We start from the raw sequence: 72089 nt of genomic DNA on the forward strand, positions 1-72089 counted from the left end.
ATTACATTTCTCATGAACTCTATTTTCAAAGATCATGAATACAAATCAGAAATCAATAATTTTCTACCACATTTTGAATATTAAATTTGTCTATTATTATCCAGTGGGAGATGAGTCGAAATATTGGAAAAAAATTATAAAATGAAAATCGTCTGGTCAGCCATTTTACTTAAAGGATGACTACGTCTCCTCGTAGAAATGAAAAATATTTATTTTTTTCAAAAAACGTAAACCCAATCCCTTCAGATACATCAGTCCATTTTTCGTTTTCCTTCAAGTATAAAATCCAATTCGATATATTGTACGCGACTCAATACATATTTTGTTTATATCGCGCCCCTAATGGAATTTTTATATCATTTAAAATGATAACATGTTTATCATTTCACGGAAGTTTGATTTTCCCAAAAATTATGCATTAGCGATGAAATGCCATTAAAGGAAATCAAAGTAAACTAATGCTCTTCTTCCTATATGTAGTCCACAATAACAGTTGTAACTCTGTACACAGACACCCCATCCAAAGCAAAAACCAATTACACGTCTTCTGTGATCCACTTCCAGGCGTTAGATTATATCTCTAGTAATAAATCATTTTGCCAATAAAGAATTAATTTGGGCCACACTCACATTGTTCCCACAATACGTTTAGGACGTCTGTTGTCCAAAACTCTAATCAAACGCGGCTGAGCAATTCAGATATCGGCATTAATGTGAGAACAAAACGGACAAAGACGGAATTTTAAGAAGACAAACAAAAAAAAGGATAGAATATAAGAGACATTTCTTCCTCCTCTTCAAAATTAAAAAGATTCATACCAGTGCTAGAATACACCAACGCATTTAGAAAATAAATTCTTTACATTACTAACTCTTGAATGGAATTGCCAAGCAACGCAGCAACAATTAATTTTGATGAGAATGGACTAATCCTTGCATCTGAAAGTAATACATTTAAAGTAATGTGTAATTCAGTCATTTTAGGGTCACAAACAATAAAATTTTAGTATAAAGGTTCAAAGATCATCAAAATGACACGTGACACACTTTCTTATCATAGCATACCAAATATCAAAGGCCTAAGTAAAAAGACAAAAAAAGTTATGGTCCGGGCAAAAAATGCCCTCAAATTCTATCAATTAACTTTTACATAAAAGGTCAAGGTCATCAAAAATGGTACCTGACACACTGTCTTATCATGGTATACCCACATACCAAGAAAGGCTTATGTCAAAAGACGAAAAAGGTACGGCCCGGACTAACTTTGTATGAGAAACGGAAGAAGAACTCGCACTAAAACAATATGTCTCCCTTCTGAAATTGATTGATTGTATTTTGTTTAACGTCCCGCTTGAGAATTTTTCACTCATATGGAGATGTCACTATTGCCGGTAAAGGGCTACGAAATCTAGGCCTATCTTCAGCGCTTACGGTCTTTGAGCAAGGAAGGGTCTTTATCGTGCCACATCTACTGTGATGTGACACGGGACCTCGGTTTTTAGCGGTCTCATCCGAAGGACCGCTCCATTAAATCGCCTCATACATGTACGACAAGCAAGGGATATTGAGAACCTATTTTAATCCGGATCCCCTTCTACGAAGGAAGTCTTGTTCTGGGAAAGTCCTAGTAGCTCTTGTCTTTACATTTCTGTACCGCAACCCACCTCTGTTTGTTTTGGACTACTCTTCTTCGGGCGACTTCGACTGGAACTATAGTTCCTACTATCGTGACGACATTTTTTTCTAAAAATAAATATTGTGTAATACATTAGGCAATTCCAGCCGAATAACTATAGTTAGTACCCGAGTAAGTTCGACAATTGCTGACAATTTTCCTTTTCTCAATACGTTTTTTGAAATTTTTTATTGATGATGGCTCTGATGAAAACTCTTCACTTTTCTGAGACATAATCTCCTGTTCCCGCTCAGTTACTCCTCGAATTGAAGGATATGCCGAGAATGTCGTCACTCTTTTCACGTCCGCTGATTTTAGATTTCACTTTAGAATAAGCATTGAAATGTTCGAAGAAATTGTACTGACGATAGGAGGAATGCTTGCGTAAGAGCACGGAGGTGGTTCTGCAGAAGTTGATCCACGCAAACAAGTTTTAGTATTTCTATGTTATCTTGCCAATCAGCAATCCATGAGGGAAATTGGGCATCATTACAACATATCGATGTCAACTGTTCACGCTGTTAAAAAAGGAGCTAATAGAGCCGTGAATGAAAAGCTGTCAAAGGTACCAATAGTTACAACGTTAAAAATACGTCCATCCACATATCAAAATTACCACCAGTTAGTTTGAATTTTAAAAAATACGTCAATTTCTAGAAAATCTTACCGCATTTACTATGGGCTGCCGACACTGTCTATACAGCGAATTAAAAAAAGAAACAAGATACATGTATTTGGGATTTTGGTGAAATCTATAAGTTAGAGATGTACATGTAGCAACAGGGGGAGACACTATTTTACCTCCCTCCCTCGTACTTTAACAGATTGTTATAAATATTTTCTTTTTCTTTTTTTTGTGTCAAGAAAATTTGGTAACCCCCACCCCCTTTTCAAAGTTGCCCCTTCCCCGCTTTTGAAAACGATGCTACAGTGCTGTAAGTTACCAAATAGGGCAATGCATATCCGCTATTTTCCATTTAAGGGACAGTGTTGGCGAGCTGACGGGTAAATGCGCCAATGTCCTTTGAAATTAACACTATTAATTCTTGTTTACATTTAATTTGATTAAGGTAATTAGCTGGCCAGATTTTAATGAGCAGCAACGCATTGCTCAGGATTTCCAGTTAAAATGTGGACTGCCAGACATTGTTGGGGTGCTAGATGGCACCCACATTCGACTTGCATCTTGCATAAAGGGGGACATAGATTACATAAACAGGAAGCAGTTTCCATCTATGCAGCTATATATATAATGTATCACATGCCAAACATATGCAAAAATGAAATTCCCACTCTTTCATCACGGATAGTGGTGGATGCTGATAATATGCTCATTCGTGATGCTTATACTGGCTGGCCTGGTTCCACCCATGATGCAAGAGTATTTAGAAATTCTAGTCTGCATGCCAATGCCATTCAAGGTCATTATCTTGATGCAAATAAATATATAATAGCAGATAGTGCTTATCCTCTTAAAGACTGGCTTATAACACCATTTAAAGATAATGGCAGGTTAAATGGTCAACAAAGAAGATTCAACAGAGTTCTGTCATTAGCAAGGCAAGCTGTGGAAAGAAGTATTGGCTATTTGAAGAAACGTTTTAGACGTCTGACTGATGTCACCATTCATGACCCTAAAGAGATTGTCAGAACCATTGTTTCAGGGTGCATTTTGCACAACTTATGTATCATTCATGAAGACAGTGTTGAAGACTTTGTTGAAATTAACAATGATGGACATGCCAATCACTTTCAAAATGTTTACAACAATAACCAGTGTGGACTGCAACGGCGCCAACAGCTGATGCAAATGTTGCCATGAAAGGAAAAGAATTTCCCCCAGTTGAACAACTCAATATAATATTTTCATTGTTTACTGAAAATCAGTTCAGCAATAAAAAAGAAACAATTGATATCAATTTCAACAATTACAAAAACATATTAAGGCCATATGAAATTACTTGTTAAGATTCTCATCCCAGTCCCTGGTCGCATTAAATCATTTTCATACCAGTTGTGTACTGAAAATGAGACTGTCACAACTGCTATGAAATCGTTACATGTATATGAACATGTATCTTCAACCTTTAAAAATAAATGACAAATTTCTATACCAACCTCACTTTTTTGAACAGAGTATGAGATTCTAAAAATTATTTCTTATGACCTACGTATATATAATATTTAAAATGACTAGAAAGAAATACTTTCTTACAAAATAAAACATTGTTAATATCAATTGCGTGTAAGTGACAATTACAACTGTCCTGGCAAGACTAGAATACTTCTGTAAAGATAACACATCTTTGAACCACTGATATATAAAGAAATGACTGGGTTGCTTTAAAATGTATTTGATCCACATCTGACATGAAATAAGTATTTGTGGTAGAGAATCAATTATGTAATGCTTTTAAGAAGTGTACAAGATCTGAAAAATGTCAAGTAAAAGCTGTGAGAGGAGTTGATTACACAAAGTAGCTACTATGCTTAAAAATGACAGTTTAACTACATAAGAATTTGACAAAGAATGTCCGATCACTTTCACACAGACCGTGCACGTCTTCAATGCTTCCATAACAGCTGCACAAAGTTTAAAAGATGTCAAATAAATGCTGTAAGAGGAATAGATCATAAAGTTAGGTACGTCAATTCACAGCATACTTAAAATGTGACAATGTTCAACTATATGTAATTTTTGCGAAAATGTCTGATCACTTTCACATCTTCAATGTGTCCATATCAATTGTACAAATTTTGAAGAATGTCAAGTTAGAGGCACGGGAGGATTTGATTTCCTCGTCACTCGCCATACTATAAGCTAGATGAAAATTATGCAACCTGGCCAATGATAAAATTATATTTTGGAATGTGACTATTTGTCATGAAAAAATAATTACATTGTAACTTCGTTTAGAAATAAATTGTGACACTTCATATTTTCTGAGAAAAAAATATCTAAGAACCGGTCAAATCTCTGCATTTTCTTTTCTTGATGCCTGTCCATCTGTTCTACCATACTCTTTCCAATATCCTCAAGCCTTTGAAACATTGATGAACGATTTTCTGTCTTCCTCTTCCCTGTCTGTTCTTTCTCCACCTCTTTACATGTACCATCTTTATCCATTTCCTCTGAAGATGTTGAATTTGAGTCATTAGGAACCGAAATCAATTTTCCCCTTCCTTTCCTACTGCTGTCAAATGTGCAAACAGCTGTCGATGAGGCTTTATGTCCGAAAATTCTGTTAAAATCCTCAAGATATTTCCATGTCGTGGGACTATTTCCTGTTTTGTTATTTGCATCCAATACTTCTCTGTATTTTTTCTTCATGTTTTTCCACTTGTTCATCACCTGTGCTTTTGTAACCTTAACACCAGCAGAATTAAGCATGTCTGTTATCCTTGACCACAAAACTTCATGGTTTTTGCTTTGGTGGAACTGCGAGTCCATCTCCTCCCTGGCTGTAATAAGAAGCTTTCTTCTTCTTCTGTCCAGACGTGAACCTGAAGTTAAACAAAATATACATGTACATGTGGTGTGAATCTGCTGCTCTTACTGGCGAAACATAGAAAATTGAAAATATAATTTTAAATCAAATTTAAACAACAGAGGCCACCTGTTGCAGATTGTTATTCAGGTGATTGGACAACAACCCCATGATGGGTCATAAATCTGATTTCCTGTCAGAGTGTAAAGTTTGTCACTATATTCTCAACCATGTAGTATTAAACGATGTACATTTGTATTAAAACATTTTACCTCCCAACACTAATTCCAATTCTGAGGAAATTGTACATGCAAATTCTTCTTGGGATAAAAAAGAGCTTGGTCCAACTTGTATAGAATCTAAATGTTTATGTACAGAACATGGAGAAAATGGTGATAATTCATCAGAAAAGCATCTGGTCGATGGACATGTAGATGGCCATGAAATAGATGATGTAGATGTACATGAGGCCAGAGGGGCTATATCACTACAGCACAAAAACTCATCTAGGTTTTTCTCACAATAAAAATGTAAAGCTTTTTTCTACATCATTGACATTCACGTTATGTCCATAGAAGGATATATCTACCTTCTCTGGGAGTTTGTCAGTTGTCTCAGAGGGAATGCTGCTCTGTGTTGCAGTGCCAGTGCCAAACACCTGATTCATAACTGACTCCTTCACAGCAGGATATGTTGGGGAAACATAATAATTTGATGAATTTTAAACATTTTCTCTTCTAGATTATATATATATGTGACAATTACCAAACACTGCCTGCAGAATTAAAGTAATAGACTAATAGTATTTTATATTTGTTTAAGATGTTGATTTCAAATTATATTTGTTTGATTTTTATGCTTCTGAATCTGTATTTTAAATCTGGCAAACATATACCAGATACACTTTAAACTGTTACTCTAAATCATAACAAACTGAATTTCAAAATCATTGCTCACCACACGTAGGATCTTCGATCATATCCAGAAGATCTGGTGGCATACTGCAGTCCTTGGTGATTCCATTCCTAGTGAATTTCACAAGCACTCTGTAATGTTTTTGCATAAATTAATTTGACGGTAGACTTTGAAAGCATGGGGGGTTGTTACAAATGAAAAATAAAAGGATTGCAATAAATTATACACAAAACTGATGTTATTAAACAATCAATCCACAAGGGCTAAGCCCGTTTTGGGCCCCGAACTCTGTGATATCATAAATATAGATACTTATGGTATCACAGAGTTCGGGCCCAAAATGGGCATAGCCCCTGTGAATCCATCATATAAGTATCTACATCAATTAATTGCTTAAAGGTGCAGGTAGAAAATACTGATAAATCTAATTAAAGTATATCATTAAATATTGGCTATACATGTATGATTATTGATATAAAAATAACCTCAATAAATAAGACTGAAAGAAAATGTCATTACAGGAGTTCGGAATCTTATTAACAGTCAATAAAATTCACTCGATTGGCTAAGCCATGAGCTATGTGTTGCCAAAATTGGCATTTCATTCCTTTTCGCTACATAATGCATAGTTCATAGCTTTGTCAATCAAGGGAATTTTATTGACTTTAGTAATAAAATTTCGCACTCCCGTGATGTCATAATTAAATACTGGTACTGTATATGAATAATTAATCATCTTCAGTTATACATGTATATCATTTGATGCATGCATCATGGTACTGAATATATTACTGTAACCATGCAGGATCACCTGCTACATATTGTTCAAAATTTATTTTTTCTTTAATTTTATTAATTGAGAAACAACTTCAAACAAGTGATTGAAATTGTATCACTACAAATTTTTCGATTTAGAGTCGTGTGTTTATTTCCAAGGGCTAAATTGACCCTTTTGGGTACACGGTATTTTTCATATGGAAACATTAAGGCCCCAACAGTATCTTTTTTTAGTTTGTTATAACAAATTAATAATTTGTTATGGCAGATTGATAATTTGTTATAACAGATCGGTAATTTGTTGTAACATGATAATCTGTCATAATCTGTAATAATAAATTTGTAATAACAAATCGATAATCTGCTATAACAAATTAGCAATTTAAGAATTTTTAAATTTGTTACAACACTTTTTTTTAAAATTTTGTAATAACAAATTATTATTTCGTTATAACAGATTGAAAATTTGTTTCAACAAATTAGTAATTTGTTATAACAAATTATGAAGTTGCTATTACAAATTTTAAAAAGTGACACTGCTGGGCCCCAATATGCTTCCATACGTTCCTTTTCAAATTGGGATTTTCATGTCAAAAAACTTTTATTTTGGGAAAAGGACTTTGAGAACAATATGCAGTCATCTATCATGAATGTACATTGACTAGATGGACTCGCTACTTCATAATAATATTGTGCTGTTCATTGTATGCTGTCTTTAGTTATGTCACCAATTATGTATGTTATATGTATATGCCCATTTGGGCCATGATTTGGCAATAAACTAACTAACTAACTATAATTTAAATCAAAGGTACAATTGCTCCAATTTTATGTTGGCTATAGGCCTAATACTTCTATGAATATCATAATGCTTATATTTCATTTAGATAAAGCAAATTGTATACATCGTATTAAACAACTCATTCCCAAAATATAGCAGATTTTACGTAAAAACACGTGCAGATACCATTTTGGGAAGAAAAAACCCAGTAATTTTTTAATGGGGAATGGGTCCTTTGTAATACAGGACCCGCATGCAGGGATACTAAGCCCTGTTCCCGTTGTGAATCGACGGGGAAAAAACCCCAGAGTGTCTTATGATATACTTCCAACACAATCAATCAAAGTCTACTAAATATTTCTGATTAGTTAATAAAATGTTAACTATTATTTGATATTTTTCGCACTTACAAAGCCTCGCTACCTTCACCCGCCGCCATCTTTGAACTCGATTAACCCTGTCTGGAAGCGGGATTCAATCCGGGTTGAGGTCAAAGTTTAAATGACGTAACTATAGTACAAACTCTGTCTGATCGGCTGTTACTTTATTTACCCGAGTTCTAGTCGAAGTCGCCCATCTTTGTCAGTTTGTATTCTCTATTTGCTTCCTTCAGCATGGGTACAGTTTGGGTTCTACCCTCAGATTCCTATCTTCACGTCCAGTTTGAAGTTCAAAATAATGGTGCAGTACACAAAATCAGGTGTAGGGACATTAATAAAAGTGTGTTTATTGAAAAGATATCTTTCATTCAATACATGTGCGCAACAATTCAAACAAGATGTACTGTGAGCAATGCTCACTAAGAATACCCCCCGCTTACCCCAATCTCCCAAAGGGTGTTGTTAATAGGTATAAATTACCTCTTTCCTGAGTGTAAAAATATGATATGCATTTGTAGAAGAAAATGGAAGATATAGTCCGAACACAAATCCATGGCATAAACCTATAATTTTGACCTTGAGATCAAAGGTCAAGGTCATAAAGAGGTCATGAATGTACATGACACATCGTCTCATGGTGATACACTCATGTGTCAAATATGGTATGCCTATGTCAAAGAACAAAGAAGTTATGGCCCGGACACGAATCCATTGTAAAACCCTTTACTTTTGACCTTGAGGTCAAGGTCATATGGAGGTCATGAAGGTACATGACATATCGTCTCATGGTGATACACTCATGTGTCAAATATGGTATGCCTATGTCAAAGAACAAAGAAATTATGGCCCGGACACGAATCCATTATAAAACCTTTAATTTTGACCTTGAGGTCAAGGTCATATGGAGGTCATGAAGGTACATGACACATCGTCCCATGGTGATACACTCATGTGTCAAATATGGTATGCCTATGTCAAAGAACAAAGAAGTTATGGGCCGGACACGAATCCATTGTAAAAAACCCTTTAATTTTGACGTTGAGGTCAAGGTCATATGGAGGTCATGAAGGTACATGACACATCGTCTCATGGTGATACACTCATGTGTCAAATATGGTATGTCTATGTCAAAGAACAAAGAAGTTATGGCCCGGACACGAATCCATTGTAAAAAAACCTTTAATTTTGACCTTGAGGTCAAGGGTCAAGGTCATATAGAGGTCATGAAGGTACTTGACACATCGTCTCATGGTGATCTACCTGTGTGCCAAATACGGTATGCCTAAGTCAAAGAACAAAGAAGTTATGGCCCGGACACGAATCTGCACAGACGGACAGACAGACAGGGTGATTCCTATATACCCCCCAGAACTTCGTTCGGGGGGTATAACTAGTTTCATCTACATGTTGTTGATTTTAAGAAAGGGGGAGGTAAGGTGAAATTGACTTCACAATTATTGTCTGAAAATTCTTGAAAAACAAATAAGCTCAAGTCCTAAAATCGTGGGGTGGGAAGGGGCAAGACATTATTTCTGAAATTCAATTAATTGGTTCCTTAAATTTTACAGTTCCACTGTAATTCAATACTACTATATAAATTAGGGGGCAACCTATAGATCAAACTTTGCTTGTTAAAAGTACCAACTTAGCATACCCGTGGGGATCCGGGTTAGAATAGGTCCTCAGTACCCCTTGCTTGTCATAAAAGGCGACTAAGTGGGGCAGTCCTTCGGATGAGACCGCAAAAACCGAAGTCCTGTGTCACAGCAGATGTGGCCCGATAAAGATCCCTCCCTGCTCAAAGGCCATAAGCGCCGAGCATAGGCCTAAATTTTGCAGCTCTTCGCCAGCAGTGGTGACTCCTCCATATGAGTGAAATATTCTCGAGAGGGACGTTAAACAATATTTAATCAATCAATAACAGAAAACGTACATCGTCGGGGGAAAAATAGGACAGCCCCCTCCTTGTCTCTCTTTTAATTTATGATTTTTAGTGTGTGTACTTTTGATCAAGTTGATTTACACAAACATTAATTTTAAAAAGATTGAATCACTTTCGTACGTTAAAATACAGATTTCAACAGAAAACTTACATTGGAGGTACAGATATTTTGTCCACATTGTCAAAGGATTACAAATTAATGATTGCATGCGTTGGTTGCACATGTAATTTCTCGCATATTCAATGCGAGTTTTTTTTTTTTTTTTTTTTTTGGTCGTCAATAATATTGATAAAAAGTAATAATGAAGAATTGGTGTGTCCACGGGTCCGTGTTTGCCTAACTCTCTATTTTGTATTGCTTATAGGACTTATGAGATTGATTACTGTTCGTTATTTTCACCTTTCATCCTTAATCTTCTGATTTGAACTGAGATATCGGCACGGTGGACTGCGGAAAACTACTTACAGGACACACAAATATAATAAATGACCAAGAATTTTGTACAGTCATATCATTTATCAGTAATTATACCTAATTTCTACTAACATTCCTAAACTGGCTCTTAATTACTATCAGAAATATTAAGTTCTCTATGTATTCCTTATAATGACGCAATCACTTTCAAGAGGACCCGGGTCCATCCTGCTGTGTGCTCCTGTATTCAGGGGGAAATAACTTGTGCTGAACGTGAACAATGTATCTCATTGCATATAACTTGTTTTCTCTTTTGTACTATTTTACCGTCTGTTATGTACCAATGGATGCCTCCGCTGCTTATTTCTATTGCTGCTTATTTCTATTCATAGATGTTTTGTTTATGCATATACATCAAATATAAGTATTTAGGTATTTCCTATTTTTTATGGTTGCTATGAAAATTTTAATATTCAATTTTATTTTGCAACCACAAGTTAATGAAATAATATTATAATTAATTGTGGTAAATTTCATGCAAATGAAAATTTAACGATAACAAAACCTGATCAATCTCTCATAACCTGAAAATCAATGCGGTTCTAACCTTCAAATCAGTGAACCGAGTCTAGTGAAGATTGCCGTGCCTTTTCCATTTGCCGAGTTTTAACAAGCTGTATTATATCTATGATAACAACAATATTTACTTTTCTTTGATTTTATAGAGAATACTTTTTAAAATGTACATTTCATCAAATTACAGGGTTAGGGAAAGGAATATTACAGCAGTATTTGATATTTAATTTTGTCCAAATGATAACGACAAGCATACTTCCAGCATCCAGTGTAAGGGGAGTAACTGCAAAATGTAAGTCATTTCCTTGAACAGAGACAAAATGTAGTGAAATTTGTCTCACTTCAAACTAAGTTCACTTCAGCCGAAACAAATACAACGAAAACGTATTGACGCAAACCCCAAACAAGGACACCGATAAGCGGAGCATCCCCTCGCGGCAGGATATGCATGCATTATTCACATTTTGAATTCTTTTGCGATATAATAAAACGTTAGTAATCATTACACATGTATGCATAATAGACAGCGAATACAAGGGAAGCAACTCTCATACTTTTCAACAGTCTGCACTCCGGACTCTGTGTAAACCGGCCAATTTCTTTGGAACCACACACAGCCGGTTTAGACAAATTATACTGTATAGCTATTTATTATTGATTAAAATTCAGATACCTCTAACATCATTTGGTAGTGGTGGGGGGGGGGAGAGGGCATAATTAACATGGCATGTTTAATAAACCTATCAAGGTGCATATCATGGGGGGGGGGGGGGGGGGGGGGGGGGGGGGGGGGGATGCGATTGTGCAGTTTCCCTTATTCTTCCCATTCTATATATTCATATATAGGTTTTTGTTAAATATATATAGCTATTTATTATTGATTAAAATTCAGATACCTCTAACATCATTAGATGGTGGTGGTGGGGGGATAATTAATATGGCATTTTTAATAAACCTATCAAGGTGCATATTATCTTGTGGGGGGGGGGGGGGGGGGGGGGGCATATACATACGTGTTTGGGCAGTTTCCCTTATTCCTACATGTAGCAGAAACATATCACGTATGCACTAAATTTCAGTATTTACTTACCTGAATATACCTCACAGTTGTATGCAGAATGCATAAACTCAGAAAATTCCCACGGAAGCAATATTTTTTCGTTATGTAAAAAGACAATATACCGGTGTTGACAGGTCGACGAAGCTTGTGAAATATCTTTATAGCTTTCAAGAATTACGTACGCCTCAAGAATTAATTCTGTAAACAGACAAGTGTGGTAATCTGAATTAATTCTGTATTGTACACACGTGGGGTAATCTGGTTCATCAAATTATTTTAATTACTCAGTGTCGGAGATAGCGCTTTTAATTCCTACAGACTGTCTTTGCGCACGCCAACGTGCACTAGGCCTAATATGACAATGCACAAATACAAACTTACCTGCAGCAGACGTAAGCTGTCTCGTTTTCTTTAAACTGGTTTCCTGTTAATTGGTGCAACCGAAGCGACCAGAATCGTAACTTCACAGGGTAGCAGTTTGAATTAATCGGAAGTGAGTATTGTCAACTCGTACATAAAATTTCACGGTTTTTAGGAAGTAAAGACGCGATATTTTAAGAAATATTTCACCGATTAACTTGAAAATGAATAGGGTTCATCTTTTTACAATGCCACATATGTATGCAAAGGCTGAGAATCGTTAGTGCAAAGGTTCTCTTTAAATCTTGCCCACAAGCAGTAATGGACACATAAACACAGACACGCACAGTAGCGATGCTATATCCCCTCCGCAACTAGTTGCGCGAGGGGATAATAAGCCGCAAAAGGCCGATACATACTGTTGTAAGGATTTTAAAAAGTCGATCATTTCCGAATAGTTGTTAAAAAATTCTAAAAATCTCTAAAAAAAAAAAAAAAAAATAGTTGTTAGATATATCGTTTGAAATACTTGAATGAAACAAACTCTTGATTCCTCGCATTCTAGAGATTAAATCAATTTCTTTGATGTTGGAGTAACACTGTCCATGCTAGCTTCTGACAAGATTAAAGTGTAAATGTTACAGATTAAAGTGTAAATTTTACAGATTAAAGTGTAAAGATTAAAGTGTAAATGTTACAGATTAAAGTGTAAATTTTACAGATTAAAGTGTAAGAAATAAAAAATATAACGTGACACTAATACGCTTCCGTAGTTATGGTATACCCACAGGGGCTAAGCCCGTTTGGGCTCGAACTCTGTGATACCATGAATATAGAAAGGAGATCTAGCTGTGGTCCAGATAAAAAAACCACCCACTCGCTTCAAATGCCTAAAAATCAGGAATTAGGTGTGGTATACGTATTTTCGCGGTCTCCTTGCATAGATTAATGTCTTAACTACTAACATCTCAAATTTCAAGCCACGGGTTCTGAAAATAAGAGAGACATACGTCATTGTTCTCTCGATTTCACCCGTTTATTTTTACTAGGACATTAAAATGACCTTTCCAGGTCACCGGGTGAGTTCTCGTCTATGACAGCAGCGAAATAGACTAGTGTGGAAGATTTCGGACCTGTCAATTAAAACCTCTTCGGTCAGGCATTACAAAGACTGGAGAGGTTGGTGTTTAAGCTTTTCTTTTCTAACTCGGTCTCTAAAACTCAATCCCATCAAAGATGATTTATTGTATGAAAGGTGAAGGTAACGAACAGTGATCAATCTCATAACTCCTATAAGCAATACAAAATAGTTGAGTAAACACGGACTCATGGACACACCAGAGGTGGGATCAGGTGCCTAGGAGGAGTAAGCATACCCTGTCGACCGATCACACTAGCCGTTAACCCTATATCATATCAGGTAAACGGAGTTATCCGCAGTCAAAATCAGTGTGCCAAGAACGGCTTAACAATCGGTATGAAACACGTCAGACAGCATTTGACCCAATGCAAGGTTGTATTGACGAACTAGATCGTTATAAAGACCATAAAATTTGCGAAATGCTGACTTCAATCGAGACTGTTGAAATCCCTGTACCATCAACTTGTTTGTCAGTAGCTTACCTCGATTTAAAAACTGACTATATCCAGAACAAGCTCTTGCATATCGAATCAGTTGAGATATATAAATACCATATGCAGGTGATAATGGAATATTGCTACACAAATATGGGAAGTTGACGATGGAGAAGCTGAAATCATCCCGTTTGTCATACAGTTGAGTTGTCAGTTTGCCGTTAATGTCTACTTTCAATAAAATATCTAAGTATGAAGCAGAAGTGGACGACTCTGTGGTGTCCTTTATTTCGAGCTCACAGGGATATATCAAATCGACATATGAATGAAAGCTATTATTGTTAATAGACAAAACGTCATCGATATATCTAAATGTCGAACTGAAGGCCACATCGAGATACATTTTCTTCTCACGTAGAAGTTTTTGAATAAATTCTGCTTCATATGAATATAAAAACAGGTCAGCTAACAAAGGAGCACAATTCGTGCCCATGGGAATTCCAGCAGACTGTTGGAAGACCTGATCACCAAAGACCACGAAGATATTGTCAATGAGAAACTCTAGCATATTTTTTATTTCAACTTCAGATTACTTGTGTGTGGAATCAGTGGTGTTTAACAAAGTAAGTTTTTGAATGACTGATCACTAGATATGAATATTTCCGTTTTTGTTGAAGAAGCAACTGTCAATGATGTCAAAAAGTCTAGTCTTTAATTTATCGCGAGGAATGGTCGTGTATAGTGTTGAAAAGTCAAAGGTTTTAATGTTATTGATTTGGGAAAAATTCTGCGATTTCAAGTTTACTAAAAGTTCTTTAGAATTTTTTAGAATCCACATTTGATTAACACCACTTCTGGCATATGTAGTCGCACAGTAAGTTTGAAGTTTCTCCTTCACAGCTGTTAATATTTTCGTGAGGAGCAAAGACAAGGGCTAGATGGATGAAAATAATGGCATCTGATATATATATATATATATATATCAGATGCCATTATTTCCATATATATATATATATATATATATATACTTTTTTAAATGATTGTGATTTATTTGTAGCGATACTTTTTACGTACATTGCTTTTCAAACCCTGTTCATTTTCAATATATTAGAGGTGAAGCTAACGACAGTGATCAATATTGAATATTGTCGTAGTAGCAGAGGAAAGGCCAACCTAGATGAAAAAATGAAGATAACGAACAGTGATCAATCATATCTCATAATTTCTATAAAGAATACAAAATCAAGAGTAGGGACAAACACGAACCGCGACGCTAGGATTCAGGAATGATATAGTTATTCTACAAGTTAAATACAATGTTGTCGCCTACCAACAATAAATGGAACATCAATTTGAAATAGGTCTCATCGCCATTCGATTTCTTTGCGCACATGAACTAAAAAAAATTCAATCGTAGTTAAAGTACCCTAGGGGCAGGAGTTGTGGAGGGATCTCGATGCAAACTTCCGTTGCTTTCGATAAGTTGGGGCTGGTATCAAGGACGTTTCAGGTCACTGGATCTTTAATAAGATATGTAGACATAAGTAGACGATAGGGAGAAGTCGTTGGATGTTTTTCCAACATAGATCCCGCCAGAAACCGGTAGGTAGAGAGTAGAAATTGTTAAAAATAAGCCGCGAGTCCCCCCCCCCCCGAAATCCAAGATGGCGAGTGTCGTCCCTTTACTTTTTTAAATGTACACATGATACACCTTTTTTAAAATCTCGAAAAAATCGGATTTTGGTGGTGGATTTTATTTATATAATCTATTATTAGGACACAAATCATGCAAAACTTCCAATTTATTATTCAGGAACAAATTATACAAAACTTCAATATCTGACAACCGAGCCCCAGTCAGCTAAAGTACACGCCTGGGAGTCATGTTGTATTAGATAAAGCATACTCAAAAGTCAGCAAGCATCGGATCAACAAATGGGTAAGATGTTAATGTATTGTTTTTATCGATAAACAATCCATTAACGTTATTTAAACTCGTATTATGTTCTTGATATTTAAACAACCTAATAGTTATGGGACATCATGCAGATGCTTAAAATGTAATGGGTATTACATTTCTATATTTCTGGTCAAAGGTCTTTGTCCGCGGTGAGTGATCAATTTCACATCGAGTGATTATTGTTTTGTTGTGCAGAATTTGGGGTGGAATAAAACTTCGATCCGTCCAGAAGCCACTGGAGGCTCAGCTTCGTGTGTTAACTAGTATTTGAATAGCAATGATTTAGCACAAGTTTTACATCCACACTTCTTGTGAGAAACTTTAAAGTCAGCATAAGGTGGTTGACAGTAAATCTCTACTGCGTTGCCATGTCATTAGAAATCAAGCGCTATCCAGGTTATGTCTAGAATTTGTTTTGCCCAGCATTATATACAGTTCTTTGCGAAATGTGGTCCCCGCCAGGCAATAGAGAAAGAAACTAACAGCATGGTCCGTGTAATCACATATGTTTACGATAGCCCAGGTCAGATACATGCTGGCGGCCACCGTGTCTTGGTTTGAAACATGATAAGGCTCAACGATTAAAAAGATCATGATTGGTAACGTCAGTATCAGAAAACTGGCATTCCTGGCTAAAAGCATCGTGGTGACACTCGACACTTTACTTCCATGATTAGCACTGGTGGACTTGTGACTTCCTGTCGAAGTGTTGCTGTAATGATAAGTCAGGCGTTTCTGAGATAAATACACACAACGAACTATCAAAAAATTCGCCACAATCATTATAAGAAATGGCACAATGAAGCCTATGCTTAGTGAAATCCACGGAAATATGAATTGATTAAAATAATTCCCATGAGTGCATTCTTCCTCTGTACTGCCATGGGCTTTTTGTATCGAAACTCCCCACAAGATATGGAGGTCTGCAAGTAGAAGAGACGCAAAAATGACTGCAACAATGCGTTTTGAGTACTTCAGTCGACATACTCTCTTTGCGACATTGGGTAGACATACGATAACACATCGATCTATTGTGACAGCGACGAGCACCCACACCGACATGTTGAGCAAGAAATTAATGATGAAGGTGAAAAACCGACAGAAAATGTCTGTCTCAATTCCAATATCGAAACCAAACGAGAACTTTAACCAGGCTCTACACAGTCCTACGTAAAGCGCCAGTAGGTGGAGAACCGCCAGAACAGTCAAGTAGAATATCGTGGTCCGTTTTCTTAACCTTTTCCTCAGTAGAACTGATATCGTGAGACAGTTTGTGATAGTTCCCACCAGCAGTAAAACAGGGGCTGAATAGATCCATATCTGCCTGGAAGCTATGTAAATCGGGTCCTCCTCTATGCTGTATAAAGATTCGATAGTTAAGTTTGCCGTAGAATTCCTATCTGTTGCATATGTGTGGTCCATCTCCATTACTAAAAATAATTAGTTGAAAGAAGTTAGTTAACTAGTACGTTCAGGAATGCTCTAGACTAAAATTAAACCGTCATTTCTGTGCGACAGACTCGATTGTTTTAATTATGTACCCGTCCCAATAACGTACATGGTTAAATTAACGAAAAATATTCAACCTCATAATTCGAGTAAAATACAAATTAAAGAGGAGGTCGAACAAGGACACTAGGTGGGATCAGGTGCATAGGAGGAGTAAGCATGCCCTGTTCATGGGTCACACCCGACGTGAACTCTGTCTTGATCAGGTAAACGAAAAGCCCGTAATTAAAATCAGCATAAATATAACGGCTTAAAAATATGTATTAAACACGTCAGATAGCATTCAACCATGTAACAACACTATTGTACCTGGATTGATTTACCATTTTCAGGCTCCACGGCCATAAAGCTCTCTTTCAATATCAGTCTTATTTTATTGAAAGAAACATGCAGTGAAAGTCTTTGGCTCACGACCTGCAGAACCACATCTCCTAGCAGCATGCGACCAGCGCGCTAGACCGCCCGGCCATCTATTCAAGACAAAACTTGTTTTCGATGACGATGGAATTCTCGCCACGCTGGCACACGATCATTGAGAATGGAAATGGGATACAGTTATTTATCGTAAATTTTAGAGGATCATACAAAATGCACATTGTATTTGAAATTTCTTTATATAAAGCACAGAAATAGCAACGAACTCTGAAATAATCATAACTGCCCTAAGGGACGAGATCAATGTCGGATGAAAATTTAAATTCAATTAGTTAGGGGGAGGGGGATAAAAACTTCCGTAAGTTTCTGTCATCCGACATCGATTACACTTTTAGTGGAAAAAGGAAAAAGACAAGCGACTGGTGAATACCACATAATATTTAAAACATATTACTGAACATTTAATAGATTTAATGTACACTTTCATTTGTGAATAAACAGTAGAAAAGGTATACAGTGTGTTATTTATAATCGTACATTTCTTTTTTTTTTTGTTATTCGATTAGTTTCAACATTTGTCATATTAAGTTTTAAAGGGGTCTTGGTGAAAACTATGTGAACTTAGTTTTTTATGAGACATTGAACTTTTGATCTTGTCCCTAAGTGAAGAATATCGTTAAAACCAGAGGTCTTTTTAGGAAACGAAGTTTGTCAATCCTTGCCATTTCTACATGCATTCACAGGATGCGACACAATGTCAAAATGTAGACAAATCGCGAACAAATTCTGTATATGATTAGTTTTTAAATGGAGGCTACTGACAAGTTGATGGTGCAGGGGTTTCAACTGTCTCGTTTATTTAAGTCAGCATTTCGCAAATTCTATGGTCGTTATAACAATCTACTTTGCCAATACAACCTATCATTGGGTCAAATCTGTCTGACTTGTTTCATATCGATTGTTAGGCTGTTTTTGGTATAATGATATTGAATAAGGGTAACTCCGTTTGCCTGATTAAGATATAGAGCTCACGGCGGGTGTAACCGGTCAACAGGGGTTGCTTACTCCTCATGGGCACCGATCCCACTTCCGATATATCCAAGGATCCGTGTTTGCCCACCTCTCTATTTTGTATTGCTTATAGGAGTTACGAGATGGATCACTGTTCGTTATATTCACCTTCCTAAATGAGGATTCCATAGAGAAAAAGATATCTTCTGGTGTCGATGTCATATCGACTTTGTACGATGGAATACCATAGAGACACTTATAGGAGATTTGCTTTGTGCGGTATTGTCTAACACAAAATCATTTTTATAAGTCCAGTCATTGCCACTAGCTACAGCTGCAGAAGAGGAGCACTGCAAGAATTTTTTTAAGTCATAGAGTGGACTACAGAAAGTATTAATTTGTATCCCTCAAACTGGGGCTTATCACTGCTTTCAGCAATTCTTGTATCCGTAAAACTAAATTACAAGTCGCGCCAGATTAACTTTTGAACGTTATTCGCTGTAAATGCAAGGCAAATTGTGACACTAGCCGTTGTACTTGTAAAAACATGGACTGAACTGTACTGTAATTACTCAAATGATCACTTATATAATTATCAGGCATGTAGCAACAATGATTCTACCCTCTTTTATCATTACATGCAAAGTTGATAAATTTTTACGTACAGAGGTCGATTTTTAGACAGATTGGTTGCCCTCCCTCCTCTTTTAAAAAAAAAATAGCACTGTCGTGAACTGTACACAGTGGAAGTGTAAAATTGAACTGAGAGAACCTTAGCCCCCACCCACCCACACACCATCAAGGATTTTTATAACATTGGATTAAAATTCACTTGTCAATTTTCAGGCAATTTTGTGAAATTATCTTCAACCCCCCCCCCCCATTTTTTTTACGATGCTGCGTGCCTGATTCATTTTGCTTTTAATTCTATGTGTCCGTTGTTTTTAAAACAGATTACTTCTGAAATTCTCGGTATTAATTGCGCAATAATTTGGATAGAACTAAACGTCAAAAACGGCTATACCCTCCCCCAAACTCAAGAATTTGACAAAGTGCAAGTATTAAAGATTTCTTTATAAAATCGAAGAAACTGAACCTTGTTTCGTCATAGTTGTAATACAAACTGTTAAAACTCAGCTTAATAAATAATTTGGTAACGTAAGCTTTACTAATACACTGTTTGTTTTAAAATATGTGAAACATAGGACCGGAATGGTAAGCGCGCCTCCAACTTCCGATGTAAGGGGAGTAACTGCAAAAATGTAGGTCATCTTTAACAGACCATTTTTGAAGGGGCACTTGTTTTGTGTTAACAGTTTATTTTAATGTATAAATCTTCATGTGGTAACTCATATATGCCTAATAGACAGGAAAAAGTATTTTCTTACAAAATTCAGTTTTTAACGATTTTTGTTGGAAAATGAAGATTTCAGCCCAAAATTCGGAAAGGGAAAATAAATGTTGTTGCAGAAAAGTTAAGTTGTGCATTTGGACGTTTTATTCTTAAATTTATAAGATCAATGTCATATCTTCTATAAAACAGTCATTTCCAGTTTTTCACTATTTTTGTTTTAGAAAAAGGTACGTTTTACTACCTAAAATTGTATTTTTCATATATATTGCCAATAATCTATATATCTAACTTGTTGAACAGTTTTAAAATAATTCCTAACCTCAATTTTTTTATTGGTAGCCTCAAATATATGGGAAAATGTGGGTTTTCTTCTTAAAATTTCAATCTTTAACAATTATATTTTAAAAAAGCAAGATTTTACCCAAATATTACAGTCAAGGAAAGAATATATTCTGCTGTAAAAAAAGTTTAATCGAACACTTCCAGGTTGAAATTTGCAATATGAAACTTATTTTTCCTGTATGTTACATGAAATTGACCTTTTCTTCAATTTCCAGTTTTTAGCGATTTTCATGAGAGAGAAACACCATCATTTTACCCCAAAATTCCAATTTTCCCATTTCTGTTGCAATTAATTTGAGGTTTTGCTCATATATGAGCTAGATTGACTAGACTATTATTATAAGATTGTCCTCAGTATCTATCCTCTCCATTTACATCCGTATGCTATATTATGTTTTGTTACTATTTCATTGTATAAGTTGTTGTATATACTTTATACCTATGAACTGTATGGTTCATGGTCAATAAACAATACAATAAAGAAAGGTTCATGGCCATGGATCACTACAGTACATATAAATAGCGAATTTCACTGCTAATCAAATCTGTTGTCTTTGTAATCTAAATTGAATCGGCTATGTGCACTTTTAAAACATTCATGAATATACATGAGTTAATCAGCAATACAGCATCCACTGGTATTATCTACGGTATATCAAATGCAGTTGTAGATTTATTTTACATACATATTTAACTATGAGTCTCGAAAAACTCGGGAATGAAAGGTGAATATAACGAACAGTGATCAATCCCATAACTCCTATAAGCAATACAAAATAGATAGTTGGGCAAACACGGACCCCTGGACACACCAGAGGTGGGATCAGGTTCCTAGGGGGAGTACGCATCCCCCTGTCGACCGGTCACACCCGCCATGAGCCCTATAATTTTTTGACGTTGATATATGATTTTGCATGTATATATCTCACATCTCAAAAAGTGTAACCGACACGGTTGCCTAGAGCGTTCGCCCTGCATGCGGAAGGCCGGAGTTGGAATCCCGACCGCAACAGACCGAAGTCGTTAAAACAGGTAGTGACAGTTCAATCGCCAAACGCTAGGTATCAGGTGTGAATGTCACGGGTCCTCGGAGATGACCTTAAAGACGGACATCCTGTGTCGCAGTAGGTGTGGCACGGTAAAGAATCCTCACTGCTCAATAGCCGTAAGCGCCGAGCAAAGGCCTAAATTTTAAGCCCTTCACCGGTCTTGGTGACGTCTCCATATGAGTGAAAAATTCTCGAAAGAGACGTTAAGCAAGATACAATCAATCAAAAAGTGTAATGACCTATATATTTTATTTGATAATTTAGTAGTTTTAACTCTAATAGATTGTAATGAATACACATTTTAACTTTTATCAGATAATAATACGAGTATGGAGTTACCTTCATAGACAATAGCATGTTTAAAACAAAATAAGATGTGCCAAACACTAGAAACTACGTAATGTGTTCAGAATTAACTTGTAAATTGAAAAATCTGCTTTAAACGAAACTTTTAGTAGTATATTTAATATGTAAACAAACACATGGCACGAGATTTGTTTCTATAACAAAGTGAATAATATGAAATGGTGGATTCTGTGGATGACATCCCGCTCTCTCTGTAATTTCTGTTTTCCTTGTTCATGATAAACCTTTTATTTTGCAAAATGCTGACCTCCTCATAACAGTGCACACACAATTTTCCGTTCCGCGTTTTAGCTACACCCGGGCACGCTTTGGCGGATTTAAGCCAGTTTTCTTTTTTAATGACAACATAAGATAACAGTCTCGATTGAAGTCAGCATTTCGCAAATTCTATGGTCGTTATAACGATGTAATTCGTCAATACAACCTCGCATTGGGTCAAATGCTGTCTGACGTGTTTCATACCGATTGTTATTAAGCCGTTCTTGGCACACTGATTTTGACTGCGGATAACTCCGTTTACCTGATCAGGATATGGGGCTCACGGCGGGTGTGACCGGTCAACAGGGGATGCTTACTCCTCCTAGGCACCTGATCCCACCTCTGGTGTGTCCAGGGGTCCGTGTTTGCCCAACTATCTATTTTGTATTGCTTGTAGGAGTTATGAGATTGATCACTGATCGTTATCTTCACCTTTCATGTGTCCTATCTAATATATATATATATATAATTTATATAATTATAATTTATATAATTATATATATATATATATATGTGTGTGTGTGTGTGTGTGTGTGTGTGTGTGTGTGTGTGTGATTAAAAACCATTTTAACTTCATTTTAAAAATCTCTGGAGTTCTTCATAATTGTCTCTCCGGTTACATCAGCTGAGGGATTAAAGCTCCTGAGAATTTGTTTACTTTGTCATGTTTGTTCGGTAATTTGTCTAGACTAAGTGAAGTTACAAATCTCATTATTTTCATCGTATTTTTTTCTTTCTTTTTGTTAAATTAACATTTTACATATTTTTCAATTACTGTTTAACTGAATTGTTGTCTCATGTACTTACAAGTATTTTTCACATCTCAGTATTCTCTATGAAAGGTGAAGATAACGAACAGTGATCAATCTCATAATTCCTATAAGCAATAAAAAATAAAAAGTTGGGCAAACACAGACCCCTGGATATACCAGAGGTGGGATCAGGTGCAAAGGAAGAGTAAGCATCACCTGTCGACCGGTTACACCCTCCGTGAGCCTTACATCTTGATCAGGCAAACGGAGTTATCCGTAGTCAAAATCAGTGTTCCAAGAACGGCCTAACACTTGGTATGAAACACGTCAGACAGCATTTGACCCAATGATATATTGTAATGACAAACTATCAAATTATTGAAGATGTGTTTAAACTTGAGTTAAATTTTGGTCGGTATTTTTCAAGTTATGACCAAGATGATATACCATTTTCATTCTCTATGATTGAAATCAATACTCCATGCAAAACGTCCATGTGATTTTTGCAATTTTATTCACAGCTGAATATTTGTTTTGTTATTTTTAATTTCATATTTTAATATTAAAAATTTTCAAAGGTCCAGTATTTTATTGCAAATTGTCTCTATTATATTTAACTTGGACATGAAGTAAAGCATGTATACAATTCAGTATTATTGTTTAAAAGATAGTTGAATTGAAAGTTTGAAATACTTTATAATAATATTTGTTTATTGATACATTTGCAAAAAAAAGTATAGCTGTCCTATCAGAGTTGAAAATAAAAAAGTTGGAGTCCTATCAGTATTCAAGTCAAAATAAATGTGTGTCCTATTGCATTTTGCACCGGTCCTAACCCCCCAATAAATATTGACCGGTCCCTTAGGACTAGGACTATCAAACTTGGTACACATACATATTATTACATAGAAAGTACATGGCTTGTCTGATTTTACGATGTAAAAGAAAGTATACATACATGTCTCACTCTAATGATTGCTGATGCTACTTGAAGCTAAGTTCTACAAATCATGGGGTAAGAATTTATGAAAAACAACCTATACTAGCTTTTTACGGGCGTAATATGTACCGTTGGCGGTACTCTTGTTGAATAAATAAAATCTGCCTATTTTTTCTTCAATCCGTGGTTTTAGCCTTGAATCACCCTTATGAAAATTTCTAGAACGAATCTACAAGCCATCGCACATTCTCGGACCTTTTCGGCGAGCCGAGAAGTTGTCATTGGTTTTCGACATGATCAGCATGAAATTGTGTTTGCCTGGTTCCCGAGACCTTCACATCGGAAGGCCTCGGGAACCAAGCTATGAAGTGTGTAGGTGTGCAATGTTAGTTATAATGCTTTTGACCAGGCCCATGATATTTATCATTTTATGAAGAACTTGAACAAAGGACACCCCCCCCCCCCCCGCCCCTTCCGAAATCAACAATCTGATACATCGATAAATTTTTAAATACGATATTCATCTGATGTCGTCAGTGTTCTTGTTTTTTCCCGTGATTCTAGAAGTCACTGTTACGACTTTTTGTAATAATTTATTACAAGTTATTGATATGTACAAACACATGGAAAAACACAAAAAGTTTTTATTTTGGTTGAACATGATTTGTGATGACACAGATATTCAAAGTAAGAAATAAGTCGAAAACTGTCCAATATGTCAAATATCGAATGGTCCGGGACTGTTCTGAGAAATTTGCACCTTATAACTTTAAAGTTGAAACATTTTACCGAAATTAGGTTGTACATGTACATTACCTGACAATGTCCAAGAAATCAGGCCACTGTTTACAATATAGCAGTTTTTCTGTTTGTCATTCATATGGTGCATAATCATGATAATGTTTTAATTGATCATTGTGTTTGACGAGAAGAAACGACATGATTGATTGTTTGATGTTTTACGCCGTTTTGGCAATATTTCAGCTATTTTACAGTGGATAACTAATTGATATATGTTTGGTTGTGAGTGTTTGAGTTTCCTGACGGCCACGAGTGAGTCTACTCTTTTTCAAACATCAGGGAAACGATCTTTTGGGTGCCAAGAGGGTTGTGATCCTTAACACGGGGCACCATTTAACGTCCCATCCGACTGACATAAAAGTTAAAATATATAAACATGTTAAAAAATCAATTCATGTATTTTGCCTTTAAACTGTCGCACGGGACAAAAACTACTATTATAAACATATTCTCAATACCAAGTTTGAAATTTTGAACGACCGTCCATTTTTTCTTTGGTCAACTATTCGGCATTACAATTCCATTCGTAAATTCATTATCTTATTTTCGATACAGAGAGATATCATTTATGTTACATAAGAAACATTAAATTTGGAGCTCCAAGTGACTTTCAAATAATCAAGTTTTATTTACTGTATATGATATCAATAAATATAACAGAACTAATGCACGCAATTATTCATAACTTGTTCTTAAATTCATTTGAACATAAAGATCCCCTATGCAATATTAATTGATTTCCCGCGATTACACACGGAGTTTCATCTTGGGTGTATGAATTATTCCGAGGACCACAACGTAGAATGGTTACAGCCTTTGTAAGGATTTTTTTTTTTTTTTTTTTTTGGTGCTTATTAGAAGGAAAATGTAAACAACACATTTACACAATCAGACTGATCGAATTCTATACGAGGAACTACTGGAGCAAGCACAATATCGTTGACTGACTGAGGAATTTGTCACAAAAACATTACATTTTATTTTATTTGTTTAGTTATTTGTTTAAATCACGGAATCTGTTTTGTTTATATTGCATACCATACTACATAAGCTTATACATAAACGCGTGATAATCCGAATGTCGTGTTGGGAGGGGAATACAATGAAATGTTGTTTCAATAATTACAGTGTATCAGTGAATCCATAACCCCCCCCCCCCCCCTTTCACGGCAGTATCCAGCGAAATTTGGATAATAAGGGAAACAATTGCAAACTGCAACATCTGGATATTACGCGCTAATCTTGGCCATTAATAACTCTAGTAATCCTGACAATTGTCTTAAATCAGATCACTGCCATTGGTTCTATCCAAATAATAGAAAATATAACGGCTAGTTAAACGAGTATTGTAATATTGAATATGCACTGTTCGTTTGCATTCGTTATACAATTTACAGAAAGTTGGGGCAAATAATTACAAATTTTATCAATTGAAATTTCCTATCGTAATTTGCTTGTGTAAGTACTCTGTTCAAGTTCATATTTTTCAGTACCTTCCTAATCACAATATCACAACAAATGAATTGAACACAGCAGAAATATTTCTTACCGTAGTCCACCATTGATTCCCCTCCCCTCCTGCGCCAGCTGCAGCTGGAGATAATGTAAGGGGACTCCGCGACCTGTACAAGTGACTATGATGGGCGATCGATTTTCTGTTCTTTGTTCATCATGAAATGTGGAATGGGCTAATAAAGACAATTTAAAGGAAATGATTCGCGTGAAATTTTCATGAGTGTCGCGGTTCAGCGATGGCAGCATCACCAGTCCGTACTGGTGTAGTATAATGAAAATTTCTAATAGCATTAAAAATGTAATTAGTGATGCAAATTAAATATGCATTTGATAACATTTGCATGATAAATTAAAGATTGATTGATAATGCCCCAAAAAAAATCATCATTGCTGTTATTCAACTTGATCTGAGCAGTATTATTGAGCTTTTGACACTTTCTGTAATCTTGCTTTTAGTACTGAGGACAAGGGTTGTGATCTTCATATCGTCCCTTGGGTTTTTATTGGTCAGACACCTTTCATCATTGTTAGAATGGATACGATCGGAAGTGGTGTTCCCTGCTGAGCATATATTATCGAACAAACGTTTGCTTCAACTCCACCATAATAATAGTTGTATATTTAACATTAAACCCAATGTGCAACCCTTTGGTAAGCTCTACAATTTAGAACGCATCAGTGATATAATATAATAGTAAATTAGTTTCTTTGTAAAACTTGTGTCCCTCAGGAAAATCAGACTTCACCAGATATAGGTAAAGTATCACAGATTTAGACCTACATTTTGTATGCATGGCAATGAGGAGAGGGGGGGGGGGGGGGGTTAACAACGAGGGATCCTTATACTAACCCTGCCGCGACCTCAGTTTTTAAGTTTTTTTTTCGAAGGGCTGAGCCAGACTTCCGCAGGGGGAAGGTTCACTCTAGAGCCAGACGTCCGCGGGGGGAAAGCTCACTCTAGAGCCAGACTTACGGGGGAAAGTTTTACTATGGAGGAAAGTCTGGCTCTATAACACCGGCAACTACCTAGCGTTTGACGAAAGCACAACTTTTTATACGCCCGTCTTTAGACGGGACGTATTATGGTGCAGCGATGTCTGTACGTCCGTCCGTTCGGGGTTTTCTCTTTATAATTTCATTTCCCTTTCACATATCATACTGAAACTTGCTGTGTAGCTTCTTTGTGGGTCACTGTAGATCATACTGCAATTTTGATCCATTTCGACCCTTTTCCCAGGAGTTTTGCCCCTTTATTTGGAAATAATTATTATATGGAGGGTACATAATTTGTCCGCCCTACTTCTCCCACAGTTTTCAAGTGAGGACCTTCTTATTTTGTGGAGTGTTTGTATGGGTACTGAGGATGTGCATGTGGGACGGAGTTTGATTTTCTACAATTTTTGAGAAAATTACAGGTTGTTGAACTTAGTCTATTTGGAAATTAATATTCTATGGAGGGTACATACATGTTGTAATTTGTCTGCCCTACTCCTCCCACAGTTTTCAAGTGAGGACCATCTTATTTTGTGGAGTGTTTGTATAGGTACTGAAGATGTGCATGTGGGATGGATTTTGATTTTCTACAGTTTTTGAGAAAATTACAGGTTGTTGAACTTGGTCCATTTTGAGGAAATATCTATTTTTAAGCTAAGACCCTTTGTTCATATGAAAGTTTGTCACAGCCTTATGTTGGCTGATACTACCTGAAGCAAAGTTATACAAATTATAGCACAAGAAAAACACTCTATGTAAGCATTTCACGGACGTATTATGTAGCGTTTGCGGTACTCTTGTTATTGTTATGTCTTAGGTCCGATGCGGCCACAGCACGAGCGGGGCTCGAATCCTTAACCCCCCCCCCCCTTTCACGAGGGAACATTAACTACCGAGTCACCGCGACCGATTCCTATTTAATGAATATAAACATCGGTAAAGTGTAACAAGAGGCCCACAGGCCTTATCGTCGTTATCGGTCACCAGAGTACTAATGAAAAGTATCACTACTTCCACGGGCTATGAAATCTAGAAAAAAAAATTCCTGTTGTGAATATCAAAGCTACATGTAAATTCTAATGTTCAGCAACAAAATATAAGAAGATGAGTTCTTAAAACTCCAATGCCCTCAAAAGTGCATATACTGATGAAAGGACTTACAGAATATAATATGTGTATTAACATTAAACGATATGACTAATGCAAGGTGAAGATAACGAACAGTGATCAATCTCATAACTCCTACAAGCAATACAAAATAGATAGTTGGGCAAACACGGACCCCTGGACACACCAGAGGTGGGATCAGGTGCCTAGGAGGAGTAAGCATCCCCTGTTGACCGGTCACACCCGCCGTGAGCCCCATATCCTGATCTAATGTGAACCCATCCTTGAGTCAAAACCCTGGGTTGTGAAATTCACTATATTTTGTACAATTGTCATTCATAAATATGGGAAGTTGACGATGGAGAAGCTGAAATCATCCCGTTTGTCATATAGTTGAGTTGTCAGTTTGCCGTTAATGTCTACTTTCAATAAAATATCTAAGTATGAAGCAGAAGTGGACGACTCTGTGGTGTCCTTAATTTCGAGCTCACAGGGATATATCAAATCGACATATGAATGAAAGTTATCATTGTTAATAGACAAAACGTCATCGATATATCGAAATGTCGAACTGAAGGCCACAGCGATATATTTTTTCTTCTCACGTAGAAGTATATGTTGTAATGAAGATGCGAATGAACTTTTAAAATTCAAGCACGAACCAAGCAAAACATCCTTTTGGTAATTTTATGAACGTCGTTGTCTACAATGATGACTTACGCCCCTTTCTGTATAGCTTAATAGAATTAATACATTTCAAGCTGACTGTTAACGCAAATTAATCTATATTAAGGTCCATAATGTGAATTCATAATGAGTAGGCCACCTTTTCAGCTCACCCAGACATAGGCCAGCCTCATTGTCCGCTGTAAACAATTTAAGACTGATTCTATGTAACTATCAAAATTCAGTGGCCACGGTATGTCACAGATTTTTATGAAACTTTGTGTGTAACAATATTATGATAGATATAAAACAAAAAGGACATGCAAAGGTTTGACTTAGCAACGGTTGCCATGGAAACCGATCCTCTAACAACAGCTGGACAAGATATGCACATGTATGTTATATTTTGAATAATCAAAAATTAAACGCTATTGTTTATAAAAACAACAATTGTAAAAATTATTTTGAGCTAGGTTCTAGCTTTTAGAAATTTTTTTGTATTTATTTAATCCTTGGAAACAATAGAAATAATTATTTTTATGATGTATAAGGGTTTGATATATGTAATTTTTAGAGAGGGATAAAATATATTTGCCCAGTCATTTGGTGTAAACTCACATGCTAGTAAAATATATTGAATCTTACTTTAAAAAAGTACAGAAACACATTTGTGGAGAAACCAAAGGTAAACACATAAACCAGTAGTTTCCTCTGGTGCACAAACCAAAATACACCAGAAAGAGTTATTGCCCTTTGTAACACTCTCTTGTATTGGAGATATGAACAGCCTTCATTTGTTTTCAGTATGGCAGGAGGTGGAAATTGAGTTTTTATTCAATTTGTTCTTCAGATGTTTATCAATATCAGATGATCTTTGTTCACTTAATTCACTACCACGATCTTTATCTTCAATTGTGCTAAAGGATTCCGGTTTATTTCATGGAATACAAATCCGTTTGATCTTTGCCATAGTCACCGGACTTTAACATCCAATCGTCTACGTATTCGTAGAAAAAGTAAATGTTGTGGAATTTAACGCTTTATTGCATCACATCCGACTAAAAAAATGACCAGGGAAACAGAAGGCTGACAGACATATTCATAGAAAATATGAAAAAGCCCTGCCTGTTGCCGTGTTGGAACTTGTATTGACGTAAGTATTCTATTTGATTTAGAATCCAAATTCTAAAGTAAAGGCTGAATAGAATGTATCAGAAAATTTGGCTTTTAGTAAACATATGAGAACCCCAATTTATTTTACACTGCCAGCCAGGCTAGTCAGCTATAGTGGTATACATGTAGACTGAACATTGCAAGTAGTCCTGTCATTTACTGCATGGGTGTACAATATAGAATACTAGTTAAGTATGTCCCCAACCTAACATTCACTCAGGGAGTTTCCTATCACATTTACACAGAGTTCAGGATCTGTAAAAATTGGGGAATACTTATGAAATCATGTTTCATGTGGAAATTTTCAAAAGGACTAGGCTTAATTTATGTAATACTAAGTGATGACCCCCCCCCCTCTCTCTCTCTCTCTCTCTCTCTCTCTCTCTCTCTCTCTCTCTCTCTCTGACTGTCAAGTTTACAATAAAAACAAACATGTGAATGCCTGTGTGCATTCTAGATAAAGATTGTTAAAATCATATATATTGGTGAGCCAGGCTACTTTCAAGTTTGTTTACCTGTGGTAACCCCCACTAATATGTGATGGTTCTAATCTACAGAAGAAATCACACAAATACTATTATGATTTAAAGTTTTCTCATATCTGTAATTATGAACTTTAGGACACTTGATTTGGAAAAATTAAATTATGAAAAATTGATGATTTTGAATTGGGTCCTGTAACTGGGCCCTCAAATTTTAATACATGTAGGTCCTGTCAACTGAAGTAAATCAAAAAATATTAAATGTAAATTGTAAATATTCAAATACTTTTGAATTCTTACTTTTTCATCCAATAATCACATATTTTGGCCAAAGTACATGACCACTATTTTATGTAATTAATGTGTGCTTTTCTGTGTTTCAGCTGTATGAGCATCATACTGTGCAGATCACCTAAAGATGGAGTTGACCAAGTTGCTGACTTTGAGGAGGTAAATATTCAGCATTAATACATACACATTGAATACATAATTTGAAATTCAAATTTGAATCCCAGTATTATAAATCCTAAAACAAATTAATAGATGTGGGGAATGTGGTACATTGGGTTTAGTTTCTTGGTTATAGAGCCTGCATGGAAACTGAATTCTCTAGAATAATCACAGGAGACCATCCATTTTTTATGCGACATGATGACTTGAAACGTTTTCATCACAACTTCCTAAAAAAAATTTATTACTTCACTTAATTAGCATACTCAAAAAGACTAGTTGTTTTGTTGTCACTGACGCATATATATATGTACACATGTGTATGAGCTCAGTATCAATTGTAAAAATGATTAATTCTAATTAGGTCAATGTTGAGAATCACTCAAGTGACCTACATGTTGCTATTTGTGTGCGTCAGTCATCATAAGACGTTAATTGAACATTAATATTTTTTCTTGATAACCACCCTTCCAATTCTTTTCAAATTTCTTTTAAGCATCTTTGGGACAAGGGGAATTAACATAGATTGTAAATCTAAGGACTCTGGATTGACGGTACTTTTAAAAATGCTCTATACCAAAATTGAGAATTTTGTTTTAGAACCAAGGTTTGATTTCTTCAATTTTATGGAGAAAACTTTTTCAGATATATACTTCGTTAAATTGTAGAGTTGGGGGGGGGGGGGGGTATAAGTGTATTTGACATTTATTTGTGTCCAAATTATGTAATTAATACTGAGGATTTCAGTAGTAGTCTGTTTTTAAAACAACAGACACCTAGATTAAGAGCACAATGAAAGCATACATGTGGGGGGAGGGGGGGGGGGTTGACTTCATAACAATTCCTGAAAATTCTTAACAATTAAATTTTAACAAAAATTTTACACTAGAGATGCCAATTCAAGATAATTAACATGCTTTGTTTATTGGCATCTGGTGTACATTTAGCAACAAGTAGTGTTGTTCATTGTGAAACGATAAATTGATAATGTACATGTATGCGTTGGTTGTATATGTGTTTTAGGCATATCTTATTGCATGTTTTGTTATGTTTGGTTGTTGAAAATATTGATAGAAATTAATAATGAAGAATTGCTGATATACTAAGGACATCATGATTCTGATCTAAAGAAATTGAGGACTAGTTAATATTTACATACTTTGTTACATCATGACCATACATTGCTTGCAAGAAAAACACACATGGGCCACATACATGTAATCAGTGACTAAGACATTTTGTTCAGTTATACTGTTTTCAAGCCATTACACTTAATTCTTAGAAAAATTCCTTAACTGGCAATTGATTGCAATCAGAAATTGCAAATTTTCTATTTATTCCTTACTTGACACCATCGAATGACAGTAATGTGATGCGCGCTCCCCGTAATCAGGGGGAAATAACTCGTATAGCATTGTGAAAAATGTAGCTCATTGATTATATTCATATACGTTTGAAATATTTTATGGTTATACAAGATTTTTTACAATAACTATTGAAAAAGACTCGAACACAATTTATGTTCATGTTATGCATAAATCTTATTAAATCATTGACTCCGCAAAATATTATGACATCACAGGAGGGTGGAACTACCTTAAATAAAGCTGAATGCTTATGAAGGAAAAACAGAAAGGGGTACCAAAATTGCGAATTTCGAAAACACAGGGTTGTGAATGTGGGTCCAAAAGAGTCATATAGTGTATAACATGGATTTTGTAGCCCTTAGAGCTATAGTGATACTTTGAATTTTTTTAAATTTGATTAATACTCAGGTAACCAATAAGGTTTGTGGACATCTTGTTAATTTATGAGTATTAACACTATTAATAGCTCTTCATTAGAGCATAAACACATGTATATAAACTGTATCAAAACATAACATCCTTTAGGCCAATTCAACTTAATTAGTAAGATTATCATCCTGGGTCACCAAAAAGTATGGGGCAGACTGTGGGAAGATTTTATTTTTTAATTTTTATTTTCTGAGAAATATATTGATGACAAACAAGTTTTTGTCAACAGAAGTGCATAATTTAATGCCAGATATATAAATCTATGTTATTTCACAGATGATTTTTGAGGGGCGGGTGGGCGAGCATGATAATCTATCAACTAAGTAATTAATTAAGTGGTAAAATTACTATTCTAGCATCATGAATGATCTTGTACATGTAAATTTAGTTTAATCAAATTGAATTAGGTGTGTACTGTATGAAAATGTGAAAAATTAGATGAACTTTTCAATATTTGTTCAACACATTTTTTAGAACTTGAAGAGCAGAAGATGCATTCCATGACTCTTATGTGATATAGAAGACAAAGAAGAGCTCTTGAGAATGGAAAAAAAACTGCGAGTTTTACAGTCAATGAACACACCTCACGACACAAGTCCATCCTGATTCAGTAAACTGTTCTTCTAAGGAAACACCATGACTTAGTTAAGATCAAGTTTTGGTGTCAGAAGACTAATGTAACTAAAACATTGCAAAATTAACCTGCAAGTGTCTTATGTGAGCCTACTGAATAAGGATTCATTACTGAACAGTTGAAGGAAAATCACTATTATAATGATTTTTTAAAAAAGATGATTGTGTTGTTTGGATAACATTGTGATCCATGTTTGTTGAATAAACAACTTTGCAAAAATGAGTTGTTCTGTGTTAATATTATAAATTTACTAATTACTGGTATGTCAACATAGATTACAGTAACACTGAACAAACTTCAATAAATTTTAAAGTTTCATGCAGTTTCTGCAGTAGAAAATGACACCTATTGATTTTCTGGTCCAAAGGTCACCAGGTGCAATACAATACTCTGTACAATTGATGTCTGACCAGTTTCTTCAGAACCCTTTGATTGATAGTGATATTTCATACAGGGGTTGGTCACTGGTAGTATATGACCCCCATTGATTTTCAGGTCAAAAGATTAAAAATGGCAGGGGCCTCCGTGGCCGAGTGGTTGGAACATAGCGTTCAAAATGACACGGCCTCAGTCGGCGCGTGTTCGAATCCCGCTCGCGCTGGTATTAAGTGAGAAAGTTTCCCAATTTACTTTCGGAAGGTCGGTGGTCTCTTCCCAGGTACATTGTATCTGGGTTCTCACTTTCACCAATAAACACTGGGCACCATCAGAAAACTGAAAAATTGTTGAGTGTGGCAGAAAATATCAATAAATCAATCAATTAAAAATGACTAGGTGCAATGTAGCTAGTACTCTATGCAATGGTGTCCCCCCAATATCTTGGGCCTGTTGTTCAATTATGATATTTCATATGTTGGTTGGTTATGAATAGTAGATGACCTTAATGATTTCCAGGTCAAAGGTCAACAAATACAAGGCAGTACAATGAACAATTTATTGGTATCTACCCAATATCTTGAGAAGACTTTTTATAGTTATTGATAATAGTTTACATGACAATACAGTACATGTAATATAGCTCGTTTATGGAAATGATTGCAAAATCTACTTGGTGTTTGGGGGGGGGGGGGGGGGGGTCCTACTGGATTACAGTTTATGTTTACATGGTTTTTTTTAATCACTCCAACTAATTTTTATTAATATGTTAAACTTCTCCATGTTTATTTTTGAAATATCAATTGCTCATATTGTTCATTTTAACTGAAAATGGTGTAGGTTGTATTATTTGTCATTAGTATGAATTTTTGGCAAAATGCCCAAATCTACAGATTTCGCACTACAATAGATCAATTGTATTACATTTCACCATTAATCTTTTTATATAAATTAGGAGTCTTTGATATGGACACCCTTTGATGACAGTTGATTATGCTGTATGTATTTTCCAAATTATCTAAATTCATCAACGAAATCCAACAAAAAATCCCGTTTTGGCAAAATGCCCAAATCTACAGTTTTCTTGCTACAATAGATCTATTGCACTACGTTTCACCATTAATATTTTTATATATATTAAGAGTCTTTGATATGGACATCCTTTGATGACAGTTGATTATACTGTATGTATTTTCCAAATTATCTAAATTCATCAACGAAATCCAACAAAAAATCCCGTTTTGGCAAAATGCCCAAATCTACAGTTTTCGTGCTACAATAGATCTATTGCACTACGTTTCACCATTAATCTTTTTATATACATTAAGAGTCTTTGATATGGACATCCTTTGATGACAGTTGATTATGCTGTATGTATTTTCCAAATTATCTAAATTCATCAATGAAATCCAACAAAAAATCACTATTTGGCAAAATGCCAAATTATAATACATTGGTACAGCGGTCAGTAACACACTCTTTACTATAGGTGGATATAGATATCATAAATAAGGAGGGAATTTTATGGGGAATCGAGATTTATGGAGAAAATTAGTTGTCTTTTTCAATTTTTTATATACCACAAGGACAAAACATGGGCAAAACGGGCTGAATTTTGCAGTTCAATTAGCCCTCATAGACTGCTGTCGGTTTCCATGGCAACGGATGGTAGAAATTCGGTGGTGGGGTTGAAATTATGTAAGATGGTGCAAGTAAAGTTAATACTGTGAAAATCAAAGAAATCTGTGACATTGAGTGGCCAGACACTATCTGATTTCTTTGATTTTTACATAGAATTGATCTTAATACCTAGTATTTTTATATGACTTCGTATCGACTGAGATTAAGTCGACATCTTCTTTAGAATGACTGCATATACATGAGAAGGTGAAGTACCGGTAGCTCTTATAAGCAATACAAAATAGATGGTTGGGCAAACACAGATCCCTGGATATACCAGAGGTGGGATCAGGTGTCTAGGAGGAGTAAGCATCCCCTGTATCTGGAGAATTTTGTTTTTCATGTATATATACGGAATGGGTCCGTGGGCATCCGAGTAAGAATAGGTCCTCAGTACCTCTTGCTTCTCGTAAGAGTCTATTAAATGGGGTGGTCCTGCGGATGAGACTGTATAACCCGTGGCCCCGTGCCAAAGTAGTTGTGGCACGATAAAGATTCCTCATTGCTCAAAGCCCGTAAGCGCAGAACTTAGGCCTACATTTGTCAGCCCATTGTCAATATTGCCAATGGGGAACTCCAGCATCATTATGAAGTAATTCAGAGTACTTGTGCGTAGAAAAAGAGCGGTATTGAAAAAAATCATTTTTTAATGACTGATTTCTAGAATCCACAATTAATTTATACCACTTCTGACATACGTTGTGGCACAATACTTTTGAAGAACGTCACTGTTCCTGGTTTCCCCATTGCCTTATTGTTTTCAGATTCCAATATGGCTGCGATGGCTTTCATTTCTATGTTATTCGAATAAATAATACTAATTATAGTTGTTCCGAAGAAATACTGGTACTGTGTAGCGTGATCTGAATTAAATAGCTACATACACTGTAGATCGGCTGATTGATTGATTGAATATTGTTTAACGTCCCGCTCGGGAATATTTCACTTATGGAGACATCAGCACTGCCGGTGAAGGGCTGCAAATTTAGGCCTATGCTCAGCGCTTACGGCCTTTGAGCAGGGAGGGATCTTTTTTTGAAAACATACATACATTCTGCAAAGAAACTTGTACAAAATATTTATAAGAAGCTATCAAAGGTATATGTATATATTCTTTTCTGAGAGAGAGAGTATGCATTCAGTCATTATCTAATATATTAAAGGTACATACATTAATATTGAAATTTATATATTTTTTTAAACCAAAACAAAAAACAAAAAAAACACTCAACGAAATAATTGATTCCAGCGGTTCCAGCAGGTGTCAAATAAATCTTTTTCACCATTTTTATATGCAGTATGTCTTTGAGTTTCATAAAATGTGTTCATTAGCGATACCGCAGCATTTACATTCAGTGTCTTCCCTTTACATCTCATAGTATAGATATATTTCAGCCAAAGAACAAGATTATTTTATATAGTTTTCTTTTCATCCAAAAATCCAAAAATAAAATTATTTTTTGTTACTGATACTTGAAGATTGGTCTTATGTTCAAAACAAACTTCAAATTCTCTTAAGAAAGGATCTTTATCGTGCCACACCTGCTGTGACACGGGACCTCGGTTTTTGTGGTCTCATCCGAAGGACCGCCCCATTTTAAGTCGCCTTCTACGACAAGCAAGGAATACAGAGGACCTATTCTAACCGGGATCCCCACGGGACTCGGCTGATAGAAAAATATTTTTACCTCAGGTGTAATGTGTCACAAGGGTCCGTGTGACTACACGGGTTTTATAACATATTAAGTCTGTATTCATAATTCACAATCCAAAATCACTTTCGATCTGCCCTTTCTCACGAGGTTACCTCCAATGTATAACGTAAGGAGATTGAATAATTTTGAACGATTTAAATCAAGATAAATGTTTATTGTTAATTATCCCACGACCTGTCGGTTTTTTCGTTGATCTTTAGGAAGGTGTATATCACATATTAAATTCTTGAAATATATTTGTGATGTACAAATGAAAGCCTCAATTTAAGCTATTCTTGGTGAACTTGGTCGATTCCCAGTGCATATTGATGTCTTAAAAAGCAGCTGTTTTTGGATATTTACAAAGAATTTTGAATTCCCAAGTAAATTCCTTATTAAGAAATGTTGTACATGGAAACAATGTATTATATGATAATAACAAAAGCAGTTGGATCAGAAGCATTTATTATATTTTGAGTAATTTGGATATACAATGCCCTATACAATAACATGATAAATATAGTGTATCAATTGTTGGTAATAAGTTAAATGAAGTTTTAAATATCAGTGGTGTAATACACTACCGGACAATGCAGACAAACGATTCGGTAATCTACGAACCTATGCATTATTTAAAACAAGATTCTGTAGAGGAAAATATTTTTCAGTAATTCGTAATCCTCATGTCTTGCAATGTTTCTCATTTCAGAATCAGTTCTCATTCTTTGGCTATTGAAACTGGACGTTACACACAAACACATGTAAATGAGAGAAAATGTACTGTCCGCAACTATGACTGCGTAGATGAATTCCATTTCGTATAGGTGGCAGGGGACAGTTTCTTTGGTTTTGAAACATGTGGATAGGGGGTATACACCAAAGTCAAATTATGACAGACTAATGAAAAATCATATTTCCCTTTTATGTTAATACTTGTATTTCATATTAGTGTAGTTAATAAATTATGACCCTAAATTACATGTAATCTATAAATACTGGTGCTGGTGCACAAAACATGCTCTGAGCAGGTTCCCCTTTTTTGCTTTGATTTTCCCTCATTTGAGCTAATCCGCACCACCCCCACACCATCACAGTACCAAACATGGGGATTTAGACACTGTGTACAATCAAGAACCCTATCTGCCCTTCTCAAAAATCTACCTCTCATATGGGGCCATCCACCTTCCCTCACAGCTACAGACCTTTTGCCAGACCCTGCATGTTTTCACCGGAATTTCTTCAGCAACTGACCACGTGTCTTAGTTTCGTACTTGCACCCATCTATATGCTAGGAATCATGGTGACACCTACATGTTGTATGTCAACATTTTTACTAAGCACTCAGCTACATTTGACATGCATCCTAATATTATTGTATACATTTCTACACATGTAATATCACTTCAAATACGGGGTAATTCCATTTTTTGAAAAAGTTGACCGGGCCTATAGTGCGAAACTGTCCCCTGCTACCATAGCATACCAACAACTAGGAAAACTATTTATAGAGTCAATGGACATTTTGTGCAAGAATTTTATAAACCTGTGTACTAGAGAAAAGTTAATCTGGCTTATGAGCAACGAATGTAACAATATCATTGAAAAATTTGCTAATTACATATATAGCTGTTCATTACTGAGAAAAGTTGATTTATCATGAACCTGTATTTTTTTTTATTCCTTTATCTTCTGGATAATCACTCTGTTATCATTTATACATATGAAATTTGTAAGCCCACTGTGTCCAAAATTAGAAATATATCATAAATGATTTACTTACTATTATCAAAAGTGTGACGATATTCATAATATCACATATATGCGATATCCAACTACTAATATCCCACCGTTTCACAAGGGAGGCAGGAGAGGCCATGCCATTGAGATAAAGATAAGATTCAACATTTAATCAAGATAGAATTTGCCGACTTCGTTCACAAGGCAAAAAATAAATTAATTAAAACAAAAACCAATAAAATCACTATTTCCATAGCATTGAGCAAGCAAAAATACCTCTCAAACTCTGATCATTCAAAAGAAACAATAGGCATTCAAAACAATTAACTCGGAACCCCCTAACATTCACGCTGACAAATACATGCATTTCAATTGACTGTGACGCCTATGAATAGATAAATACTAGTAAGCAATTCAGATTCTAGAGAGCCTCTTTGATTTTTCCGTATTTTGGTTTCCGTTCACATTAGATGTCCGTGTTACCATCATGCGGATATGAAATCACCGATTTCGTTGCCTCAAATGGAATGACAATTTGTTATTTTAGTTTGTTTATCTGTTGAATCACGGTCATCACTTTTGTTTAGTGAGATATTTGAGGAATTCTCAATGTTTGTGTAGATAGATAAATGATATTATTGTAAGCAGTTATACGCGGCAAAATAACACGATAAAGAGCCGATACAATAGTAAGGTTTGTTTATAGATTATTGTGATTTCCCTATCTTGTATGATTTACAGATATCATATCTCAAGTTTATTCATTGTATAAGACCAGGATGGAAAGAGTCCTTTTGATTACAACTTATTTGCCGTTCGTGTTCTTTTCCTTTTCAGGAGGTAAGTCTGTTATATCTAAGCATCAAGAATCCTTAGTATGGAATGAATGTTTCGGTTTATTTGTACTATATTGTTTATGAAACCAGTTACACAAGAAACCATGTTTCTATTGTTTTCATGAAAATGCCAGATCAGTGCGGTATTTGTTCAAGGGTTTTATTATAATAGAGGTATTCTGCGCACAGGCATGTCACGGGTATTTTATTATACAGGTGACTGTCATAAATTACTTTAGCATTAAGATAAACCATCAATATCCCTTTCTGACAATTCCAAACGAATCTGAATCGTAACACAACCTGGGATATTTAACCAATCAAATTCAAGAGAAGTGGATTTTGGTGCTAAAGTCGGCTTGCTTTGGGGGGGGGGGGGGATTAGTCCCATGCTTCTGTTTAGGAATACTGTGTATATGAACATTTATACTCAATTCATTTTGTCAGATGCGCGCCTGTACGTTGTATATGTACTAGTATCTCAATCAAATGGTACGAGGGTTGTTCGATATGTAATGTGTATTGGACGATATCTCAAAAGCATTCGACTCAAATAGTGAAATGAACATTACATCCCTTTAAAGTATTCTCCGCGGTTTGAAATACAAAATTTCACTCTCTGAATCCATTTCTGAAATGCGTCACGGTACGCTGAATTAGGTAGACCTCTGAGGCACTGACTGATGGCTGAGCCAAGGGCTTGTCGAGACTTGTAGCGACGACCAGATAAGAACATTTTAAGTTTTGCAAAAAAGAAAAAGTCGCATGGGACTAGATTGGAGAATGGTGGGTGTGGCAAGACGGTAACCTCCGACGACTTAAAAAAATTGCTTCACAAACTCAGATGTATGTGATAGAGTATTATCATGAAGTAGACGAACATGCCCAAATCCTGATACAGGGCGTCGTTTATGGTAACATTTCTTGAGCTTTTTTAATATAACATCTCGGTAATACCGACCTGTAACACTTGTCCTTTGGCACCGGAATTTGTGCTGCTATATCACATATAGCAATTAAGAACGTTCTTTGTGCTTATGGTTCTTTTGCCAAGTACAGGCCTTTCGTCGTGTTTAGTTAGCCATATTTTGTTTCCATTTTTTCTTACTGGTTCGAAATAGTGAAACCATGTTTCGTCACCAGTAACAATGTTTGCAAATTGTCTTTGATTGAATTTGGGAAACATTTTGAGCAATTGCTTAGCGGTTTGTACTCGTACCCGTTTTTGGTCATCTGTCAATATATGCGGTATTCATCTGGCAGAAATCTTTCGTATTTTCAAACTACACCTCAAAATGAAATGCACCCGCGATAGCGATATGCCAACAGCTTTGGCAATATCACGAATCGTGTATCTGCCAACACTTTGAATTATTTCCCTGACTTTTGAGACATTTGCCTTGCCTGTTAGTTACAGGTCGGCCAGATTTTGCTGCATCTTTAACGGACTCTGTGCAATCAGAAATTTCTCTCTCCACCTAGGAACTGTCTCATAAGATACCTTGTCAGACCCATCAACTTTCCCAATTCAGTAAAAATCTGCATTACCGAATTCCCGCGAATGACCAAGTTTTGTGCGAACTTTTATATAAGCTCTAATTTCTTCAATATTCTCAACCCGTTTCCCAACCAATATTTACAACAGTGGTCAACGACTGGCTTTATTGAAATGACTATAAGTTAAAAATATGTGGAGCTGAAGGATCATGTTTATACAGTTGGAAAGGTATTGAATAGAGCTATTCCAGAGTATCATAATCCACGAAATCGTGCAAAGCGTTATCGTGCTGTGGTACAATACACATTACATATCGAACAGCCCTCCTGTTAAAGAATAAATATTACTGTTTCAAGGAAATGTTTTCTATGTCTGTAAGACGACAATTCGAATTTCAGTGTCAACAGTTTTGTCATAATGATGAGTGAAACAAAATTTCCTTACGAAAAATATTTCGTTTTGTCATTTAAGCTAGTTTGTATTGCCATGGAGAAAGGGATATTATAATTCAGAACGACGCAACATACAAAACGTATTTTTTTGTGAACTCGCCTCTGAACTGGACGTCAGCCTTTCACTACTGTCAAGACAATAATGGATTTTTACCTCCAATACGAAATTCAACAGATCGAGATTATGTCTTGAATATTTTGCCTAAGGATTTGATAAATTCAAGTAAAGACATTTGGATTGGGATTGTACTTTTAGACGTTTCGAAATTGGGGAGAGGTAAGACTATGAGGAGGTACGACTATAGATAAGAAGGACTTGTATTCTAAGGTCATATTGAAAATGATGAAACTAAATTTGAAAATAGTTGAATAAAAAGATTGATACTTCATTTCAAAATTAAGGATCATCTCCCTCATGCACAACTCTTATCCTTGGACGAAGTTGGCTCCAGTTTTTGGCACTCTAGTTTTCCATTTAGCTCTCACAAGTTTATTGTTATTTCCAATTTCCAAAATTTCGGCTTGAGCATAACTGAAGAGACATTATTTGTCGAAATGCGTATCTGGTGCATCAAAATTGGTACCGTATAAGTTTTACATAGTTAAAATCTAACTCATATGTTATATCACTTGTTACTTCTACTAAGACAATGTAGGTCATTTAACGCTGAATAATCCGATTTAGTTTAATCATCCTTCCTTTCAGCGAAAACGGATATTGTGAGTTTGTCCAACTGTCACTCTATAATACCTTGGTTTTGGGGGTGATATAAATGATTTAACGAACAAAACATTCAAATGATAGATATATATATGAATTAAGGATTTACTCCTTTATTATTCGGGATGGGGTCAATTATTCCTAAAAATCTTAAATACTGTTTGAACTTATAAATAAGTAATATTAACACTTTCCTAGTAGGTTGTCCTTTAGGATGATCCCTGGGGTCAGAAGGCTAAAGAGGCAGATATTGGAAAGGGGAAGTACCTGGGTGATATTTTAAACAATATGCAAAAAGGGAAGATAATGAACAGTGATAAATCTCAACAATCATATTATTAATACTATTTTCAAATGAAGAGTCATTCAACCTAAGGATGACACCAACTGGGTTTTTTTAAAATCAGAAGGTCCAAGCTAAATTACTTTTAGAAATGGATTATGGGTCAGGTATTTCCTATGCTGTTTGAACTTAAAGTAATTCCACCCTCCTGTGATGTCATCAGATTTTACAAAATCAATTGTTTATTTAGATTTATGCATGATTTGAACATAATTTTTGTTGGAATCTTTTCTGATAGTTATTATAAAAAATCTTGTCAAAAATAAACTACAATGTACTTTAAAAGTCAAAGTTATAGATAAATAATCAATGATCAGTTTTTAAATATTGAACCCAAGGGCAATAACTCTGTTTTTATTGATTTCTTTATCAAGTCTATTACGCGATAGATTTTCTATATTTTTTACAGAAATTTTGTATAGTTTTGTGCAGGAACAGTTTCATGAAATTGTTATGAATGCTATCATATCGTCATAACCAGTTATTCTTAAATTTTGATAACACTATTTAAGGAATATTGCAATTTTCTGACTGTGATATATGATTTTGTATATGTATGTTACATATCTTAAAAAGTGTGATGACTTGTATGTTTTATTTGATAATTTGTTAGTTTTAACTCTAATAAATGGAAATAAAATTAAACTTGTATCAGATAAAACTGCGAGTATGGAGTTACCTTAAGCGAATTAAACATACATATCACGAATACAGCGATGACCACAATTTCTCTTTGATATCTTGAATAAACATATCGGAGCTTTATCAAAGCAATTTCACATGAAATTTCTAAATGAAGACTCATTAAGATGTGTGTTTCTAACAAAACGCATTCGATGACGTCTTACGACAGAATTTTAAGGAAAGAGTCTTTAAAGAGACGTATCCCATTAGTACAGAAGGACATATATTCCAAATAAATGAAGTGTCTTTTTAAAACGCTGAGATACAGAAGTACATGTAGACGTGTTAGATACAAAAATGTTGCATGTATCCATGATATGAGAAAGAAAGTAGTCACATGTACTAGTATTTCAAATCCAGCTGTTATTACAAAGATCATTTATCTAGATCTCAAAGTGCTAAACCCTCAAATCTCTTTTCAGCAAGAAAGATAGCAGTGGATACTGATCACCATCAACTGATTGCAAAAAATATATCGGAGACCCTTCCCTTTTTATGTCAATCTAGTAAGTGTATTTATAACAACACGTTCCCAATTGACTTTAATGTTGTAGCGTGTATCCCTATTAATTCGCAAAATGCGGCGCTTGAGATCCCTCAGATAACTTGCTGAGGATTCTAGCAGTTCAATATATACATATAAATGATTGAAGTAACGTATTTACAATTTTATTAATCAATTATGTGCAAATCCCGGCTCTTGACTTTACTGTCGTGGCTCTGTTTGCCTCCCGGCTCTTGGCTCAATCCGGCTCTCGTAGCTCGGCTCACTTTGGCTCCCGGCTCTTACAGCGCGGCTCAATTGGCTCTTTTGAGTCCCAGCTCTTACAGCTCGAGTTTTGATTATTACGATTAATCAAAACAGTGATAATGTGTCCCAAATACTCAACCTACTCACCATACAAAGTGCATTTTCTTGCCTTTAACTTCAGTGCAGCAGTATGGAGACGGTCAAATACTTTCTGAAGACTAATTTTCATTTCCTCAAAGGTTTTGCCAAAGACAATAATGTTCATCTAAGTATATGAGGCATATCTCCCAATGAAGTCCACATAAGACAAGTTTCCATAAGCTTTTCAAAAGTTGCGGGTGCGTTACAAAGCCCAAAAGGCATTACTTTGAATTGGTATAGGCCTTTGTTAGTGATGAACGCAGTTTTTGGTCTATCGTCAGGCTCCATCTCGACTTGCCAGTAGCCAGACGAGAGATCCAGAGTTGAGAACCAACGTGCTCCAGATAAGTGATCGAGTGTCTCATCAATCCTTGGTAGAGAATAGGCGTCTTTGACTCATATCAATGACACATTTATTCTTTATCAGAAAGTCTAATCCAAGGATCACGTCTACTGACAGATTCGTAACAATGGCCATCGTGTTGTATACAACATCATTGATCATAAACGGGGTTTTCAACTGTCCATGCGTAATCAGAGGATCTGAATTCGCTTGCAGTACAGGCACATTTACCTCTCGCAGCATATCTGTCGAGCCATTTCCGTAAATTCTATTAAATGCCTGTTTTGATAAGAGAGACAATGTAGCTCCTGAATCAACTAAAAGGTGAAGTTCGAGCTCATTAACATATCCTTTAATGAATATTCCCCCTTCTCCACTAACACCAACTTTTCCGGGAGGATTTTGCGGATTTAACAGCTCTGTTTTGCCAGATGTGTTTTGCAATGAGCTTGGTGTTGCAGAGCTGTTTGGTCTTACTGTCTTAGAGCGGCATTCTTTCTTTATGTGACCTTTCTTGCCACAGTTATAGCCCTCTATATCTTTTCGCCAATTAGAATCTCTGCTGGACTTGCGATCTGTTCTTCGTCTTGTGTCTCTTTCACTTAGTTCTTTCAGCTCCCGTGTGATTGTAGACATTGTTCTCTGGAGTTCTGTGATTGTGTCATTTACTTTACCCAATTCGTCGGCTACTGTACCAGACGAATCTTGTCCAACGGCTCTTATCATAGAATTAATACCCCCAATTCTTTGTTCAGTTTTAAAGAAAGCCTCTAATTCGATAGCATGCCTCAATGTTTCATTCAAATTCTTTGGTCTTGCCTGTTTAATACGCAATCGCCTATCTGAAATAGCTAGTGCCTCGATGAAATGATCCTTGGCAAGAGTTTCTTTTACATCTGCAGGAACTGTAGGGTATGCCAAATTTAATATGCTGTCCTAACTCTGGAATGGATTCCGAAGCTCTTTGTCTGCGCTCTCTCAACTGCGTTCTGTATAAATCTATTTGATCTGGTGGAGCGAATATATCATCCAAAGCAGATACAAGCTCATCATAGCTCATTTCCCTACCATCATATATGTTTCCGAGAATACCTTGTGCACTTCCTCTTATTGATACGGAGAGGTATAGACCTTTTGTCGTCTCATCCCATTGGCACAGCTTCGCACACGCTTCAAAGTGTGATTTGTAATCTAGTCAAGATGTAGAACCATCGTAAGTCGCTGGCGTTATGTTCGGGATGCTCTGTCGTCCCTTTGCTGCATAGGAGCTGTGCGTCTCATATTTTGGTCTTGCACTGGAATACGACTTATGAGCCTGAGGTCGTCTCATTGTTACATTTCTGTCTTCCTTATTAAGATAAGGGCTAAGGTCGTATTCATCGCGTTCTGTGTCTGTCTTGTGAATGTCGTGAGATGAATCTTCAAATCTCACAGATTTTCTCCTGGCTCCTGATTGCTCTTCTGGCTCACTGTCAGTAACTGTGCAGGCTGTTCTAAACCCGGAGTCCATTCCGATTTGGCTGGGTGCATTAACAGGTTTTAAAGGTGTCGAGTGGCTATGACTAGACAACTCCAGTTCATAAGAGGCAATTTGCTGCTCAAGTTCCCTTATCGTGGCATTTATATCCTCCATGATATAGAAAAAATAATAATTGACACTGCTAGAATTAATCCCATTCCGATTTGGCTGGGTGCATTAACAGGTTTTAAAGGTGTCGAGTGGCTATGCCTAGACAACTCCAGTTCATAAGAGGCAATTTGCTGCAAGTTCCCTTATCGTGGCATTTATATCCTCCATGATATAAAAAAAAATAATAATTGACACTGCTAGAATTAATCCCACCGCTGCCACCAAAATTTGTAGCGTGTATCCCTATTAATTCGCAAAATGCGGCGCTTGAGATCCCTCAGATAACTTGCTGAGGATTATAGCAGTTCAATATATACATATAAATGATTGAAGTAACGTATTTACAATTTTATTAATCAATTATGTACAAATCCCGGCTCTTGACTTTACTGTCGTGGCTCCCGGCTCTTGGCTCAATCCGGCTCTCGGCTCACTTTGGCTCCCGGCTCTCACAGCGCGGCTCAATTGGCTCTTTTGAGTCCCAGCTCTTACAGCTCCAGTTTTGATTATTACGATTAATTAAAACAGGAAAGACTTGTTCAGTCACGTCTGATTTTAATCAAAAGAAATAAACAATATGAATATTACCTTTTATCTACGGTACTGCCGATCTTCTCACTCTGGAGTCAAGTGCAAAAATGATGTTGAATCCACCGCCTCGCTTCTTTATATACCCTTTAGCGAGACTAACGCCACCTATCGGTCATACTCTAAAATTAAATCCTACACGATCGGAATATCTTTCTCCGGATCGTCTCAATATTAACCTTCAATGTAGAGGATACATACTACAGTACTCATACTAGTAGTTTGGTGTTTACAGGAGTGGAGGGCCATTTGTAGACGTAAATACCAAACAAATAACCAAACATGAAGGTTGTAAAGGTGATATTCGTATTCCTATACTAATCACCCTGTCTATCTCTCCCTCTACCGCTCTGTCGGTCAGAACTCTCTATGGCACGCGGTAACTTTATACAATGTAATAAGTTTCCTTGGGAATATTTTATACATAATACTGGATTAGACAGAAGACCCCTTGCGATATTCACATTTATCGTTTATGCCCTGCTCCCAGGGCCCCAGGAGTGCAAGAGTCCTGAAATTTACAATTTATGTCGCCCTTGTCCCAATGATGCTAGTTGTTAATAGACGACGACGAACGACAACCAATTGGAGATAATGTAGGTATGCATATGATCACTCTTACTTAATTACTATCATACAAAGTGCATAAAATCAAAATATTCAGCAAATGTATTAATACAAAGTAAATACATGTACTTTGATTTGTATATGATGATTGAAAAGAAAACTCAAAAGAAAATTACTTGTATTGAATATGTACTTTGAAAATCTCCTATACAACACTTCTATATTCTTGGATGATCAATACAAATATGAACAATAATAAAGAGAGGGAATTTAAACAGCTGATAAAATTGGAGAGTTCTATATACATTCTATAAATATTTACATGGTGCTATTACTGACCATTGTGATCTCATAATCTGTTGGTAGCTTTTAGAGATGTTTACATAATATACTATTAAGTTGCACTTAAATGGCTTACATTTTTCACCATGCTGTGCGAGTGATTTCCCCCCTGATTACAGAGGGCGCGCAGCATATTGCGGTCCTCGGTTGACGGTATCATATTAAAAATAGATAGAAAATTTACTATTTTTGATTGTAATTAATTGCCAGTTAAGGGATGTTTCTAAGAATCAAGTGTAATGACTTAAAAATAATATAAATAAAGAAAATATTTTAGTCACTGATTACATTTATATGTGTCCCTTGTGTGATGTATGTAAATATTAACTAGTCCTCGACTTCTGTAGATCAGAATCAGGATGTCCTTTTATCAGCACTTCTTCATCACTAATTTTTATCAATATTGTCGATTGATTGAATATTGTTTATCGTCCCTCTCGAGAATATTTCACTAATATGGAGACGTCACCACTGCCGGTGAAGGGCTGCAAAATTTAGGACTATGCTCGGCGCTTATGGCCATTGAACATGGAGGGATCTTTATCGTGCCACACCTGCTGTGACACGGGATCTCGGATTTTGCGGTCTCATCCGAAGGACCGCTCCATTTAGTTGCCTCTTACGACAAACAAGGGGGTACTGAGGACCTATTCTATCCCGGATCCCCACGGGATAAATATTTTCGACAACCAAAACACAATACCTGAAAACACTTTATGCAATCAACGCATACATATATATTAATAATTTATCATTTCACACTGGACAAAACTACTTGTGACTAAATGTACACCAGGTGCCAATAAACAGAACATTTTAATTATCTCGAATTAGTATTTCTAAAACAATATTTCTGTTCAAATATTTTTTCGTGTGTGATTCAATCTTTTTAAAGTTAAATTTTGTGTAAATCAACTTACGGCTTTTCTCGCACTTCAATTACTCAAACAAGCACTTAAATAATTATCAAGCGTATAGCAACAATGGATCTGCCTCTCTTATCATTACATACAAAGTTGGTTATTTTTACATGCAGAGGTCGATAGGCTGGTTGACCACTCCCTCCTTCTTCTTTTTTAAACAGCACTGCCGTGAATGGTATTGGGAATGTAAACTTTAACCGATGAATGGAACTGAAAGATCAAGCCTTGCCACGTATCTTTCGAGCTTTGGATATTTTTTTCTTTCTTCATTTACTTGTCAAGACTTTTCAGGCAATAGCATGAAGTCCATTTCTCCCCCCCCCCCCCCCCTTTTTTTTAACGATGCTACGTGCCTGATTATATCAAAATGCTTTCACTGTGCTTTTAATTCTAGGTGTCTGTTTTTAAAACATATTGCTACTGCAATTCTCGGTATTAATTGCATTTAAGCTTGAACAAAAATAAACGTCAAATACCCCTACAACACCCTTCCTTCTACAATTTGATGAAGTGCATATTTGAAAAAGTTTTCTCCATAAAATGGAAGAAATTAAACCTTTTGTCATAGATATAACCTGTTAAAACTTAGCATAATAAAGAGTTTGGTAACGTAAGCTTTACTATACCCTGTTTGCTAATACTATTTATGTGAAGCTTAGGACCGCAGTGGTAAATGCGTCCCCAACTGCCGGTGTAAGGGAGTTACTGCAAAAATGAAAGTCATTATATTAATGATAAAGACAATATTTGTCATATACTAATCTTCATAATATAAATAATGAAATATTATATTTACTTAGAAAAATATCACCCTGTCTCATATATTCCTTTCTATTACAGATAGTGATATTACGAACATGTCAGCATTGAATACTAATAATAGAACATGTGTAAATTATTCAAATGAAAGGTATACAACATTAACGAAAAGTATATATTCCACCACAATGAGTGAGCAATCCAATACATTGTACCAGGAACAACACAGTACGCAAACGATACCTATAGATATACAACAGAATGAATATCCAACTACAGATACACAACAGAGTGAATATCCAACTACAGATACAAAACAGAATGAATATCCAACTACAGATACAAAACAGAATGAATATCCAACAACTGATATACAACAGAATGAATATCCACCTATAGATATACAACAGAATGAATATCCAACAACTGGTATACAAGAGAATGAATATCCAACAACTGATATACAACATAGTGAATATCCAACAACTGATATACAACATAGTGAATATCCAACTACAGATATACAACAGAGCGGATATCCAACAACTGATATACAACATAATGAATATCCAACAACTGGTATACAAGAGAATGAATATCCAACAACTGATATACAACATAGTGAATATCCAACTACAGATATACAACAGAGCGGATATCCAACAACTGATATGCAACATAATGAATATCCAACAACAGATATTCAACAGAGTGAATATCCAGCTACAGATATACAACAGAATGGATACCGAACTAAAGTAGGAAATACCGGTTTGACTTTCGGTGAAGACGTCACTAAACCGAATAGTTTAACAAGTGAGAAAGGATCTACTACAATATCGTCAAACACCTTAATGTACTCAATAAAAGGGCAGTTCACTTCAGTGACATCAAAAAATACTTCTTTAAATAACGTATCATTCACTACATTTTTGTTACGTACACTGACAAGTAGATCAGAAGCCAGTACTTCGATATTCAATGAGAGTTTATCGAATGCCACAATACTAAAGTTACAAACATCAACTTTTTCAGCAGAGCCATCCGCATTTAATTCTAGTCACTCATCACAACGAACAATGTCCAAAACCATCATTTCGTCAAGTTCGCTAAATCCAACGACACCTACATCTAAATATTCAACAAACAAGTCCCAGCATGCAACACCTGTATCTAGTACCTCCTCAAGCCCGTCCAAACCAGCAACAGTTACGTACAAACCTTCAACGGACACACTACACACAGCAGCAGTTTTATTTATTATTACATATACTTTAGAATTACAACTTACCGCTACATACACTCATATGAAGACAAGCTTACTACATGTAGGATAAACAGCATTAGTATTTCGTAATCGTTCAAGCACAGCACAAACTACACCATTTGTCTAAAGTCATTCCACTAAGTCACAAGAACCTACAACTTCTTCGTTCAGTAACTCTTTAAGTATGCCATACCACGGTACGCTGCAAATGCGTCATCCAACAACAGTTGATTCGTCACTCTCAAGTTCAACAAATATGCCAACAACTCCAAAGTCACACAATATGTCCACACCAGTGATTCCCTCGATAGTATCGTCAATCTCTAATCCGTCTACGTTTTCTCTGATATCTAAGACATTTCAAACACTACAAAGCTCCGATGTCAAAGAGACAACTCGGTGGGGAAATCAACAAGCCTCGTCGCTCTCTTCTTCCAGGAGTTATCCCCCTTATCTAGTAACCACGAGGAAAGAAGATAATCCGTCATCTCAAAACACTGTACAAAAGACGGTGACATTTTTTCCGACATCAGTGATGACAAAAGAGAAAAATTTCACTACAGCGGATCACACCACTGAAATTACAATGTTGCCGAAAAATTCAACACAAAAGAATGTCAAGGGTAAGTGTTCATAAATAACAATATAATATCGGTAATTAGTAATGGTTTCAATTCGGTAAACCAGATTATAAGTACAAACAATCGTTTTCTGATTTTTATTTTTCTAATTTACTTGAGCACGGATGATTGTATTATAAGATATTTATTATTTATCTTTTCCAGTGCTATTTCTTGCATCCGCGACTGGCTGTACAGTGTTGGTCGTGTTAGTCATCATGTGTGGGATGATTTTCGTCAGAAGAAAACACAAAAGGTTAATTATTACATAATGAGCTTTGTTCGTCACATCATAAAACTTATCAAACGTTTAAAGTGTACAATACAATGACAAACTGCTTTCAATGTCATTGTGTTGTTTACTCTCCCTACGGTGTATCGTGTTGTCTGTATCTCTGTCCGTCTACAGTGAACTTATATTTCATCACTCTGCTCTATCATGACTTCTGTCTCTTTCCTCGTCTGCCAAACTCCTAATTTGAACTTTTATCATTTGCATTTCTCATGTAAAAGTCGTTAAACATAAACTATTATTATGTCGTTGCAACTATACATCGGATACATGTACATGATATATATGTCATACAATTTGTATATACAAGGATACACTTGCCCCCTATAATCGTTATGGATCCCCTTTATCAGGAAAACATATTGCAGGACTTGGTTTAAAGTTGGGGAAATGATATAGTGCTTTGAGCTGCAGATCATCGAGACATATTCGTATCATACAATCCAAAATCTTCTGACAAAAGTCCCAGAGTGTTTGTCTCAATCGCGATATCGCCATCTGTAGGTAAAGTACCACAAATGTAAATCCAAGAATGGTGCTCAATACCTACGCTTAATGGTTCGTTATCGTGCCAATACCTGCTGTGACACGATACCTCAATTTTAAAAGTGTCGGTAGATCGGGCTTCAAATCTCACTTCTCAATGCCGAGCGTTTTACGAAAAATAACTACTTATTCTTTATGCAAGGCACGAGCAGGACTCCAACCCACGACCAATGGTCACGAAACGAACGCACTAACCACTGACCCACCGCAATCGGCGACTAAGGCACAAAAATGAAAAGCAAAAAATATCGATAGACCCTAAAACTGATATCCCACAACAGCAATGTTTACAGATAGACCCTAAAACTGATATCCCACAACAGCAATGTTTACAGATAGACCCTAAAAATGATATCCCGCGACAGCAATGCTTACAGATAGACCCTAAGACTGATATCCCACAACAGCAATGTTTACAGATAGACTCTAAAACTGATATCCCACAACAGCAATGCTTACAGATAGACCCTAAAACCTGATATCCCGCGACAACCATGTTTACAGATAGACCCTAAAACTGATATCCCGCGACAGCAATGTTTACAGATACACCCTAAAACTGATATCTCACAACAGTAATGTTTACAGATAGATCCTGAAATTGATATCCCGCGACAGCAATGTTTACAGATAGACCCTAAAACTGATATCTCACAATAATAATGTTTACATATAGACCCTAAAACTGATATTCCGCGACAGAAATGTTTACAGATAGATCCTAAAACTGATATCCCACAACAGCAATGTTTACAGATAGATCCTGAAATTGATATCCCGCGACAGCAATGTTTACAGATAGACCCTAAAACTGATATCTCACAATAATAATGTTTACAGATAGACCCTAAAACTGATATCCCGCGACAGCAATGTGTACAAATAGACCCTAAAACTGATATCTCACAACAGTAATGTTTACAAATAGACCCTAAAACTGATATTCCGCGACAGCAATGTTTACAGATAGACCCTGAAACTGATATCTCACAACAGTAATGTTTACAGATATATCCTAAAACTGATATCCCGCGACAGCAATGTTTACAGATAGATCCTAAAACTGATATCCCACAACAGCAATGTTTACAAATAGACCCTAAAACAGATATTCCACTACAGCAATGTTTACAGAAAGACCCTAAAACTGATATCTCACAACAGTAATGTTTACAGATAGATCCTAAAACTGATATCTCACAACAGTAATGTTTACAGATAGACCCTAAAACTGCTATCCCACAACAGTAATGTTTACAGATAGACCCTGAAACTGATATCCCACAACAGCACTGTTTACAGATACATGTAGATCCTAAAACTGATATCGTACAACAGCAATGTTTACAGATAGACCCTAAAACTGATATCCCACAACAGCAATGTTTACAGATACATGTAGATCCTAAAACTGATATCGTACAACAGCAATGTTTACAGATAGACCCTAAAACTGATATCTCACAACAGTAATGTTTACAGATAGACCCTAAAACTGATATCCCGCAACAGCAATGTTTACAGATAGACCCTGAAACTGATATTCTGCGACAGAAATGTTTACAGATAAACCCTAAAACTGATATCCCACAACAGCAATGTTTACAGATACATGTAGATCCTAAAACTGATATCGTACAACAGCAATGTTTACAGATAGACCCTAAAACTGATATCCCACAACAGCAATGTTTACAGATAGATCCTAAAACTGATATCTCACAATAATAATGTTTACAGATAGACCTTAAAAACTGATATCCCGCGACAGTAATGTTTACAGATAGACCCTAAAACTGATATCCCGCGACAGCAATGTTTACAGATAGACCCTAAAACTGATATCTCACAACAGCAATGTTTACAGATAGACTCTAAAACTGATATCTCACAACAGCAATGTTTACAGATAAACCTTAAAATTGATATCCCACAACAGCAAGGTTTACAGATAAATCCTAAAACTGATATCCCGCGACAGAACAAGTGTTTGTATGTTTACGTCCCAATCGAGAATTTATCTCTCATAGAGAGACGTCACCAGCTACATGTCTAAACGTTTGTCCTATGCATTGTGCTTACGGCCAGGGGGTGTTTTTAATGTCATCCAAAAGATCTCAAAGGAACGTAAAACAAAAAATTAATCAATCAATCAGTCATCCCAAACACTCGTGATTCTTTTTTCTGTTGGTCACTTGATGAAGAAACAGTCACTATATATGTTCATCGTCTTACGCTTGACGGGGATATGGGATCAAGAATCGAACCCGAGCTTCCGGTTACAAAACGAGCGTAGGCTATCGCGACTGGTGTACACGACATAAATAGATCATAAACAGAAGTTAAACAAACCATGTAAATTGAGGTCATGTGACATAAAGTGATGTATATCAAAAGATCTGGTTTATTTTACGCTAAAATTACTGTAGTTTCGTATTCTAATTACGTTTCCCGAGCAAATCCTATATATACATGTATCTCAGTTGTATCGCGGGGAAATATCACTACCGCTATTATGAATGTCAAGCTACAGATATTCATAAATGATTATGCCATCTTAATGTAAACTACTAGTACAATCTATGTCATATGCTATCATAAATCATAAATAACAATTCTGGCAGTATGCTGCGATCCTGAATTCGCCCCTAACGTGTATAAGCAGGTAGAATAAGAAATGAAAGTTAATAGCGCATGCTCAAGTTGAGGATTGTTCACTGAATATTTTGTTAGAAACCTGCGTGGAGATCAGCATGTTTCCAAGTCATGTTGGGGAAATGAATTGTTCTTTTTCAATAAATACCCTTATGCGACCATGTTCAATATTTTGCCAAAATACTAACAATTCTATGAATTTTTTTTGTGTGATTCCCTAGCATTTTCAAGATTCTGATAGCACTAATAGTCTTGTTATCTCTTTAATTACTCTCAAATCATTAACAAAAATTGATCTTGAGTCACATGACTAATACGATCATGTGACAGTACAGATACATGCACGGAATTACTTTTAAGGTGTTTGAAAATATTGTAAGATCACTGACAAATTAACCGCTACATAATTTTGGTACAAGGGTCACAGATTTACAGTATCCCAATATAATTTAGTTACAGCGTTATAGTTGGTAGCGATCTTTTGTTCAAGAATCACGAATTAGTTTACGGTTCGGAAATTGAAAATAAAATATGCTATTATTCGACCGTTCTGCTATTATTGTTTTCACATAAAACCATTAATTACGCTATGCGAACCAACTGAGTGCAAATGTGACACGTTAAAAAAAAGGTGTGGGGCAAGCAATATTAATTTGAATGGACAGGATTTTAGAAAACATGATAATTGATTATACTAGGTGATCGCTAGGGGGGAAAATGAGACGAAATAATACGCAAGGAAAATTAACATCACACACATTTGCGCTGTGCTAAATTTAAATTTCATGTATCATGCAAGGCAAAAGTTTTATTTCTATCTTTTCAATTGCAGGAAAATCCAGAAGAATTCGGAAACTCATGGACATGAACTTATCTATTACTCTAATCCATTATCCATCCCTAGAGTAAAACTAGGACATCCTAACCTATATAGTCCTATGGGAAATTTACGTCGAGATCGGCATACTACAGATGAGAAAATTTCCCGGGTTGACAATTTGATCCTGATAAATATGCATGGTCATGGTGAAGTGAATAAATTTCATATTAACTTAAATCGTGGTAATTCACGGAGTGACGTTATGATCCCAGAACCAGAACCTGATTATGAATATATCGACGAACTCTGAATATTTCTTAACATGTTTGATAGATGCTTGTATCTCTTTCATTCATTATTACATGCCTATGTATATACATGTACATGTATGTACAGTCAAGGAAAATTGCACATAATGTGGTTATCCGAATGTTGTTTTTAAAAAAATCCTTTATCATGAAAGGCGAAGATAACGATCAAGTGATCAATCTCATAACTCATATAAGCAATGCAAAATAAATAGTTGGGTAAACACGGACCCCTGAACACACTAGAGCTGGGATCAGGTGACTAGGAGGAGTAAACATCTCCTGTCGACCGGTCACACCCGCCGTGAGCCATATTTCCTGATCAGGTAAACGGACTTATCCGTAGTCAAACTCAGTGTGCACAATTTCACTTACAATATAGTAGTCCAGTATGTCGATACTGATAAAATTGACAATAAACCAGAACATTTACATTTTATATTATTGGAGGTATTAACGGAATGCGTACTAGGTATAACAGTATTTGGAATAAGCTCTATCTTATATCAAAATCCACATATTTGAGGGTCATTTTCACAATTTTGTTATTAACAAATCAAAACGTGTATAAAATGTCGATGGATATTTTTAATACAAGCACTTCGAAAAGTTATTTGGCTCAGGAATCGATTTTTCGTATGAAAACTTCACTTATTTGAGGAGTCTCGAGTAGGAAAGATCCTGACATCTTTTGTGATGAAATGCGATCTGATTGAAAAGGCGTTGTACATGTGTGTAACAAACATAATATGTAATTAAAATCCATTCTGTAATGAACTAACATACTGAGTATCGCTTTTATACTAGAGTCCTGCTGTGGCATTAACACGGAATTCTAATATAGAGATATATTTTGAACATAAAATCACGCCCTGGGCACGACACATTTAAATGAGATGCGCATTTTCTTTGAGTTTAATGAACTACTGTTTGCTTGTGGGGGGATACTCGCACCATTTAAGCGCCCTGTGGCAATATGTTGTTATGTTATTGATGGGGTTCACAACGATTTAGCCAGGTATTATACGAAAATATCTCTGGTAGTATTTTGAAGATTTCAATGTAACATAGAAGCAGGAGGAGAAGGCTGAAAGTCTGTCATTATGAATGATTTTTAATCTATCATTACTTTAAAAATCTTGATTTCCTTCTGGGGCTCCAGGTATTTATGAAAGTCTTCATCTAAACCATGGCAAACTGATATAATCTTGCAAGCTAATATTCTAATAAATTCCTACTTTTGATTTTGAGGACATATGCGAAGTTTCTGACATTCTCTCTAAAGTAATTTCTCACCTCCTCGACATAAAAGAGTTCTTGAATGATTTCGAAGATAGATTTAAAATTTATATTGTAGTAATATTACCATACATTGTTTATCAGCCTGGTTAGCTCAGTGTTTAGATCGTCTAACTAGTAATGCAAAGGTTCCGGGTTCGATCCCTAATTGTTCCACCGATTTCCCTCCCCTTTGCTACAATAACTTACATTGTAGTAACATCCATATATAACCATCTGTAATATATAAGAGCTTAATTTACATTTCTACTTGCAACAAGCCAGGAAATATCAAAATTTTCAGGTGATATACTGAAAGATGCTTCGTAGAGAGAGAGAGAGATACAATCAGGGGCGGGTCAAGGAATTGCGGTTGGGGGGGGGGGGGCACTTTATGAGGCAGGGGTGTGGGGGCCGCCTTGGGGCCCCCAGTGGATACAGGGCAAAGACCCCGGAAGCTACTGGATTTTACAGATTTTATAGAGCTTGAAGTATATCTCCTATTAAGTCATGTACTATTTTCTATCATTTTTATAAGGTGAAATTAGTAAATGACGCAAATTTTAAGGGTTTTTGGAAAAAAATTAAATTCTCCCAATAAAGTAATTCAAGAAATCAAAATATTTTGTCATTTATTTCTCCGGGAGTGGAAGAAATTATTGCTTCTTTTAATGTTTACATGTAGTACATTTTTCTAAACAAGATACCACGATTTACTTTAAATTTGAAAATTTTAGGGCGGGGGGGGGGGGGGGGGGCGCCCCCTTTAAATCCGCCACTGACAATTTCAGTGAAATGGACATGAAATGTCACGAAAATATATATCTATTTTGTATTGCTTATAGGAGTTACGAGATTGATCTTCACCTTTCATCATTTTAAGAAACGTCCCGTATGTCCTTAATTTGTCTTCGTTCAGCAAATCGGAGGTGAATATTATACATCTGCAAGGAATGGCGAGAAAATTAGTACTTTCTGTAGTACTGAATAAAACACCATAGTGCTGTGAATTTTTTACCTTTGGAAACCGAACCCGAGAAGTGACAGCCATGTTCAGATGGTGCCCAATTTAGTACAGATAGTTGTGTGATACTTCTATACATCATTCAATATGGAGAGGAAGAACGTCACAAACGCCATTATCTTGCCAGGATGGATAAAAATGATAACTAAAGGGGAATATTAAAATCTCGTATAAAACACATTTAAATAAAATTGTGTACCACCTTGGGCACGTTTGATTGAACAACTCGAGTTACGCGAGTTGCCAGTGTTGTAAATAAAACGTGTAGTACGCAACACTAGTGTTGAACACGGGTTGGAAAAGTTTACTCCTACTGGGAGTATCACGTGTTCAACATGGCGGAGAATGGCGAGAAATATTGAGTATGACATGTGAAATAAAAACTTTTGGGGAATATAAAGCAAAATTACCATGAAAATAGACAGAGCTAAAGTTTAAGTGACATATATTTTTTTAATACTCAATATAAATATTTGTAAACAAGGCTAGATGTTTGTTTTGATTCCAATATATTGTAGATAGAGTCACTTTTTGGAGTGAATTATATACGATCTACGTTTGGTTTAATATTGACGATATTTATATTATTTTAGTACTGCATGTACATGCATATTCATGTAATAGGAATTAAATACTGCTCGGTATCAAAATAAACTACCACATTTAAATAAATTGTCATGGATACGATTTTCATATCAAACGTCATTTTTCAAAACAACACTAGAGCAACAGTTTTATTCACACCTAAGGAGTCTAGCTTCTGCGCATGTACAAACATAACTCTACAGTTCCCGAGTCTTCCCAATCAAACGTGTCCTATCTGTCCGGTCGCGGTAACTCGTTTGATTGATCTCGACCATAATATCAGGCGCGGATCTTGATTTTCAAAGGGGTGTGAACCAGAGGATTTGTTGACTGTTGATACCATGATGTGTTTTGTACAGTGTACTAATCTTATCGTATGCATGCAGTTTTATAAGTTAGTTACTGATTAAAACATCCTTTAAAAAAGAATTAAAAATGACAAACGTATTTACAATGTTCATTGATAAATGTTCAATGTTCACTTAGTCTTCATCGACACCCCCCCCCCCCCTTAAAAACAAAATTTGATGATGTTGAAAATAATAATCATTGTACAACTGTACATGAATATCGATGTCGGATTGCATAAACTTACAGGAGTTTTGAACCCCTCCCCCATAAATATTTAAAATTAAAGTTTGATCCGGAATTGATCATTTGACATTTCCCCCAAAAGAATTCAATTTATTCTTTTCAAATGCATGTGAATGAATCTCTTTGTTAGGTAATTAATGCCCAGTTTGATATTGGGGGTAATCATTCATTAATGCCACTCCAGAAAGTCTCTCCTTGCCCATTATGGAACGTAAGTATATCTTTACAAGTACGTGTTGAAATGAAAAGGACCTTTCTGCTTTGCATGCAGTTGGTAAGAGTAAGGTGCAGCCGATGAAGAATTATAATTTCTGCAGTTTGGAAAATATCTTTATTGAATTCCGACAAGCATTCCACTTGGCATCAACTGAATCTACTACTGGCCACTTCTATTTCCAAGCGCTGGCCTCGTGTTGGAGAGACGTGGGCGATTGAAAGTCATTTCCCGCATAAATAAACTCTCTCTCTCTCTCTCTCTCTCTCTCTCACTCTGGACAAAATCAAAAGGGGGATTATAGCCCTTGCAACCCCCTCCCCCGTCGAGATCCGCCAATGAATGTTAAGTAGATAGACTGAAATTAATCACCTTTAAAGTTTAAATTTCTTCTGTCATAGGTTTGTTGTTCTGTCATAGGTTTGTTGTTTTTCAATTCATGATATGAAATTCCCTATAAGAAGAGGACCCCCCTCCCCCCTAAAAAAGGGAGGTATAAGGAATAAATACAAAAATAATAAAATATGAAAATAAAAATGAATGAATATAAAAGGGGGAAAATAGACACACGAGATGTGGTTCCTTTGATATGATATTTAATCCCATTTCAGGAATGCAGTACACACTGCGCACTTTGAATGGTATTTTAATATTTTTTATTCCCAATTACATTTCTACTTATTTTGTTTCCAGTAATTCATCATTTTCATATTCAGAAGAATAAGTCTATTCACAGAAATGAAATGCAATGCGTGTGATGGGAAATAAACTGAAAAGGTTAGATTTTTGTGCGATTTACTAATAGTCATTTCACCCCTTTTGGGCCTCTAGGTGTTTTGCAAAATGAATTGACGCATGCGCTGAAGTCATTGTTTATCATGGAGGCGAATTTGATAGCGAAAGGATGTAGTGTTTGAAATGACGACGATTACCGTTGCTCTAGTGTGGAATTGAATGGTTTCAATTGTATTCCCTTGCGGCAAAATCATTCATGAATTGATTTATGTAAGTTTTCGAACGATTCACATCAAATATAAGCTGAAATAAATTCAAACCGAAGTGCGACTGATTTCCCACATAATTTATGAAGGCTTGGACAGAAACGAGGGGGATAGGAAAGACCGAATATAAATAACCCCCTCGTTTCCACAGAAACTAGTCGCGAGTTAGAGCCAAGCTTGCGCCATGGCCGCGTCAAAACTTTTGATAATCCGACTTGTAAAACTTCTAACGTTGTCTACGTCATTGAGTGTAACCTGTGTGGCTTAATTTATGTGGGAGAAACCAAGGGTTCACTTAATAAAAGAATATCGGGACACAGATTTCAGATTAATAATGGTGGTAACCAACTTCTTTACAAGCATTTTAATGCACCGGACCACTCCATCTTGTCCATGAGGGTAAGGATTTTAGTAAAACTTTACCATCACAAAAACAATCCAACATTAAGCACCTCTTTTCGTGGACAACGAGAACATCACTGGATCAGGACCCTAGGCACTGCATTTCCATATGGATGCAATGATAATGTATATGATGTGGGAAATTTGACAAGTCCACAAGGAAATAATGTGAATGTGATGGGACTCTTTCCCCAATACCCAAAGACGGAAACGCAGTCATGAACATCGTTCATATAAAAGACCAAGTATAAATGATGTCACGTTTGATTCACTTTTGCCTTACGTTAACAGACAATTAGGTCCACATCATATTCTTACAAAACTTTACTCTGTTTCATTGAGAGTTTTACACACGTTATTTGAAGAAACTATGGCTAGTCTATACTTATAAAAGGGTTCAGTCGTGTATTCCAACTTATTTCAAGTTCAGGTCTACACCCTGTATTTCCTACAGCTATACTTCTACTATTGGATCCAAACTTTTAAATTATAAACAAACTTTGCAGTGCCTAGATATAGACCATCTTATACGTACACACTGTAATCCACCAACATGTTCTTTATCTTCTTTCAACTATAGTCCAGCTGGACATGTCATTACTGGTGATGTTGATATAGTTGAAAATGAGGACATCAAATCACTTATTCTAAAAAAGTCCTGAATACAGAGAACCTCGGTCTTTTAATTGGCGACAGAACTTCGTCTCTATTATGAATTCTCTCGAAGATTATACCAGACGATGGGCTAAATATGAAAAAGAAGAACTTGATACATTGTCAGAATGGGTTAAAAGCATAGGAGGGATATTACAATCCCGCATTAGACACATGAAAACAAAAGTACGTACCATCTATCCTTCTGTGTTTAGTAAACCAGAAATGATAAAAGAATTAAATAGATTACACGAGGAATATGTTTTGGTTCCAGCTGACAAAGCTAGTAACAACATTGTCTTTGTTTGTAAGGCTCATTATTACAACTGTATTTTAAACGAACTTGGCATTAATTCCACTTTTGGTAATCATACTTATACTCCAACTGCCCTTTCAAAAGATGAAATTCTTCAAAACCATGCTTCAGTTTTAGACACATTTAATATCCCAGTCAATGGGTCGAATGAATATGAATTACCGTACCTATACTGGATTCCTAAACTACATAAAAACCCTTACAAACAAAGATACATTGCTGGATCCAGTAAGTGTTCTACCAAGCCCCTATCTTTGCTCCTCACGAAAATATTAACAGCTGTGAAGGAGAAACTTCAAACTTACTGTGCGACTACATATGCCAGAAGTGGTGTTAATCAAATGTGGATTCTAAAAAATTCTAAAGAACTTTTAGTAAACTTGAAATCGCAGATTTTTTCCCAAATCAATAACATTAAAACCTATGACTTTTCAACACTATACACGACCATTCCTAACCATAAATTAAAGACTAGACTTTTTGACATCATAGACAGTTGCTTCTTCAACAAAAACGGAAATATTCATATCTAGTGATCAGTCATTCAAAAACTTGCTTTATTAAACACCACTCTGATTCCACGTACAAGTACTCTGAAGTTGAAATAAAAAATATGCTAGAGTACCTCAATGACAATATCTTCGTGGTCTTTGGTGATCAGGTCTTCCAACAGTCTGTTGGAATTCCCATGGGCACGAATTGTGCTCCTTTGTTAGCTGACCTGTTTCTATATTCATATGAAGCAGAATTTATTCAAAAACTTCTACGCGAGAAGAAAAAATCTCTCGCTGTGGCCTTCAATTCGACATTTAGATATATCGATGACGTTTTGTCTATTAACAATAATAGCTTTCATTCATATGTCGATTTGATATATCCCTGTGAGATCGAAATAAAGGACACCACAGAGTCGTCCACTTCTGCTTCATACTTAGATATTTTATTGAAAGTAGACATTAACGGCAAACTGACAACTCAACTGTATGACAAACGGGATGATTTCAGCTTCTCCATCGTTAGCTTCCCATATTTATGTAGCAATATTCCATTATCACTTGCATATGGTGTTTATATATCTCAACTGATTCGATATGCAAGAGCTTGTTCTGCGTATAGTCAGTTTTTAAATCGAGGTAAGCTACTGACAAACAGGTTGATGGTACAGGGGTTTCAACAGTCTCGACTGAATTCAGCATTTCGCAAATTCTATGGTCGTTATAACGATCTAGTTCGTCAATACAACCTCGCATTGGGTCAAATGCTGCGTGACGTGTTTCATACCGATTGTTAAGCTGTTCTTGGCACACTGATTTTGACTGCGGATAACTCCGTTTATCTGATCAGGATATAGGGCTCACGGCGGGTGTGACCGGTCAATAGGGGATGCTTACTCCTCCTAGGCACCTGAGCCCACCTCTGGTGTGTCCAGGGGTCTTTGTTTGCCCAACTATCTATTTTGTATTGCTTATGCAGGCGCGGATCCAGATTTTTTTTTCGGGGGGGGGGGGGTCGAATCTTTTCACAAAATTGAACGCGTGATATAACTCATTTTTCTTATAAATCGTTATATTGTAAAAAAAAATTTATCTTTGCAAATTCCAGGGGGAGGGGGGGGGGTTCCGGGAGTTATGAGATTGATCACTGATCGTTATCTTCGCCTTGCATTTAAGACGTAAACATACATGTAGGTAGTGATTGTTCATTCGCCCAACTCTCGGCACTTAGAAGTGAGAATCACGGGTCTGTCAGCTATTGCGGAGTTGCTGCGGATTATCGTTAGGACCTAATAATCGTACAGGAACAGCAACGGGCCGTTCACTCCGCTCTGAAGGAAACAAAGAGTTTTACTACCATGAGTGCGTATTAAAGACCTGTGGTGAAAGAAAATTCAGTTTTGCTGCGGCAAGTTTCCTCTGCATGCCGGTATCTGACACTCCAAATCAATCCAATGTTTTGAAAATCATTTGAAAACGCACTTTTATAGACTAGCTTACTTGTAAATTTTAATAGCACTTTTTTATTTTCACTTTGATGGATATGCTAAAAAGTGGTGGCATAAATTTTTTCAACATTACTGTAAATAAATTGTTTATTTTAAGCACGTCTAAATTTGAATTTGTTAGGGCATCTATATTTACCATTCTTTAAAGATTTTCATTTGCCAATTTCGTTTTTTTATTTAAAGTAATGCATATTTGGTGTTTCTCAATGTTTATAAAACGCCTATAGTGGTATTTATCATATATGACGCTTTATAAATTATCATTATTATTGTGACCTTAAAAACGGAGGTCCTGTGTCGCGTCAGGCGTTGACGTTAAAGAACCCTCACCACTACGGCCCTGAGCGCTAAGCATAGGTCTAAATTTGTGGTACTTCACCTACAGCTGGTGACGTCTCAATGTAGTGAAAAATTCTTGACGGGACGTAAAAACAATCAATCTATCAATCAATCTATCTATCCTTCTGTGATCAGCAAACCAAGTGATGAAAGAATTAGATACATGTAGCTTACATCAGGAATGTGTATTTTCCCCCGCTGACAAAGTTTGTAACAATATTGCTCTTTGTAAGGCTCATTATTACAAATGAATTTATACCCTCGCAAACGAAGTCAGGGATTGGGGTTATATTGGAATCAGAATGTCTGTCCGTCTGTCTGTAAATATGATTTTATCCATGCATGTTCCGAGAAACTAGTGCATGGGATTTCTGAAATTTTGTACTCATTACTCACCATATGAAATGTGATGACAACGAGCAGTTATCAGTCTCGTAACTCCTACAGTGTATAAGCAATACAAAATAGAGAGTAAACACGGACCCCTGGATATACCAGAGGTGGGATCAGGTGCTTAGGAGGAGTAAGCATCCCCTGTCGACCGGTCACCCGCCGTGAGCCCTATATCTGGTACCTGGTATTTTCATATTGATTGGACAATTTCTCTTCACATGAATTTACAGGCTTTTTTCTACTGATTTATGAAGAGATTTGATTTAAAAGTAAATAAATTTCTATTTTGTTTAAAAGGGGGGGGGGGGGTACGAGTACATTGACCCACTTAAAATCCACCTTAATAAAAAACTAAACTTTGTGCATTTTAATAATGTCTTACGTTTTCCATTCTTTTGTTGCATGCATTTGTATCTACTTGTATAAAGGTTGACCTACTTTCCGAACACTCCATTCTTGAAAAACAAGAGGCCCATGGGCCACATCGCTCACCTGAGTCACCTTGGCCCATATCTGAAGACTTTCCATATATATTTGCATGTAAAACCTTAGTCCCTATTATGGCCCAAACTACCCTTTGCAAACTTGAATCTACACTATGTCAGAAAGCTTTCATGTAAATGTCAACTTCTTTGGCCCAATGGTTCTTGAGAAGAAGATTTTTAAAGCTTTTTCCTATATTTGTATGTAAAACTTTGACCCCCCCCCACTTGTGGCCCCATCCTACCCCCCGGGGGCCATGCTTTAAACAAACTTGAATCTGCACTATGTCAGAAAGTTTTCATGTAAATATCAGCTTTTCTGACTCAGTGGTTATTGAGAAAAAGATTTTAACTATATATTTGTATGTAAAACTTTGATCCCCCTTGTGACCCCATCCTACCCCCGGGGGCCATGATTTGACCTCAAAATCAATAGGGGCCATCTACTCCTTATGCTGTACCAGTGTACCAAGTTTGGTGTCAATCAAGCAAAAACTTCTTAAGTATAGGAGACAATATATTACTATATCCAGTTCAACTATTGACCTTTGACCTCAAAATAAATAGGGGTCATATTCTCCTGAAGATGTACCAGTGTACTAAGTTTGATGTCTGTCAAGGAAAAGGATTATCAAGATATTCAGTGGACAGTATATTACTATGTCCAGTTTGACCCTTGACCATGTGACCTCAAAATCAATAGGAATCATCAACTCCTGAAGATATACCAGTGTACTAAGTTTGATGTCTGTCAAGCAAAGGGTTCTTACGATATTGATGGTACAGTATATTACTATGTCCAGTTTGACCCATGACCTTTGACCATGTGACCTCAAAATCAATAGGGGTAATCTTCTTCTGAAGACACACCAGTGTGCCAAGTTTGATGTCTGTCAAGCAAAGGGTTCTCTAGACATTGAATGGTCAGTATATTCCTATATCCAGTTTGACCCTTGACTTTTGACCATGTGACCTCAAAATCAATTGGGGTCATCTTCTTTTGAAGATGTACTGGTGTACCAAGTTTGATGTCTGTCAAGCAAATGGTTCTCTAGACATTGAATGGTCAGTATATTCCTATGCCCAGTTAGACCCTTGACCTCAAAATCAATAGGGGTCATCTACTCCTTAGGATGTACCAGTGTACCAAGTTTGATGTCTGTCAACCAAAGGGTTCTCAAGATATTGAGCGGACATTATATTCCTATGTCCAGAGTAGATTGACCCTTGACCTATGACCTGAAAAACAATAGCGGTCCTCTTCTACTCAACCAACCCACATATGAAATATCATTATCATCAAGTGAATGGTTTTCAAGATATTGAGCGGACAACATGTGGTCTACCTACCGACCGACCGACAGGTGCAAACCAATATATCCCTCTTCTTTGAAGGGGGGGGGGGGCATACTAATAATACATTGCACATGTAATTAAATGCTGTCAATGTATTTTGTTGGGCAAACAAGTGCCCTGGGGGTCACCCAAACCCTATTTTATAATTGTTGAAAGATATTTAAAACAATTGAGGTGCTCATGATGACCCCTAACGCCCCTTTCACACATTCACCGATGAGACGTCGGATCACCCTAGGTCGTCAATCCGTGATGGTCCGTGACAATCTGTCATCACCGTGTACAAACCGTATATGCATCCGTCATTCGGCTAGGCCAAACCGGGGGAAAAATTAAAATCCCCGAATAGTCCCGGAAGAAAATCCTCCGTATTGATCTGTGTAGGTTCCATGTACATGTATCAACCGAGATATCCTTTTAGCCACCGAAGTATCCTTGTAAAGTCCGGGGTCCTCCGTGTATGAAACTTTTCTGCTGTGGAAAACATATGTCTACGATTTGTACACGGATTGTTCCCGGAAACTACACGGACAGTAACGATAAACGTAGGGGAGAAAGACCATGATAATCTGTGGACATCCGCGTATCTCCATGAAACAACCGTGGATGGACCAGCAGAAAGAGTGATCTTCCGTACGCTCCATGATCACGCTGGCACCGACCGGGATATTTCCCGGGGACGTTCGGGTAGCTGCCATGTTTATCAGCAAGGAAACCGGCGTTTTCCGTGTCTGCATCGTGATAAGACCGTGTTGACACCGGCATTACGACGTCACAGAACCCAGAGATGCCAAATCAACCCCAGATGACTAGAATTTTGCATCCGGTGTTGGCCGAATCCTGATCCGTGAAAAGGTTTACCGTATATATTCGTGCTACACATATGATGCATTGTGTATTCTGATGGGCAAGTGTCCAGGATCATCCCAACTCCCATAAGATTTTGATGGTTCATATATCTTTGAGATGGTTGAGATTCCAAACCGTAAAACAAATCTAATCTTGTTGCACAATGCACTGAGCACCAGGTGTTTGTTCGTCGTTTTCCTACCCCATTTTCCCTTCAAGAGGAACAAGAAAATAAAAAAAAACTTATTGCACATCTAAAGGGCATCATCAATCATCTTCTTAAAGATGATTTAGCTACTGCATAAAATGTAAAAGAAGTTCTGAGAACCAGGTTTTCCTATAGAAATATGTAGTGTTCAACCTCCACCCCCACCCCACCCCCGGGGGAGGGTGTGTGTGAAAATGTAAATTCTGAAAACCTTATTGTTCATCTATAGGACACTACCAATTATGATTTGGCTTCTGTGTAAAATGTACGAGAAGTTCTGGGAACCAGTTTTTTGGCCCCCGGGGTGAAAATGAACATTCTGAAACCTTATTACACATCTACAGGACATTGATCAGCAATCATCTTCCAAAAGATGATTTAGCTACAGCATGAATTGTAAGAGGAGTTCTGGGAACCAGGTTTTTCTATAGACAAATGTCTTTTTCGACCCCTATTTGGGCCCCAATGTGAAAATCAAAATTCTGAAACCTTATTGCACATCTACAGGACACCACCAATCATTTCCCGAAAGATGATATGACTACTGTGTAAAACATAAGGAGTTCTGGGAACCAGGTTTTTGTAGAAAAGCGTCGTTTTCGACGGGCAAATTGGAGTTGCAGATCAGTCGAGTAAATAATATTGCCACCATCGTGGAGATCCGGGATATGGCTTGCCATTGCGCTCTATTATATTTATTATTAACCAAATCTCTGTAGCATGTTTCTACAATACATTGAAACGTAAAACTTAATAATGTTCATGTTTACTTTATTTGCATACCATCATGATAGTGCGTCAACATTTTATAAAACTGTTCAGTTTCTTAAATTGAAATTGCCTTATAAGTATGGGCGGATCTTGGATTTCAATTTAGAGAGGCATGAAAAAATCTGAGAGACAATGGGCCTGTGGACCGCTTTTAGTTCACAGTTGGTCCTGGTAGGGGCCCAGGGGACAAATCCCGGGGTTTTTTTTATATTGTACTTTGATAATTAATATGGTGTAAAATACACTTTTCAAGTACATAAGCTGCAATCTAATTTGGGAATATTTTTTTAAAACTTCATTCAATCACGTTTGATTGATAACGCTGATCACTACCTGTCTTTCGCACCATTTTCATAAACAAACTTGGGTGGCATCCATATTTTTGTACTGCAAGGTCGAAGATAGAGGGAAATAATTCATTTATACATCTATCGGGGATAGACGCATATATTTTGTGATCATATTAACTTATTTATTCAGTCATGTACCTTGATTCAAGTTTTTCATAAAGATAAATTGATATCTACATCAGTCTTTACAAATAATTTGTCCCGTAGGGATCCGGGTTAGAATAGGTCCTCAGTACCCCTTGCTTGTCGTAAGAGGCGACTAAATGGGGCGGTCCTTCGGATGAGACCGCAAAAATCGAGGTCCCGTGTCACAGCAGGTGTGGCACGATAAAGATCCCTCCCTGCACAAAGGACATAAGCACCGAGTATAGGTCTAAATTTTGCAGCCCTTCACCGGCAGTGGTGACGTCTTCTTATGAGTGAAATATTCTCGAGAGCGACGTTAAACAATATTCAATCAATCACAAATATTTCACTGTCGTCCGAAACACTAGCCAAGCTGGGTAGTTAATTGAACAGATTTAATTACTCTATGTCATTATAGATATTTTTCTAGCTCATAAATAAAACAATACATGCACGTGTAAACCTAAACATTGAAGGCATAATTCATCAGGATTAATTCAAGACATGAAGAGGCTGTAAGTGTTGCAGGGGTTGACAAACACAAATCAGACTCTTTAAAATACAGAAAAAGATCTTTTTTTTATCGAAGCAATTTATTGATACAAAATTTTTCAGAGTTAAGACATTTTCTACAAGCCAGTATAGTATCGGGTAGTCGGCAAGTTCGTCCGTAAAAGTTTTAATGAAGACTACTGTTATGTATATGTGAATTTATTGTGAACATCTTTCGTCAATATCAATCTTTTCTCTGCACTCCTCTGGTATTTCAAAGTTTAAGATTTTTTAAGGTACATCCGCTGACTTTAAAGAATTTTATTCTAAGTTCTGTTGCATCTTTAACTCGACACATCGATATCCAATATCTAAACCTAAACTGGCATATAAACGGTGGGATTAAAATTTAATTTGAAGAAAAATCGTGTTTTTGGTGATTCTCTTTAAAAAGATACAACCATTATTTATTGATAAGTTGACAAGTACACAAGATAGACCTGAATAAAAACGTATGAAAAGTACATATAAAATCTCCTGATAATTTTTGTATGTGTTTAGAAAATCTACTTTCTCTTTTATCCAATGTGTAGATGTATGAATCGCATTTGTCTAAACAACTACATTTATAACATGTTAATACTCTCCTTCAAAAAATGTGTTTATTACAATGCTCTTAAAATTCTCATATTGCATTTTGAATGATATTTCATTCATTTATAATTTTTGAAAGTCACTTGAGTGTTCTTGCATAAATGATAGTATCAATGCTTTTTTAGAAAGCGAGTATTCAAGTTTAATTGTTTTTTCAATTTTGTTCGCAATTCCAAAAAAATTATATAATATAACATGTTTTGTGTGTTTCCTTGAAAATACATGTAGTTTAGAATATATAAAATCTTGGCGGTCGATTTGATGCTTTACATAATTTTTTTTTTTTTTTTTATCTTTAAGTGACGGTACTTAGTTAGAATTTAGTTTCCGAGGAGAAAGCACAAAACGTCAAAGACAATTAAAATACACGGCAGGGACTCCGTATATGAAAACATCACGATCCCTTACAACTCTCATTACTCAGTATATGAAATAAACATATGTCATAAATTATTGTAGCATTACCCAACGATCAATAGCTATGGCATTGCACCAGTTCAAGCATTTCAGAAAATCAAAGAATTTACATATAACACGGTGTGCCGTGGTACCAGAATATATAGCGTTATAAAATAGGACACCAGTTTGCAATCAAATATCATATTTGACAACTATATTCGTAAGATTTATGTGTTCTACTCGATCGTCTGCCGGCTAATCTAGACCAGGCATCGTTGTGTATATTTACTGAAGGCGCGCTTAATTTTCTCCCGGAGAATTGACCGCACCGCTGGGAGATGCAGCTTTTCCGCATCAGCAACCCCGTGATGACTCATCCAATACTCCTTACAATAATAGCACTGTTTTCTCGTAACAAGCACGTGCATTTTTTTTTTTTTATCAAAATGGTGGAATTGTAGAGTAACATTCCCGATCCATCAATGTGGCGTTTTGGAGGAATAATCAGCTTTCAGTGAGTTTGTTTACATTCTGGGATCGTATCGTAAACCACCTGTAGATTTTGGTCGGCTCAATTCTGGCACTTCCCATGAACTGGGGCAATGATTGATGTGTCACTGGGTCCCTCCCTATCCCGAATGAGGACATACGGGGTGAAGCCAGATTCTATTAAACAGAACGGAGCTCATGCAGACAGAACTCCGGAGGAAGAGCGATATTCGGGTAAGTACCCAGAATTCCAGTGTAAGGAAAATGAACGGGCGGATCTCTAGCATAGGTAACGTGAATTGGTGGATCCTATATCCTACACAATAAAAAACCTAAGCTGTCTGTATAAATGTACAAGTAGTGATGGTATGTAGTGAGAAAATATTCATGATATTTAGCCTAGGGAAAAAACCGCAATAGCTGATCTATTTTCTATGTAATATTATGTAAATAATATTTTGGCATATTCTTCGCTTAGATTAAACCTTCAACAAAAGCCTACTTACTTCCTTTTAATGTAATTAGGTTTTAATTAATGTTTTACAAATCATATATACCTCCGTTTTATAATCTATTCGCATTCATTTAAAACTATAACATTCTAACCGTGCCTCAACAAACATATACAATGGCAAACGAAGTTACCGTATTTAAGTTTCTACTAGATAGTAAATATAGGCATCAACTGAAATTATTATTCATTTTAAGTTTTTCACTTTTAAGTCAAAGTATGAAAGTATTTAACCAGTAAATGAAGGATTCGATGTCCTATCAGCGTGTTGAAATATACATATTACCCAGATTTTACTGCGACTATAGTTAGTCATTAGTTTACTTTGTACGGGTGGACGTCTCCATATGAGTGAAACATTCTCGAGAGGGACGTTAAACAAGTCACAAACAATCAATCGTTCGGGTGTCATCTGTACAACAAATTAATTTACCTCTATTAATCATAGCTTTGTTTTGTTTCTACCTATTAAATTCTGGAACAGAATTCTACTAAATTTATTTCCCCCATATTTCAAATAATTCGAAGAATCAGAAAAGAAAAACAAATCA

General features: G+C 36.1%; 3 protein-coding genes, 1 long non-coding RNA gene and 1 pseudogene across 4 annotated transcripts in view; 4 read left to right on the top strand and 1 right to left on the bottom strand.

Moving 5' to 3' along the window:
- The window catches only part of LOC125682860 (uncharacterized), a 9584-nt pseudogene extending 6087 nt beyond the window's left edge, over positions 1-3497 (top strand).
- Positions 3498-15731: 12234 nt separating this feature from the next.
- Positions 15732-26366, bottom strand: LOC125682867 (G-protein coupled estrogen receptor 1-like). The gene is made up of 2 exons (XM_048923454.2): positions 26211-26366; positions 15732-17334 (listed from the first exon to the last, which is right to left on the bottom strand). The coding sequence occupies exons 1-2, from the start codon at positions 26221-26223 to the stop codon at positions 16286-16288; spliced, it is 1062 nt and encodes a 353-aa protein (XP_048779411.1). The 5' UTR covers positions 26224-26366; the 3' UTR covers positions 15732-16285.
- Positions 26367-29158: 2792 nt separating this feature from the next.
- Positions 29159-33696, top strand: LOC130050091 (uncharacterized). The gene is made up of 3 exons (XR_008798489.1): positions 29159-30095; positions 30981-31047; positions 33318-33696. It is a non-coding gene; the product is annotated as an uncharacterized LOC130050091 (long non-coding RNA).
- A 17176-nt stretch (positions 33697-50872) lies between these two features.
- Positions 50873-56157, top strand: LOC125657533 (uncharacterized). The gene is made up of 3 exons (XM_048888175.2): positions 50873-51431; positions 51594-51684; positions 55754-56157. The coding sequence occupies exons 1-3, from the start codon at positions 50993-50995 to the stop codon at positions 56049-56051; spliced, it is 828 nt and encodes a 275-aa protein (XP_048744132.2). The 5' UTR covers positions 50873-50992; the 3' UTR covers positions 56052-56157.
- Positions 56158-70419: 14262 nt separating this feature from the next.
- Positions 70420-72089, top strand: part of LOC125657531 (amiloride-sensitive amine oxidase [copper-containing]-like) — a 7520-nt gene continuing 5850 nt past the window's right edge. The window contains exon 1 of the mRNA XM_048888170.2: positions 70420-71261. Within this exon, the coding sequence (XP_048744127.1) occupies positions 71141-71261 (121 nt within the window). The 5' untranslated portion in view covers positions 70420-71140. The remainder of the gene's footprint in view (positions 71262-72089) is intronic.

This window comes from Ostrea edulis, chromosome 9 (assembly GCF_947568905.1).
Source record: "Ostrea edulis chromosome 9, xbOstEdul1.1, whole genome shotgun sequence".
NCBI lineage: Eukaryota > Metazoa > Mollusca > Bivalvia > Ostreida > Ostreidae > Ostrea > Ostrea edulis.

Coding starts and splice junctions, on each gene's coding strand:
- LOC125657533 (XM_048888175.2), top strand. CDS start 50,993: ATGCCATACCACGGTACGCTGCAAATGCGTCATCCAACAACAGTTGAT. Junction 51,432..51,593: donor AACACAAAAGAATGTCAAGG/GTAAGTGTTCAT, acceptor TATCTTTTCCAG/TGCTATTTCTTGCATCCGCG. Junction 51,685..55,753: donor GTCAGAAGAAAACACAAAAG/GTTAATTATTAC, acceptor TTTCAATTGCAG/GAAAATCCAGAAGAATTCGG.